A 71,762-nucleotide genomic window follows, 5' to 3' on the forward strand; every position below is an offset into this window, starting at 1 on the left:
TCTGGAACATTAGTTCAAAATCTGTGTCAGCTAATGAGGTGCTGTGGTCCATCATATCCGGTGTGGCGTTGTGGTACATATGGATATGGAAGAGTAGAAATGCTCGTGTCTTTGGTAAAATAATAATAATATCCAAGCTGATTGTATTGTGTCAGTCATTAGAGGCCTAGCTGTGGATATTTGGAAAAATAAAAGTGAGGACATGTTCAGGGGAGCATTCAGAAGCAGGTCCACCAAGTGGGGTGGAAATTCCTTATTCAAGATGGGTTAAATTAAATATGGATGGATGCAACAAAGGGAATCCATGATACAGTTAAGGTACAGTCATGAGTTCCTTATTTGGTTATTGGTTATTTGTTTAAAATTAGTTGTTAATATGGTCTCGAATGGCTTGTCTTGAAATTTTTATGATGGTTTTTATCTAGAGATATATTTAGTCAAATTGAGATTTTTATAAATGATAGGCTCCATCTATTCTTTTGATAGGTAATTCAGCAAGATTATGAAAAACTATGAATGAGATTTTTTTAGACAATAAATAAAGTTTATTTGGAGTATATTTTAGATCTGGTTTGGTTCCTATTAATAAATATGGCTTTTGATTATATAAGATTCAAAGTTAGTTTGGGTTAATTATGATGTTGGGAACATATTTGTTTTGGAGTTAATTTTCTAATTCTACAAGAACTTAAATCAGCAAAATATTCTTCTAAAATTCAAGGAGATTTCATTTATTATTTTCCTTATTAATTAGAAGAATATTTATCAACAAATGAAGAAGTTTCCTAGTCAACAAAAGATATTAGGGGGGCTAATCTAATTTTCTAAGTTATAAATGATTAATTAATGATTCTTCTAGTCTAGAAAGGAAATCAAATTGACAGGTATAAAAAAGAAAGATTTTCTTCATTAAATGTCCATGTAAAACAAAGAAATAAAGCATAACAAGGTAAGAAGACTTCAAAATTAATTTCACATTTAAATTAGATTTTCTAGTCTATTTGAGACTTTTTAGGGGTGACAAATCTGATTGTAGCATGTCTAGGATATTAATTTCAGATTTTTATTTTTTTCTTAGTCTTTGGTTTATTATTACTTATTTCAGTCAATTTTATAAATGGGCTTAAATCAGCTCATATATGGAGATTCATTACGGTTATTTGAAGCATTATATAAGTGTTTTGTATGTTGAAAAGCAGGGGATCAGGAATTTATGAAATAAACTTGTGTTTTGTGTAATCAAACAAGTTGTCTTTGTTAGAACAGATCAAATATGACTTATTAAGGTATAATTTATCTTGTGGCATCATTCAATTCAATTCCAATAATATTAATATCCTGGAACAGGTTTTTATTATGCCATATTTTTCAAACTTAATTTTTAATTTTTAAAAAAAATATAATTTTCATTGAGAATTGTTTAACCACGTCATCAACAAGTTTGCATCGATACAAGTCAAGGGCAGGGGGTTTAATTCGGGATGAATCTGGTTATTGGATAAAAGAATTTGCAATTAATTTGCGACAATGTTCTTCGATCATAGCAGAGCTAGTGTGATGGTATCAGGTATCGAATTGGCTTAGATGTTGGGATTGCAAAAGGCCATCCTAGAATCTGACTTCAAACTGGTGGTTCAACTCATCACACAGGTGTGAGGTGTCTATTACGGCGGAAGCAAATTACTCACTCATCATCAAAGCAAAGGAGCTGCTAGATCGTGAGTGAGAGATCAAAGTCCAACTTGTTTACCGCGAGGCAAATCAAGAAGCATATTGGCTAGCAAATTGTAATTTAGCTATGAATCCTCCATATAGGAGCAATTGGATTCCAGATGACCTTCTTGGGGCTTTGTATTTGGTCTTGTACCTTAATCTTGTTAGGTTGATTTTTCCTCGTTTAATTTAGTTGGTCGCTTAGCCCCGATTTTCATTAAAAGAAATAAATTCAACAAAACAAAATGACCCAATAAGTTTTAAGCAACTGTATGATAAGGTAAAGAATAATTAATTAGATGAGATTATATAAAAATTATCAATAATAAGTAGATACTATACTTAGATTCAAAAGTAATATTATCATCTAATCTTACTTGAAAATCCTACCATAACTGAATTTTTTTTAATTTTTTTTTAATAATTTTAAAAAATATATATATATGTTCTAAAGTTGTAAAAAAGGTTAAAGTGCTTTTTAAAAAGAAATAATTGTGGCTGGGCTTTCTAATAAACCAAAGAAATAATTTGAACATCTTAATCCCAAAGCTGAAACCATTTATTTTTATGAACTTTTGAATTCCAAAGCCAGAGAAGGATTTACCTTGTCGAAATTTCTTGGCAAGATTACGAAACATCATCAACTCTACTTGTTGGAGGTTACAAATCACCAACAAATACAGATTTCCCCATGAATTGCATGCAGTTATCAGCAAATTGTGTTAACCGATGCCAAATTATACTGTTCATAACCCCGCATGGTAAACTAGGCAGGCCAGACACGGGGAAGGACTCGTATGCTTAAATAACTTGTAGAAAGAACAGTTTATCATCATCAACAAATGTTCTGCTGTCATCATCTCCATTCAAGAAGCTTTTCATACAGACACAAGGCAGATGTTGACAAAATAATCATTTCACATTTCCATAATTAGTGAAAAATAAACAAACATCTCACATTTACCTGACCCAAAGATCATGGAACAAACAAGGTGGTGGAACCCAGAGATACTGAACTGGAACATGCCTGCCCAACCTACACGAGTATATTTTATTTCATCCAACGAACACGAGTGTATCCAAATCAAGCTAATACTACTTCGTGGGGGTCAAAAGCTTAAGATACCTACACAACAATGCACCAACGGACTAAAGAAACAAAACCTAAAACAGAGAAGAAAATTAAGAATACAGTCAGCTGGGGAACTCATTAAAGATTATCATGTGAGCTTCGTATAACGAGGATGCATAAATTATCATCCCAGGAAAAAAGGATGTTGAGACTACTATGCTGAAAACTGTTACAAGAGATTCCTTCCCTGCGCCCCTCATTCAAGCTCCAATTTGAAATCTTGCTTCATATTCACTGGTCGGCTGCACACAAGTATAAATTCTTTCAGAGAATGGAATAACTTGTTGCTGCAAACTAAAAGCAGCATGAACACGAGGGCAAAGATGAAAAGACAACACAGCTGAGTATCACGCATTTTCAAAATCATTCCAACTTGAGTAAAGAATTGCTAGAACATGGAGACACAATCAAGAAAATCATGGAAAGTTGAAAATTGTTACCATGAAAACTGCTAAAATTAACCTGCGTGCAAACCATCTCATATGCATTGCACGCTGAGCTCCAGCAGCTGCTTCGATGCTGCCAAACCGTAGATAAACACAACCAGTACTATTCCTACAGGTAAAATAAAACAGTTGAGAAAGAAAATGAATGGCATCCCGACTCAAAGAAGCACCCCCGTAGTTGCAAGCCTATAAGTTTTAGCATTGCACCAAGTAATGGCTCTTAAAAGTGGCATCAGCTTTTGAAATGGCATTAAAATAGAAATGCCCAGAAAGATGGCATTTTGACAGGGTTAATGGATTGGGTATATGTGACAACACAACAGTATCAGACCATTGAAAGGCCATATTCATTTTTTATTCTTAAAAATAGCCTCAGATAAGGTGAAGTTCAGAAACTTCACTTGGTTGTGATTTTGAATTAGCACTACACTCTATTTGTAGTGCCCTGCAATTAGAATTCAGGTGGGGGAGCATGTAAAACATCTCAATAACAATTCCATGTCACCAGAATTTTGACAGGAAATCAAGAGCAATCAGGCCTAAGACAATAATCATTCAACAGGTATATTAATATCCTTACATAAGCGCCAAAACCCTAACAGAACAATAAAACAGAGCAGTGAAAAGAACATGGTTCTAAACAAAATAAAACTCCTAATTATCTCTTGTCTCCTAGATGTCACAATAACCAAAAATAACAAGATTTGCAGAAAACAAAAGCAATAAAATAAAATATTTAATTTTCCTAAAACATCTATGTTGTTAATCTTCCATTAGAGCACTTATAAGAAACTATATGGATAAAGTTCCATGAGCTATATACTTACTTGTCCACAAAAATATGTTCCACCTGACCATACTTTGAACATTCTTCTTCTACATCCTCTTTAATGTCCAAATCAAAATCTGGTTCTGTCTGCAACATTTTCAAGAGAATCAGTACTTCCCAATGGAGAACCAGGGAAAAACAAAAAAAACAACCTCAGTGGCTGGATCAAACATATTCTTTAACAATAGACACTCGCTGGGTTGCCCAATAGGTTCATAGGCAGGGGAAGATAAAACTGGTGCTGAAAGTGCTGCTGCTCCAATAGCAGTTTGCCCAATGATAGGCAAGCTAATGGCTTGTTGATTCGAAGCTGAACCATTTAGCAAAGGTACTCCGAGAGAGCCTGCAATACTGGAAACAGGGCTGGACTTTAGGTCAAGGAATTGATATTTATATAGGGAAAAGAAAACACAAGGCAAGATAAGCAAACCTTGTAGCAATACCAGTGCGATCCAGCTTCTGCATAAGCAATGCTCTTGATTGAGCATTCAAGGCCTGAATGGGAAAGTGAAATCATTACATCAGATTGGAGAAATTAAAAATGTAAGCAAAAGAAACAGTGCAACTATTGACACTCTTGCTGATGCAAGTTGGTCCCATACCCTCAAACAATAATATCAAGAACTCTAACCTCAACTAATCAATAAATAAATCATCAAGTTTTGTTGCTGGAGAATCAATTTTCCCAGTATGCAAAATTTTGAAATTGGCAGCAGCATGTTCATTTACCTTAATGTCTCAAAATCTTAGTAAAAACTACAGTCTCCAGATGCTGTAATGAGTTTTCCCATTGTCAATTCGGAAGTTATAAACTTTTCTAGATAGTTCATTTGACTTTTTTTTATGGGAGAAAAATAGGAAATAAAAGCAGAGACTTGGATACAAATTATCTCAAATCTTTGTGAATATAATGAAATGCTCTCATCCACATTCAAAGTTGCAGTGTCAAACGTTGCCAGCCTGTTGTCAGCATGATCTACAATTTTAAATACTTTTACCCTAAAGTAACAATACTTCCACTTTGAAGTTGAATCAACAAACATCATTGTATTCATGAGAAATCTACACCTCATTACATGTTCAAAATTTTTGTAATTAGATGACCCCTGGCTCATAAATGCATTAATGACAAGGACAAAACCTCAATCTAACATTCATGCAAAAATATTAGCAGCAAAGTTACCAACAAGTTAATTTCTTTTGAAAAAATGAACACGTGGATCTAAGAAAACCTAACAATCCAAGATATAGAGTTGCGAAATATTCAAGGAAAACAATTAAATTTTTTTATTGCAAGGGTCACAACCCTATGAAAGCCATTCACTAAGCGGTAACAAAGCCATTCCAAATCAGTAAGGTAAGTTTAACAGTCTATCTCAACATCCACCACTCACAACATTGACCAAATTTGATTCATCTCAATGCTAGTACGTAACTAACTGCACAGACAGAGCAACTGCCCTATCCCATATCTCACACCAGCTCTAATCATAACTCATTTGGGGTCATCTTATATATAAACACCTCATACTTCTTATTCCTAACTGATGTGGGAATTCCAAACTCATGTGGAACTCAAAAGCTATTTGCATGTCCTTCCAGGACAAGGATGACAATTCAATTTACTTATTGACAACAAAATTTGAGGTTACTTTTGATCCAAAAAATCTGAATTAATTAAGTCGCTGATTTTTATAACACAATTATCAAAATATATATATATATATAGACACACTATCCAAATTGGTAAAACTTGTAAATTCTTGTCTCAAAGTGTCAATATTTAAACGAGCCATTAGCAAAGAGTATCACAAGAGAAAAATAGTCAATTACTTCAATATAAGATCATCACGTCTAGTGGCATGCCAACAAAATTCCCCCTGGACAATCAACATAAAGCTCAGGAACAGAGGCCAATTAACAAAGAACCCCCCCTTGCCCAACGCATAAAAAACAAGATCGCAAATCAACATAAAGCTCAGGAACAGAAGCCAATTAACAAAGCAAACCAGCCATGATTTCTAACATTGAAAATCAATATAAATCTTCAATGATTCCATTAGTGAAACAAACAGCACATCAGGTCCTTTGGTCTTTTTCCTATTCCCTTCATTCACAGAACCTTGTTTCTCTTTTTCCCCCACCTCTTTTCATTTGAATCCTTCCTTCTTGTAGTAAATTATTCTGGGCAATGTGATTATACACTAATTTATTCAAATACATTTTTTTTCATTGTATGATTTACAAAATTTGTTTTGGATTCATAAAAGTTAATGTACATTGTCATTCTTGACAAATTATGGTGGATTATGAACCCCCCCCCCCCCGGCGCGCGCCAAATAAAAAACATAGTGATAATAATAAACAAACAAACAAACAAATAAAGTGGCTCAGCCACTGATCATGCAAGTTCACTCATATAATGAATGGCAACATTTAGCTCACCAATCCACCACCATCATCATCATCGAAGTCTGCAGATTTTGCTCCAGTGTCTTGCTGCCCACCATGTTCTGTAACAGATGAAACCTATATGTACACAAACAATTCATCACAGACCTTTCCTAAGGAATAAGATTAGCATTATCAATTGTCATTTACAGCTAAATCAGCAAAGACAAATAGTTTCCTGGCAACAACATGCACTTTTGCATGTACAACTTAGCAAACTGGTATGTTAGGCATACCTTAATTGTTCGACCAGCAATCTCCAATTTTCCATTCAAAGCACTTTGTGCAGCCTTTGCATTTTCAAGTTGAGTGAACTGTAGAAGAGTGAATGAATTAATCAATCAACAAATTCAGAAGATTAAATAGTACAGAAAAATTTTGCAATTAACAAGAAGTTATCACCGACTTGAACAAATCCGAAACCTTTGCATTGTCCTGTCTCAAGGTCAAGAGGCAGTTGTACAAGCTCCACAGTACCGAATGGTTCAAAAAGCTGAGAGTAATACAGAGAAGAAAGACAAGACATATGTAAGAGAAACAGGATGAAAGTTTTAGTATTTGGAAGTACTAGTGAAGGGAACTTGCTCATCCAAATATTATTAAAAACTTCTGTCTCTTCAAAGCTAATAAGGTATCACACAGACCTTTACACATCAAAATTTACACACAAAAAAAACCATAAAAGCTATTGGAGTCATTGACTGTTGATTCAACATCCATGGGAGGATAACAAGTAACACTTCCATCAGCAACATCAAATATTAAGGCTAAAATGTCCTCCCACAGTTCATGAATCTGTAATGTTCAAGTCTATGCAGTAAGGAATTGTTGACCAAAGGCTTCTGACACTGATACATACAGATCTTCTACAAGCATCCTAAAGTTCTTTGCCAATTTAGCACAGGTGAACTAGTCTGTACATAATTCTTCAGTTACTTGCAGCTTATCCTCGTTAAGAAAGAAAATTGAAAGTTTCAAAAACAAAAGGTAAACTAGTCTCTCTCACTGAATGATAAACCAAATGAACTCTCCAATCTTATTACCTGTCTAAGCTGCATTTCGGTCATGTTAAAATGCAAATTTCCAACATATAGTTTTCTGTCAACAGGTCCAAATGGTCCAGCAACGCCACTTGTGCCCCCACTAGAAGCACTAGACTGAACCAGATTCTTTTCAGCCTCAGAAGGCTTGACCATTACAGGTTGCCCAAAAAGGAGTTGACCTGAAAGAGCTATTGCCATCGGCACAGACATTGCATCATAGAATTCAACATACCTGCAGTTACACCAGTGCAGTAAATTAACTTGTCAGAAAATAAGAGACAAAGAAATCAAAATTCCAAAGCGTATAGCAAAGAGATGTAGAGGGGAAAATTAGTTTACATGCCTATGTTACGTTGTGGGGTTGGATCAAAATTTTTTGAACATAACAAAAACTATCCAGGTTGTAAAGAACTATTTGGCATTTTTATTAAACCTAGCTGAGCGGGTCAATCTTAAAATCTCCCAATCCGACTTCTTACAAAACCCGAGTTTAAAATTGAACAAGTTGCATCGATGTGACTCAATCGACCTAGCCGATTCAAAGGCATCCTAACCGACTGGTAAAAAATCTAAAAATGAAATTGATAAAAAAAAAGTATAAAATTGACATTAAAAGACTATTGACCTCACTTCTTGCCTAACACAAATTTAAAATTAAATCGTGTGGGAGTTGCCCTGACCCGATCGATTTCGTCAGTCCGAAGACAACCAAGCAAACCGGTAAAAAAAGTCTGAAGAATTGGAAAAAAAAGGCATTGATAGAAAAAACTCCTTGAACCGATTTCTTGCTTAACCCAGGTTTAAAAATAAATCGTGTGAGAGTTGCCCCAATGTGATTCAGTTGACTTGGTCAGTCAACCCGGATGATTGTTAAAAAAGTTTGAGGATGAAATTGAGAGGAAAAAAAAAGATGAAATTCAAAATAATAATAAAAAGGGGGATTAAACATGAATCAGATGTCTCATGTCATTGAATATGTTAGCTCATCGGAATAATAATAGGAAACCAAAACAAAATGAACAAATATAAATACAATTAAAAAGGTTAGCAACAATCTCCATTTTGACGTGTTTTGTGTAGAAAAGCCCAAAAATCACAAACAAATGAACCTCACTCAATGCTCAAACCAATTTAAGGCTCAATTGATAAAAAATTTAGATGGTTTTAGAAAACCAGATTCTGGTTACCCTAAGTTCTTAAGCAAAATGGCTGCCAAAACCAAACTATGCTGACGTAAAGGATCAACACTAGACCAGAATGGGAGCACCAATATTGAACACTACAACTAATTATCCATGCCTTGTAATCAAGTCTCTTTACTTACAGAACACTTAGCAAAAGAAAATCAGAAAACTAAAACAAAATTAGGTTTATGTCATCTACCTTGAGTGCGCTGCAAGAATTGATTAAACATGAGTGCAATGTATTCCCATCATCCCTCATCATTATCGCATTGCTAGTGCATTTAAGAATATAGTTAAAGTTGATTCTTGGAATCAATATGCTAAGAGTTACTTTAGAAGAATACAAGTGCACAAGTATCTTGTTGTTTATACAAAAAGGCACATACCCAACTCCTTTTGACCGCCTTGAATTTCTATCCATTATCAATCGAACATCCCTCACCTGAAAAATCAAGGAAAATTAATTTCAAATCAAATTGTAAAACAGAGTGGATTTGCAGTGGGCAAAAATATTTCAGACACTTCAAACTACATAAAAAAAACACCTATCAAGATGCATTGCATTACAAGGATTAACAATCTTGTCTACACTACTTTTGTACCCCACAAGGTAAATATAGATGTTGGTGTTGTGTTTGATGGAGAAAGCATTACCTTTTATACTAAAAAAAGTGAGATTCTTTATGGAGCTTCATTGTTCATATCAACAAAGAAGCTCTTGTTTTTTCAATTCAGTCACCCCATTTTTCCATCCCTTTTTTATTTCAATTTCAACTTTTTTTTCTCAATTTCATCCTACTTTTTTTAACAATCATCCAGGTTGTTTTTAAACCAGCCAAATCAAATAGATCATATTAGGACAACTCTTACACGATTTAATTTCAAACTCAAGTCAGACAAGGAGTGGAGTCAAAAGGGTTTTTTTGTCAATTTCATCATTTTTTTCTAAATTTTGTCCTCAAACTTCTTTTAATGGTCGCCCAAGTTGTTTTTGGCCCGGCCAAGTCAGCCCAAGTTGTCTTTGGGCCGACCAAGTCGACCCAAGTTGTTTTTGGACTTAGCAGGTCGGCTGAGTCACGTTAAGCAAATCCCATACATTTTAATTTTAAACCCAAGCTAGGCAAGAAGTTGCCAGGAGGTTTTTTTCTGACAATTTCATCCTCAAGACTTTTTTTACCAGCCAGTTAGGCTGACTTTGGACTGACCAAGTTGATTGTATCACGTCGGGGCAACTCACACGATTTAATTTTAAACTCGGGTTTGGCAAAGATTCGAATCGAGAGGTTTTAAAGTTCACCTCTTGGGCCGGGTTTAATAACAATATCAAAAAGTTCTCTACAACCTAGATGTATTTTTTGTTACGTTTAAAAAAAAAAATAGATCTGAAACGTAGTGGAGGGCGGGCATGTGAACTAGTGGTAACTAAAATATAAAGGTCCAATTACTGAGGAAGACATGTTGGAATGAAAGAGGAAGAAGTTGAATAGGGAGTGCTGCATCCATTTTGAATTATATATCATTGCAGAAGAATAGAATCTGCCATTAAGATGATTCTAGAGCATCATGTTTGAATTTCCAAAAAAACAGTGGCATATGGGATGACACTGTTTCTTAATACCAAGCTAAATTGCTCAATGCATTTTTACATTTTAACTGATATCGCATATCTAAAATGAGACAAAAGAAAGTCATTACACTACTTGTAACTGAGGAAGAATAAAGCAACGGTATTTCAGTAACATACATTCATGTCCTCAGCAGTTTCTCATGCAACAAATCATAATAATTCTCACACGCACAGGTTGAAATAAAAAGAGAAGTTCATAAAAAAACCTGGAAAGACCACAATGAGCTTTGATACAAAATTTATAAAATCCAGAAACATACAACTATTTTTGCATTATAAATATAAAAAACAAACCAAAGGCCACTAACCTTGCCCGCTTTTGAGAAGAATTCATAAACATCTCTCTCTGTCACTTTTAAAGGCATCTGTCATAAAAAAAATCCATAACAACAAAGTAACACCAATGTGAGAAAACAATGGAACCACATATAATCTATGATTCTATGACTAATAATCATTTCAAAATGGAGAAAAAAACAGCAGTGCAAACCATCAACCTGGTACACAAAAACAGTTCGTTGGTCCCTTTCTGGATCTGCTTCAGGCTCCACAGCTTCTTTCTTATCTTTAAATCTCCTGCCAACCAAAACACTTTTAAAGTTTCAATTTTCACAAAAGATGAAAATTCATGAGATTAATTAACAGGCATAGACACTCTTATGACTGAAAAAAAAGAACCAGTATTTAGCTGTTAGAAAAATCCAAATGTCTAACCAACTGTATGGTATCATAGACAAGGAGCAATAGTGACAACGCTGTAAGCCTTTTTGCCACATTATTTCTAATAAGGATAGCAAATGTCGTTTCGAATTTTTGTGCAATCACCAATTAAACATTTTACTCTCTTTCAAAGTTAGCAATGCATACTTAGACACATACAACAAGATCATTCAAAAACATAGCAACGGCCAATCTCTAGCTTCATTAAAAAATTAACGCTATTTCATTTTTCATATTATACAATGTCCCTAATTCAATTCACACCCCTTTTCAAATGGAATGCAAATGGGTAAGAATAGAAATCTCATAAAAATACTTTAAGAAACACCAATTTCTTCATCAAAAACCTAGAGAAATCATTTAGCCTTGGGTTTGCAGGGGACAATAATATCAGTTAACAATCCAACTCAAAAACAAATCCTAGTTAGAAGGTATTTGCTTCGCCCATAAACCTCTAAACTCAATTTCTAAAGGACTTTAGCATTAATTAACACTTCGAGTGAATAAAGTTTTCAGTAGAGATTACGCTTGGAACTATATACACAATGAGTTCATTGTTTGTATTCAGCTGAAGATATTAAAAAGGAAAAACGGAATGATTAGAAGTAATGGCATTGAATTCCAAAATCTAAACAGGAAACAATATAAAAATTTTATCACCTGCTTTCTCTTGTATCAATCTCTCTCTCTTTTTCCTTCTCGCGAGAATCGCTTTCATGCCTCCTTGACCGGCTCCTGCTTCGCTCTCTCCGGTCTCTCTCCTCCTCTCTCTCCCTCTCTATCCTTTCCCTCTCCTTATCTTTCTCTCTCCTCTCTCTCTCCTTCTCTTTCTCCCTATGGCCACTTCTCTCTCTGTCTCTATCCTTCTCTCTACTACTTCTATCTCTATCTCTATCTCTATCTCTATCTCGGTCTCTCCGGTGGTGATCACGACCTTTCTCGTCCTCAGCTTTCGATTTCTTCACCTTTCGGTTCTCATCGTTGTCGACATCCTCATCATCGACCTCTCGCTTCCTGTAACTTCTCTCGGTTCCATCTCTCTTTTTGCTGCTGCTGCTGCTGCTGTTCCTCTTCTTCGAATCGTCTCGATCTTCCGCTTCCTCTACGGTTTTCTCCAGATACTCGATCTCGTCGAATTCCATTTAATGGCGTTTGCTATTAGGGTTTTTGTGGAAGTAGCTGAGGGCTTCTGCTTTTGTTGGGGTCAAAGTGCCTCCATCTATATCCCGAGAAATTTAATCAGGGACTTGGATGTCATTTTCTACAAAGTATACAGCGATTCGTGTTAGCTTTCCAAATATTGTGGAGTCCGAAGTAAGGTATAAAATTGGTGGTTTTTATGATTTTGAAGTGTTTTTAAAAAATAATTAGAAAAATTAATTATTTATTTTATGTTTTTAAATTATTTTAATGTGTTAATACTAAAAATAAATTTTAATATTATTTTAATATATTTTAAAATAAAAAATATTTAGAAACAGATATAAGAGGTTATTTAGCCTTTTTGATCTTTCACTGATAGATTGCCTTGTAAAGATGATAGTTTTGCTTTTCTTGCCTTTAAAATTTTCATCTAAAACCCGGTAACCTATTATCTTAAGTCTCAACTTTTTACATGAAGTTTGTAAAGATCATCTTTAATCTCTCATTCTTAAACCTTGTTTCAGACTATAAAGTTTTTTTCAGTGTCTTTTTCTGAAGCTATTGTGCCTTTTGTAAACTGTCACATTACTTGTACTCTCAAAGTATTCAAATAGAGTTTGAGCTCTTATTGTAACTAATGATACATGTTTTATTACCTTAGCATATTGTTTATCATTGAGCCTTTGTTGATTTTATATGATGTCTGCACCTTTTTAATTTATTTTTAGAATTAAATTATCGTTCAACTTTTCAAGCTCATGAATAAAGCTTAGTTACAGTAACTTGGTTTTAACTACAAACTGTAATTCTCTTGTGATATTGGTACATACAGATAGAAAACTTTTATGATTTTGTTCTCATTTTGCTATGGTTTTCTCGTGCTTCTATTTATACAGTTCCATATTCTTCATCTTTTCTTTTATAGACCCTTGTACTCAAAATAAAATTTTAACATCCTTGGTTTCCTTTACTTTCTCGATAATGTTTCAATCAACTCATCTATGAAAATCTAGAAACCCTAAAAAACTTTCATAAGACTTCTGTTTTTTTACTGAAATTCTTCAACAATTTTCTTAAAATACATGGACATGTTGTCGCATGTTCCTAAGCAGCGTTTGCTGGTGATTTTTCGTTCTTTTGCTTGATTAGTTCTTTGGGAGTCGTCACCTAGTATTTCATTGAGGGTTACTAGGAAACCTGGATTTACTGGTCGTTGTCAGAGATTCGAAGGTAAGGGACTGGTTGTGGCTAGAGAAGATATTAGCACCCCTAACGCACCCTACCTGAGGTAAGCTGCTTTGCAGTTTGATGTGATTTGAGAATTTAAAATATTAATCAAATTGTAAGGTTTTAATAAATCAGTTATTAAATCCCAGAATATATGTAGAAACATATTCTTACATTTTCATGGAAAATATAACATGATTTTATTTGTCCTTGAGATATTTAATCATATTCAAATTAAACACTCATTCTTTTTGTCTTTTTTATTTTTATAATTCAATAACATAAATAAAAAAAATACAAACACACACATCCTTTTTTATTATGTTTACTCACCCATGATTACATGTTTACTGCATAATAAATCAAAACAGAACAGTATCTAAATATACACGTCGTCTGGAAATTAAAAAAAAACAAAGAAATCCTCGGGAATAGTGGCGGCGCGTCTTCTCCACGCGGTGAGGAAATTTGTCACCTGCAACAAAGAGAAAATGCACAAACAATAATGGGTTTTGTGTCTCTCCTCTCTTTTTAATGATTATAGAAATATCATTTTCTACTACTGACAATAGATTTTTACTTTTGTAACTAAAGTTTTAAATTCTCAATTTTTGAATTCGAGTTCTCTCTATCTTGAACCAATCCCTTGTCTTTCTTCACAACCAAGGGCAACTACTTATGAAAAAAAAAAATTAAGCCCAAGAATCACTTTTTATGTAAAAAAATAAAAATATTAAGCCCTTGACATAATGCAATTAAACAACTAGTGTTATCTAAATACTTAGTAGGACTGGTTCAAAAAGTTCTATTTGTTTGAATTTTTTAAATTCTTTAATTGCAATTGGATTTTGTAGCCTTCATTCATTGTTAGTATTAAACTTGAGGTGTTTTTAATGCAAGGTTATTACATTTTGAAAACAAAAGGAATGAAACAAAATGATGTGTTTCTATATTTCTTAAAGTATGTTGTTGGTTTTATTAGTATGTGGAGATTTCACTGTAGCTCTAGACACAGATTATTGTGGATTACGACAGTGAAATTACACTTTTACCTTTTAGTGACTTAAATTTAAGCCTTCAATTTAGGGTGTTTAGGTCTTTTCAACTAGCTTAGTTGTCATTAGAAGATTCTTTTTTTAATTTTTTCACATAGTAAAAATATTATTTTACCACTAGAGTCAACAAAATTGGGATTGTTAACCAAGGGCTTTCCTGTCCTTTCACAATATTGGTAACAATAAAAATACTTCTTTACCCTTAAAATTAAAAAAGAATGGGCTACTACACAAGGGTATTTCAGGTTTTTGCAATTTCCATGCACAGTAAAATAACGCTTTTAGCTTCAAAAAAGAAAAAAAAAAGCTTTGCCTTTGGGGGTATTTTGGTATTTTTACATGTGTATTTTGTGTAATTAAGATGACCATAGGGGTGTTTTAATATTTTCACGTTGTAATTTTTATTTTTTAATTGGAAAGTTGTTGGCATGTGTTCCACACACCCCAACGAATGGATGGCGCCCACGCCATTCAGCATGCACGTGAGACGTTTTCCAGTGGTCAATTTTTGTCATCCGTTGTCTAATTGGATTTGCAGTTGCGCCCTTTTCCACATGGTGTGGCACTTGTAGACATATAATGATTGGATTGTTGTCGGTGATCGATTGTTTGTGTTCTTTCTTTCTTTTCTCTCTCCTGACAACTAAAGTGTATAATTATCCTCTTTATTTGTTGTTTGTTTGGGTCTAACATGGTTTGCCATGACCAAACACCTTGGATCTAGCATGGTTGTCAGACCTTATCCTTTTACCTTTTAGTAACTTAAATTTAAGTCTTCGATTTAGGAGTATTTGGGTCTTTTCATCTGGTTTAAGTCATTAGAAGTTTGTTTAGGGGTGTATACGTCTTTTCTAATTTTTAACACAATTAAAATGCTCTTTTACCTTTAGAGTCGGCAAAACTTAGAACTGTTGATCAAGGGCTTTCTTGGCTTTTCACAATATTCGTAATAGTAAAAATACATCTTTGCTCCCAAGATCAAAAAATGATAGGATACAAGACAAAGATATTTCAGGTTTTTTCAATTTCTATGTATAGTAAAATAATGTTTTTACCTAAGAAATGACAAAAAAGTAGCTTGCGTCTAGTAACAAAGCCAGACCCAAATGACTCGGCCTGACCTAAACAACTTGGCCTGACCCAAGCTACTTGGGTATGATAACCATTAAATTGAATAATTTACTTTGGATCAGCTCTCATATGGTTTAATTTGAAAGTCGAGTAGACAAGGAATCGGGTTGGTAAGTTTCAAAATCGAACTGCTTGATTGGATTTAATGATATTATCAAAAAATTCTTTATACTCAATATTTTTTTAATTCTTTTTAAATAGTCTAACCCACAACGGAGCATGGAAAACTATATAAGTATTTATTAAACTGTGTATAGAACAATTTTCCCTGTATATGTTTTATATGGCACAAATTTTAACAAAAAGTAGAAAAAACAAAGATATAGATCTTAGAAAACCAAAAGTAAAAAAAATGGTACCTTGCATTTTTTTTTTATAAATTTAAAGTAACAATACATTAATTAAAAATAAATTAAAGAATTGCTATTGAAAATACACAAAGAAAGGTGGAAGTTCCAGCATGAGCACGATGAGGTTGCTTTCGTTTGCTTATTTTCCTAGTATTGTAATGGTTTTTATTTTTAAAAATATTTTTTTACACAAAAAGAATCAAATTGATGTATTTTTAAATATTTTTTTGATGTAATAATATCAAAAAATAATTATAAAAAATATTATTTTAATAATTTTAATTAAAAAATATTTTTAAAAATCACCCTACATTAAATTACTAAACACACAATAGCAAAGGATAACTAATTTGTTAAACTTGTAAAAATGGAAACATACAATTATTATTGTTTCTAGCCCTTGGAGTATTTTAACAAATCCAAGATGTTGGTTTCTTTTCTTTTTAAAATTGAAACCAACATGTAAATGTTCTATGTGATTGGGTGTTATTGAAATAGATTAGGGTGTAGATTTAAATTTTGATAGACATATAAGATTAATGTTTCATTTTGCATTGTTGTCCAACCATATTTTTGAAATGTTTTGAATTTTTTTCTAGATTCAAATAAAAATTTTTTGGCATTATATAATCATTTTGATATGCTGATGCTAAAAAATAATTTAAAAAAATAAAAAAAATATTAATTTGATGTATTTTCATATGATTTTTTTAAATACAACTTTTACCGCACTTCTAAAACCTTAAAAGTTTTACCCAAAATGGTCGGGCTAGGCCGAGAGAGGATCAAATAAAAAAAATATTATAAACCAAGTAGCTAGTTAAAGTTTCTCACCGCTTACTTGCCAAGTTTGTGTCACAGGAGACAGCAGCTGGACTATAATAATAATAATAATACAATATTGCATGAGTTTTTTGCTATACAAGGTTTCATTGTTCATCTTCTTATACATTATTGTGAATGAGCTGTCTAACATTTTATGTTTTTTCATTTTGGTTGTCAGATCTTTTTTTTCGGCGATTTAGTCATAATCAAAGACAAATTGATTTTGATTTCTTATGAAAATGTAGGATTGAAAACAGAATGATCAAAATGAAAAAGACGTCAAACATGAGTGGCATGCTATAAGTTTCGTAAAAGATGCACTTTGATCCTTGAATTTTAAAAATCACGCAAACTATACCTTTTTAGCACCTCAATATTTTTCCAATTTAATTTTGATACAAAAATTTATTTTTGTTATTTTTTAATCCCTAGTTGAGAGAGGAGAGAGAAAAGTGTTGTTAGCACCGATTTAGGCCACCAAAACAGACGATATTTGTGTCAAATGGTTTTATTTGATGATGGGAGTTCATATTAGTTGTTTTTTTTACCTTTAAGGTTCATGAAAAAATAAATCTAAACTCAGATTAATTTTTGGATTCGGGTTGATTTTGATTTTTTGGGTTTCTTGAAGTCATAGATAGGTTAATCACGGCTTCCACTGTGTTTTGGATAAAAAAAAAGGGGGTTTTGGGTAAAACAACTTAGAACCTAATTTTTAAAAATTAATGCTTTTTTATGGTTTTTTTTTCTAAATTTTTTTAATTTATATTTAAATTGGTACTCATACTCTTTTTTATTTTATTTGTAGAGTGTCTTTTAAATGACAATTATTTTTTAGTTATATATTTAAATTTAAAGATTTTTTCTGATTAATCTATAATTTTTTTTTATCTTTTGTATTGATGAACTTTATTTTTGAAAATTAAATTTTTTTTCAAATAATATTTATAATATGTGAAGCTTTGCATAATGTTTTTTCCTCTTTTATTTTATTTGATTAATTTGATTTGTCTCTCTATTTCTATTATTGTTTGTTTAAATAAAAAAATTATTTTAATAAACAAATTTAGTAAACACAATAAGGTTAATATTTCATTTTCAATATTAAATATTTTGATCTATACATGTCTTTTGAATTTTCAAATTTTATTTTTAGATATCATTAATGACTTTTTATTTATTTATTCACACATATAACTATCAATTGATTTAATTATATAAATAAAAAATTTTATTTGAATTTTATTTTTTTTTAATTATAGAAATGTGTTGAAAAAACATGTGTTAAACTATAAAAATATATTGAAAAAACTTGTGTATATAAATTTTTTTTAGAAAATAAAAATATATAAACTGTGGTACAACATGCGGGTCACATTATACTATACTTTAAAACGCGTGAGAAAAATATTATGCAAGTACAGTGTGCATAGACTCATTATACTGTGGACCACACTGAAAACATAGAATGTTTGCATTGTGGACGACACTGTAGATGTTGTCTTTTCTATTTTTTATTTCAAAAACACCATGGACTATACTATATACATAGAGTATTTGCATTATAAATCACAATGTAGATGTTTAGATGAGCAGGGGGCGTTGTCTTTTCCATTTTTTATTCCAAAAGCTATTGCAGCGTGTTGGGTCAAGGCATAGCCGCCACACATAAAGCTCTCGGGTCTGGCATGGTTGTCTTTAAATCTGGCTTGGCTGCCAGATCCAATGCTATTGGGTATGGATACAATGCTAAACCATAGCCTATTGTATCTGACATGGCTGCCAAATCAATTTTTTTAAAATAAAAATAATTTATAAAAAAATTAATTAGCATTTTTGTTTCAAATACTTCAAGAGTAGTTTAATATTTTTATATAAAAAAATAAAAAATTATAAAAAAATATTATTTAAGATACTTCAAGGTAGTTTAAATTTTTTTATAAAAAATAAAATGCAATTATAAAAACAATTAATTAACATTTATGTTTAGGATACTTTAACAATAGTTTAAATATTTTTTTATAACAAATAGAATTTTTTTTTTATATAAGATACTTTAAGGGTGGTTCAAATATTTTTTTTTAACAAATAGAAAAAATTCATATAAGATACTTCAAGGGTAATTCAAATCTTTTTTTAATAAGAATAAAACAATTATAAAAAAATTAATTAGTATTTTTGTTTAGGATACTTAAAGGGTAGTTTAAATATTTTTTTATTAAAAATAAAAAAACGTTTTAAAAATTTATTTATGATACCTCAAGGGTAGTTCAAATAGTTTTTTTAATAAAAATAAAAAATTAATTAGCATTTCTGTTTATGATCTTCAAGGGTAATTTAAATGTTTTTTAATAAAAAATAATAAAAATTTAAAAAATTAATTGGGATTTCAATTTAGGATTCATAAAAAAAAATTATTTAGCATTTTTATATTTTCCTTTTTTTATTCTAAAAGTTGCTACAACGTGTTTGGTCACAGCATGGCCACCAGATTCAAGCCTCTTGGGTCTGGCTTGGTCACCACACCGAAGACTATTAGGTCTGGTTTGATTGTCAGACCCATTCTTTTTAAAATAAAAATAATTTATAAAACAAATCAATTAGAATTTATGTTTAGGATACTTTAAGGGTAGTTTAATTTTTTTTATAAAAATAAAAAAATGTATAAAACAATTATTTAGGATACTTTAAGAGTAGTTTAAATATATTTTTATAAAAAATATATATAAAAAATTAATTTGCATTTCTGTTTAGGATACTTAAATGACAGTTTAAATGTTTTTTTTGACAAAAAATAAAAACATTATAAAACAAATTATATAAAATATTTCAAGGGTAGTTTAAATATTTGTTTTATAAGAAATAGAAAAAACTTATAAAAAATTATTTAGGATACTTAAAGGATAATATAAATATTTGTTTTTATAAAATAAAGGTTATAAAAAAAATTAATTAGCATTTATGTTTAGGATACTTTAAGAGTAGTTTAAATGTTTTTTTAATAAAAATATAAAAAATAAAAATAAAAAATTATTTATAATACTTCAAGAGTAGTTTAAATGTTTTTTTATAAAAAAATAAAATAAAATATAAAAACATTAATTAGCATTTATGTTTAGAATATTTCAATGATAGTTTAAATGTTTTTATTTTATAACAAATAGAAAAAATTTATAAAAAAATTATATAAGATACTTCAAGGTAGTTTAAATGTTTTTTTTATTAAAAAAAAATAGTTAGCATTTTTGTTTAGGATTCTGAAAGAGTAGTTTAAATGTTTTTTTTTATAAGAAATAGAAAACATTTATAAAAAAACTTATTTAGGATATTTCAAGGGTAATTCAAATATTTTTTTATATAAAAAATTGATTAGTATTTCTATTTGGAATACTTTAATGTTTAAATGTTTGTTTTTATAAAAAATTATAATAATTTATAAAAACATTTACTTACGATACTTCAAGGGTAGTTTTAATTTTTTTTTAGAAAAAATAAAAAAAATTATATAAAAAATTAAATTAGCATTTCTGTTTATAATACTTTAAGATACTTTAAATATTTTTTTATAAAAATAATAAAAAATTTAAAAAATTAATTAGAATTCCTGTTTAAAATACTTCAATGGTAATTTAAATATTTTGTTTTTATAAAAATATTAGAAATTATTTATGAAAAAGTTATTTAGAATACTTCAAACATATTTTTAATGTTTTTCTATAGAAAAAATAAAAAAATTATAAAAAAAATTAATTAGCATTTTTATTTGTGATATTTCAAGAGTAATTTAAATTTTTTTTTATATAAAAAAATAAAAAAATTATTTAGAATTTCTATTTAAGATACTTTAAGAGTAAGATTTATATAAAAATTTATTTAGCATTTATGTTTAGAATACTTCAAATTGATTCAAATAGTTTTTTATATAAAAAAATTATTTAAAATATTTCAAGAATAATTTTAATATTTGTTTATAAAAAAAATAAAAACAACCCCAGTATAAACATCAAGACAAGTATTTGCATAATAAACCATATTATAAATATTAAGAGGAGTCCAGCGGCGATCTCTTTTCCATTTTGGATTACAAAAGTTGTTGAAGTGTATTGGATTAAGGCATAGCTGCTAGACTTAATTATATTAGATTTAGCTTCAGCGACACTCAAAACATTTTTTATTTTTTTAATAGATATTTTTTAAATTTATAAACCGACCATGGAATGCACACCAAAATGATAATAATAATAATAACATGATGTCCTTGTTGTAATTATTATTATTATATCAAAATTCATTCCTCAAAATTTCAGATTCTAGTCCTAATTCGTGGCGAAAAAATTAAAATCAACATCAAATGGCGGAAGAGGAGTCAACGTCGATTCCACTGAGCCATCCGGACGACAATGGCGGCCAAGATCCACCCAAATCGCCTCCTCAGTCTAAGTCCTCATCTAATTCCTCTACTCGCGAGGTTTTGCTTCATTCTCCACTCTTTTTCTTTTTACACTCCCTGCCTGCCACTTTCTTTCTTTCTTTCTTTTCTGATTTTCGGCTTCACTCACTAATTCTTACTTGTATCTATATATTTGATTTCCTATATATTTGTTTATAATTGAAAATTGATCCTTTTCTTCTATCTATGATAGCTAATACTGTGTTTGGCGGCCTTTTCTAATTCAATGAAAAAAAAAAAAAAACCTAGAGAATGTAATGTTGCAGAATCATCTCTTGCAACAACCATGGCATTGTTAAACAATCTGGTTATCATCATTCTGGTTGCTACAGATGTCAACTGCTAATGCCCAACCTTAGATGAGTTTTGTAAGGAGAAAGTTTGGAATGCCTTGGGGAATTTACTTTTATCACACTTGTGGGACCAAACACCATCCTCAATATTGAATATTTTCTTGCTTGCTTTAGAGACTTTACCGACCAACCCAATATCACTTCCAATAACCGCTGCAGATGATCATAAGCAGCGATGCCTTTGTACTGCGCTGCAGAAAATACAGTGCTTGACTGCTTCTGTTTGTCAATTTCTCGCTCCCCCGACATTGATAAAATTGCAGCAACTTACACACATGTGACTGTGCTGTAAGGATCCAATAATTTTTCTAATCTTGCTCATGGTCCAGTACTTTTGCTTCTTTCGGGCATTTGGGTGGTGAAGTGGTGTTGCTAGAGAGATGTCTGTTTGCTTGCAATGGCCACCTAGAGTGCTGATTTGATGTGTCAACTGAACAGACTGTGGCAGAAACTATATCATTTCATGGCAATAGTGCCTCCTTGTAGAAATACTCCAAGTTCCGAACCTCTCAGATGCGATTTGAAATTCATCTACACATCCAAAGGGATTTAATCTATGAAACAACACAATTCCCTGCACATACACATATTCACAAGATGTTTAAACTTGTTCACACATTTAAATCTATGGAAATCTCCAAGCTTCATTGCTGAGGTTTATTTAAGTAAATAAATGTTCAGTTTTTATCTATAACATTGCAATTTCATTCCTCCAATTTTCCAGGCGTGCTGTTTTGTCCTACAAAGCTGGGTCTCCAAGAAGTTCATTACTGGATGGTAATATGCATGGCTATGCCTTATTCATTCCAAAAATATTTCTGACTTTCCAGCCTAAGAATGTGATGCATTGTGAAATTGCAGTGTAGTACTTTTCCCCATAGCTGTGACATTCTTTATTACATGGTGGCTTATGCAATTTGTTGATGGTTTCTTTAGTCCACTATATGCACGCCTTGGCGTTGACATATTTGGTAAGCTTAAAATGCATCTTTTTTTATGCTTTTGACTCCTGGAACTTCACCTTTTCTAATTCTATATCAACTGCTGTATTCTCTCATCTTTATTTGTGGATAAATGCAACCAGCGTACTTTGTTTCCCAGGACATTAAGCATTTAAAGTTGAAAGAAAAAAAAACAGTGGATGTCGGGAAGAAATATATGAAAATTTCTCAATAAAGAAGATATGGTTTCATGATCTAAGCATGATGTCACTTCTTCATTTCAATGCTTTGATGCGAGAGTAATGCATTGTATCCAGTTCATTAATTCAATGGTCTATCTTGACTAATTTTGATTTGCTGGAATTAGTATTATTTGGTTTATTATTATAATCTGAGTCTAGAAACACAAAGTTCAAAACAATTATTCCGAACAACTTCATAGTATTTGAAGTTGGAACATATTAGTTTAGTGGTCATTGGATTTTGTTATAAAATATGGGGAGGCTTGCTAATTTCAGTTGCTAACTTCACATCTCCTTCCGTTGTTTTAGTGGAACATAGCGAAAAAGTTCTCCAACCTCTAATGCTTTGACATTTGCTTTACCGTGATAGAAATATGTTTTGAATTGGATTGGTAGTACATAATTTATAGCAGATCTCACCTCACCTAAATTTTTCTAATATGTGGCTTGAATTAAATTGATTATATGCCTGGCTAGATGAAAACCCACATGTTACGTATTCTGGTCATTACGTATTCTGGTTTAATGTTGGGTTATAACTTGTTGATCAATCAAATAATTTCTAGATTAATTATGCTACATATTCTTAATCAAATGACATGTGATTGTTTATTTTTGGTATAAATAATGCCTCCATATTTCTTTATTTAGGATAAATGAGGGAATATTAACTTGCCTTTTATGATCAAATCAATTGATAAATTGATCGCACAATGCGGTTAGCCTATTTTATGTTGGATTAGGTTTAATCTTGTCTTGTGATGATTGTCTTTATGGTTGATCATCAACTTCACGTGTTATTATTCTAACATGTGTTTGTTGTTGTTGATTATTACCTAAAGGATTGGTCTCTTCTTATCCCAAAACCTATTTTCCTAGTAAGGTGTGTGGTTTATCATCATTCTTTTTCACTAGTGTGTTTAGACACTGCATCCTTTCGAGCTAGGTCTTGGTTAGTTAACCTTATCACCACCTTCTTTCCAGGTCTAGGAGATGCTGGCAATTACTTGTTAACCTGTCATCCTCATCATTGAGTTTTGATGACTTCTGTCGTGGTTGATGCTCATACCATTCTTTGTCAAGATGCTTTTTTAGGCCTGAAGGTCTTGGACTCTTGTTCCTTGCAAATCTCTATTTAGCTTTGTCCTCAAAGTCTTCTTCCTTAGGTAGTATTTTATGACAACTAGGACACCTATATGCTTCACAAAAAGGTTTATCATGATTTTCTTGTGTCAATACTTTTGCTTTACCATGATTGATATACACTTACCAGTAGCAACATCAGTGACCAACTCTAATTTTTGTCGTGGTCGATCAAACGTAGTATATTGTATTTCTCCTTTACCAAGAAGTACTCTTGATTTTGGAGCAACCATTGTTTTTACCTTAGAGAAAGGATCTGATTATTCTTTATTTTCACTAGCCACTTTGGTCTCTTGTTTCTTTATGAATAGGCTTGTTAGCCTATTTGGACTTTTTTAATGCAACAATGTCAAATGTTTTTTCCTCTCTAAGTTTTGTGATTGATATTAGTTGTTGTTGAACTTCTTTAAACTCCTCATCAGAGTTTGAGTTAACCATTGAATGAGCAATTGTGACCTTGAAGTAGCCAACTAAGTATGTTCCCTTGCTAGTAAACAACCCCCCCCCCCCCCCCCCGAGGTATAGGAAGATTGAGATTGTCTTGCTAAAAAACCCGTGGGCACTTAACTACCTAATTATAGGTTGAGTTGGTTGTAAATAAGGTGGTTTGGTTATATAATTGGTCTAAGACTGCCTATATATTTGCGGGGTGATTGTACTCTATAGTTGCTGGGTTTGTGGTTGTGTTTGATGTGTAAGCATTAAGCATACGGTACCTGGGATATGGTTGGGAATCCCCATTTCTTCCCATTGAAACCTTTCTAGTGGAAGGTGCCCTTGTGCTTGCCCCCCACGTGTCTGCATGGGAGATTGATTCTTAATCTAATTGAGCTGGTCGACCATGGCTTGCATGGTTCTATTGATTATCACAATGTTATTATAGTAAGTCGTGTTTGTTGTGTTCTCCATTTCTAACTAGATGACTCTTAAATCAACAATAGATAGGTTTATTTGCTGATAAAAAGACGATCCTTCGGGAGCCTTTGGTGGATGACTAAAGTTTGGCCATAATAATTATGACCATTTGACTACATTAATCCCTCGGAAGGGCTATGCATGAGGTTGGGTTGAAGGTGTAGAATTGATGTGGCGTATAACGTGGATAAAAGTTAGGGTTCTCAAGCCTTAAGGTTACAAATGTAAACTGTCGAGAAATTTAGAGAAAACTCAATGGTGTTTTATAAAATCTGAGTAATAGTCTTCAATCTCAAAATAAACAATTTATCCTTATTTATATTAGTTCTACAATTCTTTATAGGAAATGATTTCTAATTAAAACTTTCCTAACCAATAGAATCCATCTAGCAGTAGGATTTCTAAATAGTAAATTATTAATTAAATCAAAAGTCCTCATTTAAATAGAAAAAACAATCCAAATACAATAAGGTAAATAAAGACAATCATGCACAGTATCTTCTGAGCCGTATTTGAAGGCTTTTTTGATCTCCTTTCATCATGAGATTTTAACCTAATAAAGAACAAGGCCTTCAGATTTTTTTTTATCAAAATTGTAGCTCTCTTGCCTTTGATACTTCCCACCCTTATTTTCAAAATGTCCATAACCCCTATAAGAATACCTAGCTTGATGCCTAGTAGTTGATTGAGGAGGAACATGATAGTAATTGCCAACATCCTCATCAAACGAGTTCGCACCATGATATTCTCTAAAAGAAGTTTCCTAGTATTGACTCAAAGTAGAATTATGCGTGGCAATGTTTCTTTCCGAGTTTTGTGGATCTTTAATTGAAACACTTTGTGCGTGGAGAATGGGAGCTCTGGATAAAGGACCGTGGTCAACAATGCTAGTGTTAGGCACTATGCTAATGTGTGCCATACCAATCGGTTCAAGAGGCTGTTTACCTAGTCGGCAAGTTGTGTTAGGATTTTCTGGAATTATCAGCTAAGTCAGCTATGCCACTTTCCATCTTACGTGGTATATCCTCCATAGCCTAGTGAGTTTTTTTTTTTCCAATTCTTTGTTAGTTACCATAAACCTATGTAAAAGCTCAAGATATTCAAACAAAAGGCTACTAAATGACTAAATTGAATGCAATGTTTTTTTTTATGCAATTATATTTTTTCTTATTCTAACTGAAAGGTTTGATGAGAAATTTATAAATTAAACAAAGGAGACAGATGCAAAATTGATACCAAAATTGATGGAGGATAGGGTTAGTTTTGTAGAGAATGTAGAAAGGAGTAGAAATTACGATAGGAGAGGTATTAAATAGAAGAAAGACATAAAAGTAATGCAGAGAAAAAGAAGTCCCTAACAGAAAGGGATAAACAAAGGAAAAATAGAGGAGAGAATGAGAGTGCAAAAGTTGAATATCACTGTTCAATTCAATTATCAATAAGTCTGTATAAAATATGGAGAAGGTGATCTTAAATAGGCATCAAAACCCGAGTAATATACTTCTCAAAGAAGGAAAGTAAATAATAGTAATTAGAATTGAAAGAATTCTAACCTACTCAAACCACAAAACTAAAACAAGATATTAAAGCTATATAGCTGGTTTTCAATCATTTTGCCAATGGCCTAGTGCATAGGAAGCCTGGTTGCCTGACTGCCTTTAAGGTGGTGTGCTGCTCTTGGTACAACACTGGCAAAGAATTATTGTGAAAAATAAATATTCCTTTACTTTGAATTAGAAAAGCTAATAAGAAGTTTTTTAGTGAACATTTTTGCCACTGTTTCTATCTCGTTTGACCATTGGAGTGTTAAAAAAAGTTGTAAGAGATCACCTGAAAATATGTGCAACCCAAACCCTACAAGAACCAAGGAGGGAAAAAAACCAAGGCTTCAAAAGGTAAGCTTGAAATTTGTCTTTTCCGTGTGCTAAGATATCAAGTTGTGAAAAACTTCTTTGGAACGTTAAGCACCAGTTGGATTTGCATGTCTGATGGAGCATTAAGTGTTTTCTTCTTCACACTCATTTTATTACTCTGGGTGATTATTGTGTTTCAGATGTTTTTTCTTCAGACACTTTTTGGGTCTAATTTGGTTACAGAAAATTATTGTTTGTTAAAATGTGCGATGATTTATCTCAAAAAAAATTGTTCTATATGCAGGACTTGGATTTGTCACATCTCTGGTGTTTGTGTTCTTTGTTGGTGTTTTTGTTTCATCATGGATAGGTTCCACCATCTTCTGGCTTGGGGAATGGTTTATAAAGCGAATGCCCTTTGTGAAGCATTTATATTCAGCCTCCAAACAAATTAGTGCTGCAATTTCTCCAGGTTATGATAAACTTTCTATTTTTGATTGCATGAGGGGATCTGGAAATGAAAAATTAGTTCCAACTGCACCTTGCTGGCTAGGAAGCAGGAGTTACTTTATGTAGCAGTCATGCTTTGGAAGCCGTGATCTAACAGTGGTCACTGAAATTAATATTTTCATTATGTTAGAATTTATCATATATAATGTCAACATAATTTCAGGTTTGGTTTGAATCACTACTGGCTGTGCTTGGGGTTTGATGCTATATGGGATAACATTTTTATTGTCTAAAATTTAAAGACATTGTCATATGCTGCTTAGGGTGTGATGTTGATTTAAATCAGTCATGTTTCCAGTTCTCATTCAATCTGGAATCTAAGTCTTGTGGAATACTGTATTAGGAATTGAACTTAAGTGTTGAAGATGGATGTCTTTGGTCACTCGTGACTATGTTACTATGGATGCGCAGCATGGATGAAGATACGTTTTTGTCTAAGAAAAGTTGGTCTCAGAGCATGTTATTCTCTGCTATTTTAGCAGTTGTCTAGTTGCCATCACCATGATCATTTTTATTGAAGTTATGCTTACTTGGTGTGAGATTTCTTGACAGTTGACACTGACATCAAACCTATAATCTCTACAGATCAGAATACCACAGCTTTTAAAGAGGTGGCAATTATTCATCATCCTCGTGTAGGTGAATATGCTTTTGGTTTCATCACATCAACAGTAATCCTTCAGGTATTTGCTTTACGGTGATGAACTTCTCTTGCAAGAGAATCTTTTTTCCTTTTGTGAGTATCTTAAGGGAACATCCTATTTCTTCATACCAAGAATCACTCTGAGTTCTTGAACTTTGATTCTCTTGGTTATTGACTTCAGAGAGATAATGAAGATGAAGAGTTGTGTAGTGTTTTTGTTCCGACAAACCATCTATATATTGGTGATATATTCCTGGTGAATTCCAAGGACATTATAAGACCAAATCTGTCAATTCGAGAAGGAATAGGTATGTGTGGTATTATGAAATAGCCATATCTATCTTGTTGCTTGGGAGACATGGACTTTTGTTTGCTGGGAAGCTTGAATTTGTAACACAGCATATCTTTGTTTTGTTTCTTATTTTTATTTCTGCATTTTTTCTTTTATAGAGCATCTGTAGTTATTAAATTATTCAGAACATGATTTTGATCCCCAAATCATGTTAAAAATCTACCTTTAAATTTATGAATAATGGAAGTTTTTATGCTGTGCGAGAACCTTCAATTACTTGATGCTTTTCTGAGTTCAAATGCAGTGTAGTCCGGCAAGTACAGTTAAAATCATCTCGGCAAAACCATACTTTACTAAACTTTCAGTCTTATTCTAATTTATTCCTTGGTTCTTTTTTCATGCAATTTGATATTTTTATTTTATTTTTTTCGATTTATTCAAGTGTTAAAACTTCACTTCAATTTGCAAATAAGGATCACTAGAGACATGGTCAAGGATAAGAGTTCCGTGCTTTAGTTATGAGTGGATCACATCCTTTATTGCACTTAAATTCCGAAGTCACTGAATGTAGGAAGAAATAAAGAACTGTGACTTAGATCTGATTTGCATATAAAAGAGCACGGGAATGATATTGGGGGGGGGGGGGGGGGGGTAAAGGTACGCAAAGCAGCATGGTCTTATTTATTTACTTGTGTGCATTCCAATTTTTCATATTTTCCTAAGTTTGTAACACAAGACTCAATCGAGTCATATATTACCCTGAACTTAGACAAGCAACTTCTAACTACATCATGGTAAGAAAGTTCAGCAAGGATTGTTTAGTAGACACTTGAGAAAATATCATGCATCTGGACTGGACTTCAGTTTCAAATGGGGCTTATTGTTGAAAGTTTTGACTTGCATTGTGGCAAAGGGAATATATGAAATGTTAGTCTTGTTTTTACAAGTTTTCTGATGCAGGATTATTTCTTTATTGTTGTTTAAATGCAGAGATCATTGTTTCTGGAGGTATGACAATGCCACAGATGATCTCCCCGGTGGAACGGGTTGTTCACCAAAATGAAGGAATCCCTTTGAACAGGATGGTGTAATGGCATCAAGCAAGAAGTAAAACCCTTTAACTACATTCAAATCCCACATAAAATGACCAAGGAGAGTTTATTCTTATGACAACCGAGTCAATTGATTTGTTGCTTGTAGCAGTAAAGCTTTCGAGAATGCACAACTATGGTGTCTACTTGAATCTGTCTGTAACTACTATTGTTTATGTTGTCCCTGCAGCTGTTTTAACCATACGAAGGAAGTTGCAAGGGAGCCCTGGCCATAAACTGTAATTGTCAGTAGCCCCTGTCATTAATGGAATTTTTATAATTATATATCTGTTTTAGTTTTTTCTTATTTCAGGATGCATTGCCCACCCTCATGCATGATATGATCTTTCTCACCGTGCGGTGAAAAAAATTTCTGTGTTTATTTCTTTCCGTGAATGATTTAAAAAAACAAAAATTAGGTTTTTATTATAGACTAAAGGCTATGGTGACAGTACTTTTGTCAATCTTCGCTGCTTCAACTGATTTGATTAATGTTTGTGGCGGATTCATATAGGTGATTCCTTACAGCGTCACTGTGTTTTTCTTCTCAACATTTCTAAAGAAATTCAAATTGAAATAACTTAGCTTTATTAAATGTTATTACTGATCTAAATTAATGGAATTTATAGGCAAGTTCATATCTGTGAAGCCAAGGAAACAAATTTAGGTTTTTTTTTTTAGTTTAAATGTTTTTTAATGCTATTGCATATCCTTTATCCACCCTCACCTTCCTATCATTTATTTAATGAATTCATGTTCCTCATCCAAATTAATTGGTTATCGAGTCGGTAAAATGGTCATCTATTGGTAGTGTCCTTGACTTGCAGAATTAAATTATTGCCTCGGTGCTTTGCTGAAAATCCATGTCTGTAAAGAACAAAAGGTTTCCTTGTGTGGGATATAAACTGACTTCATAACTGAGAACGTTCAAAAAAAACAAAGCATTAGAAGGGAGAAGGGACAATTAGAGATTAACGTTTTGAAAGAAAGTATTTTTATTCCTTCTGCTGGCATTTATTCATCACATATGGTCCTTTTTATTTTCATACGAAATTGCATGCTCAAATTGTCAATTCAGGTGTTAGTCCAGATTTTTTTTAATAAGTTTTTCATTTGTTACTTTTCAACGAAATCAATGTGCCTCCCATTTTGGTACCGACATCAAATTTCTTTATTATAACAAAAATTAAATGATATGTAATTTTTACTGTTCATCATGTTACTGTTTATGATGTGATTGTTCTTATCAAAGAAACTTGTTAGGCATATAGGTTGATGTTATCTTTTACATGAGATACATTTGACATTGAAAGAATAATCGAGGACAAAATAGTTCATTTAAGTTTTTTAGGGTCTGGCGCTGGGGAATGGTATGGTTGTCAAACACCTGGCTTTAAGGTCATGCATATCTGCCAAACTCTAAGCGCTTGAGCCAGACCCAAGCACCTAGGTCGATGTGGGGTTTTAACTGTTCACCAAGACACATATCACTATGGATTAGAGCAGTGTAATGATGTAATTGTTCTTGTCAAAGAAACTTGCAAAGCATGTAGTTGGCGATGAGATTGTCTTTTCCGTGGAATACATTTGGCATTGAAAGAATAGTTGAGGACATAATAGTCTGTTCAGGTTTTTTGAGGACTGGTGCTGGGGAATAATATAGTTGCCAGACATCTGGCACTGGGGTTAGACATGTTTGCCGGACCCTAGGTGCTCGGGTCAGACCCGCGCGTCTAGGTCTGACATCACACATAGTTGACAAACCCAAGCAAACATATCTTCATTATTATAAACAAATCATCATAAAAATTCAATTTAACGTTTTAGATCTAAAAATTTAAATTATATCTTCCCATTGAAATAGTTCATGTTTTATATTTATGAATTTGTTATTCCTTCAATAAAAATTATATTTTCTATTGTTGTTGTTGTTATTATTAGTATGATGATGATGATGATGATTATTATTATTAGTGTTATTGATATTATTATTATTATTATTATTATTCAAGTAAACTTGGGTCAAACATGTTTATCAGAACAAGTAACGTGGGTCAAAAAATTATTTATAAACGATTTATAAACAACAAACCATCACAAAAATCTAATTTAACGTTTTAGCCTTTATGTATCCTAAATAAAAATGCTAATTAATTCTTTGTATAATTCTTTTCTATTATTTTTACAAAAAAAACATTTAAACTACCCTTGAAGTACTCTAAATAGAAATGCTAATTATTTTTTTATAATTATTTTCTATTTTTTATTAAAAAAATATTTAAACTTCCCTTGAAGTATCCTAAATAGAAATGATAATTAATTTTTTTTATTTTATTCTATTTTTTATAAAAAAAAACATTTAAACTACCTTTGAAGTATTCTAAATAATTTTTTTATATAAATTTTTCTATTTATTATATAAAAAAATTCAACTATCCTTGAAGTATTATAAATAGAAATCCTAATCAATTTTTCTTATAAATTGTTTTTTTAAAATAAATATTTAAACTGTCCTTAAAATATCCTAAATAAAATCCTAATAATTTTTTTTAATTTTTTTATAGGCTATTGGCCATCAGACCCAAGAGCACCTCTATTTGTTTGTTGTTTGCTCGGGTCAAGTAAGGGTTGCGAGACCCAAGCACCTTGGGTCTAGCAAGTGCGCGAGTCTGCAGACAAAGACGAGCGAGTTTGAAGACACAGGCTCGTGGGTTTGTAGACCCAGATGTGCAGGTATTATAAATATTTTTATTTTTATTTTTATTAATATAATTATTAATAAATTTGGAAAAAAAATATTATTAATATTGAAAACAACCATAGATTTGATTTGAAGGGTAAAATAAATAATAATAATAATTATTATTATTATTAAATTAAAAAATATATATTATTACTATTGTAGAAAAACCATCAATTTGATTTGAAGGGATGAAAAACTATAAGAACATGGGTTAGACAAGTTTAATATTATTATTATTATTATTATTATTAAAATTTAAAAAAAATTTATTACTATTTAAAAAAACCATAGATTTGATTTAAAGGGTAAAATTATTATTATTAGTATTATTATTATTATTATTAAATTTGAGAAAAAAAACTAATAGTAGCATTGAAGAAAAACCATAAATTTAATTTGAATTGATTAAAAACTATAAGTACTTGGGTCTAGTTGAGGTGCCAGACCCAATAGTCTCTCGGGTCTGGCTAGGCCAGCAGACTCAACTCTCTTTTAAAAATATTTTTTACATTTTAAAAAAATATTATTGACCACTATGAAGCGCAGGCCAATACATTAGTGTGTGTGTGTGTATAATTAGAAAAACATTGGAAATAAAATATTAGGACAATCATGGGCAATTAAAAAATAAATTTAAGGTTATAGAGCAAGTTTTATCATGCTATCAAATTAATCTAGGTCATTCCCTTCCCCCATTCTTTCTTCAACTTAGACTGGTCCATTTCTCGGGTCATCCAAGTCCTAGGTCGACGTGTTGAGTTAGTTCAAATTTTATAACTATGATTTTATCTTTTTTTTTCCTATCTTATCCTTCATAATTGGGTCTTGACTAATTAGTGCTTAACTTTGTTGGTGCTCAATTTTACGAGTGTATATTTTTTTCATTAATTTAACATAAAATAGTTTTAGAAAGAACACAGTTGTTTAACTTGGTGAATCCATTATGGTTGCCTTTGAATTATGTCTATGTTGGTTGTCTGAATTGTCTTTAAACCTATTAAATTAACCGTATTAGTTGAAGGTACCTCCCAAACTATTTCATTTTAATTTAATACCTTTAGGGGTATTTTGGTATTTTCACATGAGCATTTTGTATAATTAAGAAGATCATGGGGGTTGTTTTAGTATTTTTATGTTTTTGTAAATTTTTTATTCTATAAGTTACTGGCGCGTGTTTCACAAGCACCAGCGAGTGGGCGGCGTCCGCGCTATTCGAGTGGCACGTGTGACGCCTCCCGGTGGCCAAATCTAACCATCCATCGTCTCCTAGATGTGCAGCCGGGATCAATTTTTCTTTCTTTTCTTTTTAAAGACAGATAAAGTACACAATTGTCCTCTTTGTTTGTTGTTTTTCAATTTCAGTTCTCATTCTTTGAATTTCTTATTTCTTCCTTATTCATTTTATTAAAGTTTTTGTTCTTCAATTACAATTTCTCATATATTTTGTTTTTCATTTCAGTCCTCATTCTTTTAATTTTTTTTATTTTGTTTTTATTCATTTTATAGTTTCAGTCCTCCTAAATTCGTCTTTATTTTTTATCGGTATTTCAGAATCCATCCTCTTTGTTTTTATTTTTTATTTTGGTCATTTTCTCTTTTATTTATTTACAATTTAGTCCTTTAATTCTAATTTGTGTATATTATATTTTTCAATTCGGTACTTTTACTTTTGATTTCATATATTTTCACTTGTCTCTTTTGTCAAAGTTTTTATAATTTTTAATTTTACCCTTCAAATCAAATTTATGGCTTTTTTCAATAGTAATAATATTTATTTTAGTTTGGTCCTTTTTCGTTTGATTTCTTATTTATTTCATTTGCACTTTTGTCAAAGTTTTTATGATTTTTTTTTATTTTATCCATCAAAACAAGTTTATGATTTTGTTATTTCAATAATAATAATAATAATAATAATAGTTTATTATAATGGTTGTAGCGATTATGATATCAATAATTATAATGATGATAGTAATAATAGTAATAATTGTGATAATTATATTAATAGTATGAATAATAATAATAATAATAATAGTTAATAGTTAATAGTAATTTTGATTCTGATAATAATAATAATAATAACGATGATGATGATGATAAAAATAAAAATAAAAATAATATTAGTTATAGTGGTAGTGACAATAATTATAATAATAGTATAAATAATAATAATAATAAAAATAATAATAATAATAATAATAATAATAATAATAATAGTGATGATAAAACAACAATAATAATGATAGTGATAGTAATCACAATAATAATACTAATAATAATCATGATATTATTTATTGATAATAACATTAATAGTAGTAGCTATAATAATAGTGACAATATTAGTAATAACAATAATAACGATGAGAATAATAATAGTTATAATAATAATAGTGATAATTCATTATTCGATGTTGTATTTGTATTTGTTAGGAATTGAGTTTCACTGTTTTTTTATATATGATATTTTTTTATCTAATATCCTAGATTATTGGTTTGAAAAGTTTACATGACTCGATATTTTTTTATTTTTTACTTTATTATTTATTTTTTAATTTTATTATTTAACATTATTTTTCAAAATTAGAAAATGATTATCCAAGTTTTCTTTAAATATATTAAATAAATCAATTCACGTGGAGAGAACTCTTAAAAATTTATAGTCTTGCTTGAGTTTATGGTATTGTAAAAAAAACTCAAGCACTTTTAATAAATATTTTTTTATATTTTTAAAAATATGGGTCTGCCCGCGTGTGAAACGCGTGCAAATGAACTAGGACCAAACTCTATATAAAGAGGTTTAGGGTTTCTTCACTCCGTCCAAATTGTCACCCTCTTCTAATCGGATTCTGTTGAAACCCATGCCCTTCCTTGAGGTTCCTCTTTTTGCTGTTGAGGAGCTACTTGGTTAGCCTTTCTTTGCCTTGATATTTCTCTCTCTTTTTAATTTTGAATTGTGTTGGTGTTGGTGATGGAGAGAGGGGAAGACTGGTCTGCTGCTGTGATGGCTGATCGGGAGTGGATGGGTTCTGTGGTGGCTGGCTCTGCTAGTGTTATCTTGTTTACTGCTGGTTCGTAGTGGAGAGATGGGTGGCTGAGCCTTTCGAGTTGTTGGCTGGGTTGTTCGGGTTGCATAATGGAGGGAAAGGGAAGGTTGTTCTGTTCGGTGGTTGTGATGACTCGGTGAGAGAGGGAGGAAGGGCTATTGGGTTGGTTCGATCTGGGCTGAATGGTCGGTGGTGGTCTATTGGCGCCATGAATAACCATCACCATCCGTACATTTGTTGTGGCAATTTGCAAGGTCAATAATAGTGTGAGACCAGAGAGTTTCCACATGAAATGTGGATGATCATGTAAAAGCATAGACGCTACATTATTCATTCTGAATAATATTCTCTTTCGCTGTTCTCTACAGCCATTTTCTGTATATCAAAATATACATTCTCTTGACCACTTGACCAACTGTAAAATACCCTAGAAAAAGCACAACCAAAAATCCAAAATATGAGAATGGCAAATTAGTGAATCCCATGACTTTTCCAACTTGTGTGGAAGGAATTGCTATCCCAATGGCAGAGATCACCACCGTTGAACAGATTACAGGCCACGAGGATATCTCCTGAATGAAGGGGATTTTCTCCGTTCGGATTAAGTGGAAAATTAGGGTCTGCATTAGAAGGCCTTCAATAAACCAAGCAGAATGGAAGAATTTGACATCGAATATGTTGTAATCTCTGTAATAGAACCACAAAAAGATAAGGTTCGCCAGATCACAGAGGGTGCACACAGGGCCATTCCATAATATGAAGATGGGCAAACTTTTCTCAGACCATTTCTGGGGGGTCTTTACATAATCTTCTTCCATCTTGTCCCATGGGATTGCGATTTGACCCACACTGTAAAGGAAAGTTTGTGTAAGGAGCTGCCTCGGAGTCAATGGCTCAAATTCTAGCCACAGTGTTGCTATCAGGAGTGAGAGAACACTTCCTATGTTGGCGACAACAGACATTTTAATGTACTTCATGGTGTTGCCGTAAGTGAGGCGACCGTTCTCAACCCCGGCGACAAGTACATTCAGATCTTTCTCAAGTAAAATGATGTCTGCCAAGTCTTTTGCAACCGATGCACCTGAGTCAACTGATATACCCACGTTGGCAGCATCTATTGCAAGCGAGTCATTAACTCCATCCCCTAGGAATCCAACGACATGTTCACCAGCAGTCTGCAAGGATTGCACCACCCTGAGTTTCTGAGTAGGGGTTAGCCGAGCAAGCACCGTTGCACTTTTAACAGTCTCATGAAAGTCATCCTGATTTAGTAGCTCAAGTTCCGGTCCTGTAGTTACATTGGTGGTTCTAATGCCAAGTTCTTCGCAAATCCTTACTGCCAGAGATAGCGAGTCGCCTGTTAATACCTTTGCTTTTACTCCCTTCTCAGCTAGCCTCCATAGAGCCTGCTTTGCTGAGTCCTTTGGGGGGTCAAAGAACGTTATTACACCAAGGAAGACCATGTCTGATTCAGTGATCTCCTCATTGGCCATGTTTGGATGACTTCCTTGCTGCAAACATTACACAAAAAAATGCGAAGGTTATTTATCATGAGATGGCTGGATGGGATTGCTTGTTTTGTAAGCAAATTTTAGCCTGCCATGCATGACATGTTATGGAGGTTGTCTGCCAGGGAAAAAGAATAGTTGCAAGGCTTAAATATTTGATGAACAATCAACATTTGTAGATTAGGGAAGTGATGTATGCAAAATATTAACCTTGAGAAGAAATAAAACAGAGATATTGAGACACACCATTTGTAGCCTTTTTATCGCAACTCCTATTATCCTTAGTCCCCGGTTGCTTAATTCTTCTCCCATATTCAGAATCCTCTGATAGTCTTCTGAAGAGAAGGTAACAATTTCACTCCCATCAACATTGTCTATAAAAGAACAAACTCTCATCACTTCTTCCAATGCTCCCTTGGTTATCATGAATCTATCACAGGTGTGGCTATTTCTTCCTTGGGAAGCATTTGATTCAGTTTCCAAGATAACTGATACTCTTCTTCGTATAAAATCAAAAGGAATTTCATCTATTTTACTCCACTTGGATGGCTGGAATCTGTATCCATTTGTGAACACATATGCCAAAATGGCATCATCTAGAGGATATTTTTGATCAGTCTTGAAGTAGGAATTCAGGAAGGCAAAGCGTAAAACCTTTTCTTGGGGTGAACCCCAGCTGTCAAGATGATTAACTATGATTGCATGGTCCATGGTGAGTGTACCAGTCTTGTCGATGCATAGGATATCCCTACGTAAACAAGTAAAACACACATGTATGTATATATAAATGCTGCTTGAGATTTGAGTAGACTAATAAACCCAATATGCGGGAAAATTAAGCATATGAACTTACATGGATCCCATATCTCGTATAACAGCTAAGCTTTTGACGATGCATCTGTCTCTGGCCATGACAAGTGCTCCTTTTGCAAGACTCGTGTTAACAATAAGGGGAAGCATATTCGGAGTGAGTGCACATGCAACTGATAGTCCGAAAAGAACACTCTCACTCACATCACGAGACTTAAGATAATCACTCAATATTATGATTGCCATCACTACCAGCATTACGCTGATGAGCACGTAGGATATGCATCGGATGCCATCATTGAAGCCATCTGGTGGTTTTTTCTTTCCTATACTTGAAAACATGGTGCTCATGTAAGTCTTACATCCTGTCGAAACAACTAAACCCATTCCACTACCTGATACAACATTTGTTCCCTGAAATTATATGTATCTAATTAGCCCAGTACATGTTTCATTTCTCAGTACTATGTATGCTATACATAAACATTCCAATTCGTAGCCAGTGAATCAATCCTACTGAAAAGTGAAAACCACCGTAATGGTTGGAAACCTTTTTTTTTTCTTCCTCTTTTATTAGTTTAGGAAAATTATATGAAATTCTAAACTCAAAAGGCCAATCAAGAACGAGAAAGAAGGGCAATCACGATGGAGAACAACAATTGAGACACGCACACACCTAATATTCTTTGGTTTTCTCTGCTAGTCCTAACAGTATCCGAATTTTCAATTGCACCGAGTGGAGAATAAACACGAGTTCTAGTACACATCATGAACAACACAAATGTTTAAATCCCTTGAAATATTTCTGTCCCATTTGAGTAGGATTGCACGCAACCCCATCCCCTAACACCATTACAATTAATGTATTCCCTAACTATTGTAATTCCCAACTCCTGCATGCTAAAATAGACTCTTAGAGAGAACTCCAGTATAATAAAACACATACAGTGTCAGAATTGATTCATTCTAGGATAATAAACTCTTGCATTTCCCAATTTTATCACCCTATTAAGATAGGAATCTGAATTCTGAACGTAATAGTATTGAGGCTAAAAATTCGACACATAATCTTACATACCATGAAGCAAATATTTTTCAACTCTAGCAAAGGAGTTCTCTGATTTTCTTTAGCATCTGCTGTTTTTTCAGTTATCCAGGACTCGCCTGTCAATGAGGACTGACTGTTCATAAGAGCAGGATGTGTTAATTTGTTCTATAATTAGCTCAAGCGGATAGCAAGGGAATGATGTGAAAGATATATATAATTAGAAATACCTGACGGAAAGGTGCTTCGAAGATAGTAGTCTAACATCACCAGGAAAAAGGTCTCCAGGTTCAAAAATAACGATGTCCCCAGGAACAATATCCCTTTGATCAACTTGAACAATCAACTCTGTCTGAATAACTCTGCCAGCACATCTTTGAACTTTAACAGGGCATCTTACAAACTCAGAGAGTTTCATGGCAGCTTTTGAACTAGTGTATTCCTGAAATGGGCATCAACAAAATGATGTGAGCTGGCAGAGGAGTGTTGGTTATAGAAGAGAACAAAGTTAATTAAGCGGAAAATACCTGATAGAATCGAAGAGATACACTTATAAAAACTAATATGAGCATAATGCATCCATTTGGGCTATCACTGGCAATGTAGGAGAGGGCAGACAGTAAAATCAAAATAATATTGAAAGGGTGGAAGAAGGCATGCCACAGAAGATGCCACCAATTTGGAAAAGTATATCCAAGAGGAACATTTGGACCATTTTCTCTCAACCTCCTATCAGCTTCAGTGAAGCTCAAGCCTGCGCAAATAATACAAGTACAGATAAGCAAATCTAATACCAAAATGGTAGCAAGAAGTCATGATTTCTGCAGACATTAAATCTTAGCTTCCACAATCAAATATATATATATATATCTGCATCTATTGCTCACCCCTTTCGGTGGAGCGAACGTACTCAAAAACCAAATCTTTATCCGATTGTGCCAAGGCGTATAGCCAAGAATACACCTTCTCTTCTTCCTCCGACCTCTGGCTCCCATCAGATTTATCTGCACCTGAATCAAGTATCTAATTTGCATAAATATTATTCAAAACCTTAATTAAATATGCCAGTCTACTTACTTCCAGATACTGCAAGGCGTCCCAGTCCCAGGTAGTTAAAGACAGATCTGGGGAACGTCAAGTATTTACGAGGATTCTTTATGAGATTTTCTTGAACAGAACCGTTTTGATTGTTTGCATTTGCAGAGAGGATAGAGAAGAATTTGGGAAATCCCATAACTGACCATGAATGGATGAGGCAAGCGAGAGTAGAATTATAATGTGGGTTTTGAATCGAAGAATACAAGAGGATATGTATGGCCTACAGATGAGGATCAGCTTTCTTACTTTTCCTTCTTCTCTGCTTCTTAAACCTCAACCACCAGACTTTCAAAAGACCGTTAGGTGCAGCGGCTGAGCGCGCGTCAACAGTTGAAAAGTTGTGCATTCAACCGCACCGGATTTTTATTTTTATAATCGTAGTTGACCTTTGATTGCACCGACCGATGTTAAAAATTTAATGTTTTATATAATTCTATATTATAAATATTAAAAATAATTTTTAAATAATAAAATAAAACATCATTATAATATATTTTAAATAAAAATATTTTTAAAAAATGACTATTAATTTCTCTACTATCTAAAGATTGAATGAGGCACAGGTCATACCTCGTACTTTGTATATAATGTTTTTCTTTATTTTAGCTCTGCTACTAGGAACCAATACCATCACAAGCATGGCCATCGTCATGTAATGTTGTTTGTTTCTTTTATTTACACCTTTTGTCTTCCTTCCATGGTTTCATGTTAATTTTTTTTGTTCCAGCTACTCTAAACTCGTTAAATTAATAGATTACATTGAAAATAAATTGAGGAATAAAAAAATTCCGATAATCAAAGTGTGAGAAATATCCAAATTTAAAAGATGACTTGGAAAAATAAATCTAAAAAAGATACCATGAGTTATTTCTAGATTCACATTTGATGTTTAAATTTTGAAGACATTTTTTTTTAGAAGAGAAAAATATAAAAAACCTTGTTAAATTATAAGCCTAGCAAAAATAAAAAGAGATTTTTTTAATTAACCCGAAATAAATATAAAACTGATTAAATAAAATAATTCTAAGTAATGTGAGGGGATGAAATTAAAAAAAAAACAAAAAATATAAAAGGCCAACGATCTTGTGGTTTGAACCAAGAGAGAGCAGGGTTTGATTGATTTTTCTACTTAATTTTTTGCAAAATACATCAAAAGATTTGTTCTTAGAGTGATTAAAACCTTAGTCAATTAAGAAAGTTGATTTTAGTGCTGGAAGGTTGTTTTGAAGAAGACTTGTAAGCCTAGGTTTGAAAAAAAAAAGGAAAAGAGAATTTGAGTTTTTTTGCAATCATTTCTTAAATCATTATCCAATCAAGGTAATGAGCATCAGAGTTTTGACAAGTGTTTGTAGCCTAAAAAAATAAAGGGGAATATGTCCATAAACATGTGAAGTTTAGTTTTCTTGGAGATTTTTCTACAAGAGAGGGGGGAGAGTTTGATTGATTTTTCTACTTAATTTCTTGCAAAATACATCAAAAGAGTTGTTCTTTGGGTGATTGAAACCTTAGTCAATTAAGAGAAGTGATTTTAGCATTGGAGGGTTGTTTTGAAGAAGATTTATAAGCTAAGATTTGAAAGAGAAGAAAAGGAGAACTTGGTTTTTCTTGCAATCATTTCTTAAGTCACTATCCAATGCATTTTCAAAGTGATTAATAGTTATTATCAAGTGTTTTGAAGAAGAGATTCAATTGTTGTTGTAAATCATTAATTATTCAATTGTCGGATGGAATGGAGAAGGAATTTTAGAAAGAAAGAAGAAGAATGTTTCGGTCAAAAAGAAGAAAATTGGGGCATTAGGGTTTTGACAGGTGTTTTTAGCCTAAAAAAATGGAGTGAGAATATGTCCATAAACACGTGAAGTTTAGTTTTCTTGGAGATGAAGACGTTAGCCATGGTTGGAAGGAGGAAGGCCAGAAGATTAATCCCTTTTTTTCAACCATAAACAAGCCATTAGTCAAATAATCAAACATCCTGCAATACTAAATTGTTGTTTTCATAACTCAATTGACTTCCATTGAATTGTTTTCTCAGAAAACCTCTTAGACAACCATTGTTTCTTGTCATTTTAGGCTGGGAAAACAACAGCTAAAATAGTTAAAAATATATTTTAGCATATTATTACTTGTCATTCTAGGATCAAGTTGCCTTTATTGAGCTTTCAAGTGAGCTTCTCTTTTCTCTCTCTTTTTTCCTGATCGAAGTGAAAACCATTCACCGAAAAGGTATCGTTCTTCACCAGTTCACCATAGATGACCAGTTGGAATGTGATTCCTAATAAGAAAATGAGTGTGCTGTCCATGCCATCCATATTCACAGAGAAAAGGAAGCTCATTTGGAGGAAGATAAATTAAAAAAACCAACAACAGCCGCACTAATTGACAGATATATAGTAGAACTTGTTCTTGAACATTTGCAAGTCCAGCCATACCCATGAGCAAGATTACTACCTAATACGAACAATAATTATGTATGTACAAGTGAAAACTTGTCGAAATGTATTCTTCTCCTTGACCCACTAACTAGATAAAACAATTCAACAAAGCATACCTCAGCATGAGGCAGAGCTGAAAAACAAATTAAAGAGTATCATCTTTCTGTCTACTTGGTCTCCATTAAATTATTATTGGGTGCAACCAAGTGAAATTTCTCAAGGACTTGGATCTACTAATCAGTTGTTGGAGGAAATCCTATAAAAGTTACTTATTCACATGAATAACTTGAAATCCTCATTAAAATTCTAGGACTTGGATCTACTAATCAGTTGTTGGAGCAAATCCCAGATAAAAGTTACTTATTCACATGAATAACTTGAAATCCTCAATAAAATTCTTTCTAGAACATTGATCCATGATATGATATTGCAGGATTTGTTGTTTACGATCCTAGGATGGGAAAAGCACATACAATACGGTTTTGCAATTCTAGTTTATTGATGGCTAAAAGTGAAGTTCTCTCTGGATAGAAACGATACTGGTGAGGAGAAAGCAATTAATCCAACTCAACCAGTTTATGAAAGGGAAACCTGAGGGAGAGAGAGAGGGAGAGAGGGAGAATAAACTTTCTTTTCTAGGTAGCAGCAAGTCTCAAAAGCTGTATGGTAGCTGTCACGGGGTAATTTTTCACTCCGCGAATAAACCTGTGCGGCAGCCACTCATGTTTGTCTAATAACTAAGTGTTTTCCTCACCTGAGAGGTTTCCCCACTCTTCCAAGTTAGAAGACAAGTGGAATACACAAGTAGAATTGCACAACACAAAGCACACCAAGAATACAAGAAGAACTCTCAACCTTAATTTATCTGGTCAACAAAGGATTACACAATGTGTGTTATACACAGAATTCGCATGCTACACAATCAAGCTTACACACGTTATTTCCTCTCTATGCATTCCTTTCTATCTTGTGCTCTATCTGCTTTTCATCTAAGAGCATCAACAACTATTTATAGCCAAGTATGTGAGCTGCAAAGCTCACCCATGATCTCCTATTTTTCAGGACATAGTGGGGCACTTTTTCCCCCATGTTCTCCTTGATCTCAGCAGCTTGGAGAGCACCCTAGTTATGCTCCCATGTTCTGCCCTCATGATGCTGCCACTTCACCCACGTTCTGCCCCATGATCCCATGATCTAGGAAGACCATGACTGCCACTAACCCACGTTCTGCATGCCCACCTGGTAGCCTCATCTGCCAGCTCTTGCTTCGTCAGCTGTTGAGTCACTTGTATGCCTTGGACAGTCCTTCGTCCAAGTTTTAGATCGTGCCAAGTCGAGCCCCTAACTTGCACAAGCTGTTGCGCGCCGCCGAATTCGCATCTGCATGCAGGCAATCAATGTCTTCGCTGTCAAATTCCTCGACAACCCCTGTTCTTATCAGCCTATGCCCCTGACGAGTTTTCCTGCCTGGCTTGGACATTCCATCGTCAAGCCCATGTTCGTCAACAATCTCCGTTGCCGATTTTCCTTTAACGAACCTACAGCCGCATAAATTTGTGCTGCCGATTTATCCCACTGTTGGCATGGCTGCCAGCACCCTTAGGCACTGTTTTGGACAACCTGTCGAAGTGTGCACCTCATGCACGTTTAACGCTGTTACAGTAGCCTTTTATTTTCTACATGTTAACAATATATGATGCATGGTGGAGTGGAATGCGATGAAAACATTAGTAAAACAGTTTCTCAAATGTTTCAGTATCATAAACTTCTTCTCAATTTTGTGCTTAATAAACTAACCATGAAAGAGCATGAATGCAGCACAAGATGATTCTAAACACATCGGATCTCTTTCTCGTGTCAATGTTAGGGGAATATTTACTTGTAAGTTACAACATTATTTTTTTGGTGATTTCATAAAGGAAAAACACAAATCTCATAGGATAAACAAGACTAACCACAGGCCTGGAAATTATTCAAATTAGAAGTTAGATTTTAAAAAAAAAATAAAAAAGCACATCATGTATACAGAAAATTAATAGTAAGGCACCCAATGTATACAGAAAATTAATAAGGCAATGGGTTTGTTTCATCTTTTAATAACTTTTTCATACCAGAAGAAGAAGAAGAAGAAGATAGATACAAACAGGGTTTCCATTATCTCAGTAGCAAAATAATACTCCCAACACACAGTCAGAGCAAGAAAATTAAAGCTTTAGATGTTTTTAGTTTCAACAAACCTTAAAACAAATAGATACAGCAAGAAGAAGGAAAGCATACCCAACAAGAACGTCAAAGTTCTCAAGTTCTCAAGAAGAACCCTTAAAAAGCTTCTAGCACCATATCCCTTCTCTGTCTCGCACGCACAAACAAAACAATGTTGTTCACTTTCTATCTATGTTGTTCTTCCATTTTTTTCAATAAATCCTATATACGTAAGACCCAAAACAAAACCCGGATCAAGAAATTAAAAAACAAACATAAGCTAATACAAAAGGGGTTGGGCTGTATAAGAAAGAGTGGAACTTTACTTGCAAGGTGAGAGAAGAATAAAGAGCGAGGCTTCAATCGAGATTAAGAAAGGATAGAGTTGCAGAAGATGACAGGGAGTGGCTTCCTGAGAATTACTTCCCTTCCCCCGCTACTACACCTCTCCGATTAGAGAGCGCTACAATACTCGGTATACATAGCAAATACCATTCATGAAGCTAGAATAGCTGGCCAAGTAGAGAGCAACAGTGCTCTACTTTTTTTCAATCGCTAGCTATTACATAGATGAGGACGAGTTACGTGCCCCGCGTACTCACCTTTAATTTTCATAAAAAAGTTGAGTTCTGATGCTAGAAAGATATAAAGTTATTTAGGTCCTCCAGCATTCCAAATCTATTTTGGAGCTTCACGATCAATGATTCAAGGTTGTTTTAAGTTCTGCAGCATGCGAGGGTAAAGAATAGTTGGGTCTTGGCGTATTTACTGGTGGAGTCTAAACGTCATGTGTGTATTGGAATGTACCCAGCATAGAAGTAAAAGCTCTAGCATCACGTGTGCATTAAGGTGTACTCAGCTCTTCTTAGACAGGCAGTTCAAGCACCATATATGCACAGAGGTGTTTTCTGCACTAAAATAGAAATTCAAGTACCACGTGTGTACAGGAGGGATGCCCAGAGATAATAGTCAAAGCGTCACGTGTCTCTATGTAGTTTTTTTTTAATAATAATAATAATAATTTTTTAAAATTTATTAATGATGATGACAATAGTAATAATAATAGTAATAGTAATAGTAATAGTAATAGTAATTTGTAGTTTTCTTTCAAATCAAATTTATGGTTGTTTTTCAATATTAAGAATATTTTTTGTTAATTTAGTGATTATTTTATTGATAATATTAATTATTATAAAAAATAATAATACTGATAATATAAAAGATAATATTTTTAATATTAATACTTTTTATTATAGTAAAAATAATAATATTCATAACACAAATAATACTATTTTAATTTCAAGAATATTTAGAATGCAAATAATAATATTTTTTATATTAAAAGTTTAAATTATTATAAAAATAATAATTTTATAACGAAAATAATAATATCTTTGATATAAATACTTTGTATTCTAAGAAAAATAATAATATTTACAACGCAAATTATAATATTTTTTATATTGATACTTAGAATTGTTGAATATTTTTAATAATATTACGTTGCGGACTCACTTTTTATTTTTATAAAAAATACCATAAACATTTATAACATAAATAATAATATGTTTTCAATATTAATAATAATATTTTCTTTCAAATTTATTAATTATTTCATTAATAATATTAATTATAATAAAAACAAATAATATTCCTAAAACAAATAATAATATTTAGAATCTTAAGACCCAACAACTTTGAGTCTTGATGAAGGACCCAATAGAATTGGATCCTTATACAAGACTCATTAATCTTGGGTCCTGACGTCAAACTCATTCCCTTTGGATCCAGCGCCATGATCCAAGTGCCACTTGTCATCTAGTGAAGTGCGATCATGACTCATCCAACGCAACCCAAACACCATGTATGTGCTGGGGGGTGCTCAACCTACAGGTAGGCAGCCCAGCGCCATGTGTGCACAGGGGTGTGCTCAGCACTGAGGCAGTAGCCCAAGCGTCATGTGTGCGCTGAGATGTGCCCCGCACTGAGGCATAGCCCAAGTGCCATGTGTCCCCACGTAGTTTTTCTTCGATAGTAATAATAATTTTTTAAAATTTATTATTGATGATAATAATAATACTAATAATAATTTTTACTTTTACCTTTCAAATCAAATATTTGATTGTTTTTCAATATTAAGAATAATCTTTTTCTAATTTAGTAATTATTTTATTAATAATATTGATTATTATAAAAATAATAATATTTATAACACAAAAGGATAATATTTTTAGTATTAACACTTTTGATTATAGTAAAAATAATAATATTCATAACATAAATAATACTATTTTTAATTCTAAGAACATTTATAACACAAATAATAATAATTTTTATATTAAAACTTTGAGTTATTATAAAAATAATAATAATATAACACAAATAATAATATCTTTGATATGAATATTTTGTATTATAAGAAAAATAATAATATTTGCAACGCAAATTATTATATTTTTTATATTCATATTTAAGGCCCTGTATGTTTGCTGGAAAGTTGTTTTCATTTAGAAAGTGAATTCTGAGAAAGTGATTCTAGGAAAGTGAATTATTTTTTGATGTTTGATAGTGTAATGAAAAATAAGTTGAAAAATACTTTCAAGTATTTGGTTATATCATGAAAAATGAGCTGGAAAAAAACTTATTAATGTTTTATTTTTTTCAAGTTTATTAAAATAATGAGAAACAAATCTTACAAATTAAAAAGTTGAATGAGAATGAAATTAAAAAAAATATAATTTCATAAATTATCTCAAATAAAATAAATAATAATCAAAATAATAGAGATCAAATCTAATAAATAAAAAAAATTAAAAGATGAAGAAATTAAAATAATAATAATTACCATTTCATAAATTATTTTAAATAAAATAAGTAACAATCAAAAGAATGAGGAACAAATTTGATAGATAAAAGATTTTAATTAAAAAATAATAAGGGAAAAGCAAATAATAATTATAAGAATAAGGTCCAAAGTTAATATAAAAATTAAATTTTAAGGGATGAAATTGAAAAAAAAATATTCAAAACAAAATATATATAGCAATCAAAAGTTTGAGGATCAATTTTGATATAATTAGCAAATATTATGACATTTCTAAATTTTTCACAACTTCTAGAAAGTGTTTTCCTTCCAAAATAAAAAGAAAACACTTTTCTAGAAACCAAGCCAAATTTTTCTTTAACTAGAAAGTGTTTTTCCGTAAATCAACTTTCGTAGTGACAAACAAACACATTAAAATTTGGAAAGAGGTTTTCAGAAAACCACTTTCCATCAAACAAACGCCCCGTTAGAATTGTTGAATGTTTTTAATAATACTATGTCGCGGGCTCACTTTTTATTCTGATAAAAAATACTATAAAAATTTAGAAGATAAATAATAATATGTTTTCAATATTAATAATAATATTTTCTTTCAAATTTATTTATTATTTTATGAATAATATTAATTATAATAAAAATAATAATATTTATAAAACAAATAATAATATTTAGAATCTCAGTACCTAGGAACCTTGAGTTTTGATGAAGGACCCAATAGCATTGGGTCGTAACACCGGACCCATTCCCCTTGGATCCGGCGCCATGACCCAAGCACCACGTGTTCCCAAGTGGGGCGTGATCATGGCTCACTCAGCGCAACTCAAGCGCCACATGTGCGTAGGGATGTGCTCAACCCCCAGCCAGGAGTCCAAGCGCTACATGTCCCCACGTGGTTTTTCTTCGATAGTAATAACAATATTTTAAAATTTATTGATGATGATAATAATAATACTAATAGTAATTTTTAATTTTACTTTTCAAATCAAATCTTTGGTTTTTTTTCAATATTAAGAATAATATTTTTCTAATTTAGTAATTATTTTATTAATAATATTGATTATTATAAAAATAATAATATTCATAACACAAAAAATAATATTTTTAATTCCAAGAATATTTAGAACACAAATAATAATATTTTTTATATTAAACTTTGAATTATTATAAAAATAATAATAATATGTTTGATATGAATACGTTGAATTATAAGAAAAATAATAATATTTACAACACAAATTATAAAATTTTTTATATTAATACTTAAAATTGTTGAATAATACTATGCCGCGGGCTCACTTTTTATTTTTATAAAAAATATCATAAAATTTTAGAATATAAATAATAATATTTTTTCAATATTAATAATAATATTTTCTTTTAAATTTATAAATTATATTAATTATAATAAAAATAATAATAATTCTCACACAGGAATCAGCTCAAGCACCACGTGTGCGCTTTGTTTGCCGGACACAGTGGTAGTTAGCCCAAGCATCATGTATGCGCTTGGTCTGCCCAGCACACAGGGAGGCAGCCCAAGCTCCCACGGCTGGGCAGACCAAGCGCCAGGTGGATGCGGCCTTGGGCGCGGCCACCAGGCATGTCCTGCACAGCGTCAAAGCCCGACAACCCAATACCAGATGTTTGTAGCCTCAACAGGCACTCCTCCAACCTGACGCTTGTATCCTGCAAGCTGCAGCCTCACCTCATGCCCCTATCAAACAATGCAGTCCACAGTAAAAGCATTTATAATATACACACTATATAGAACAGTACAATTCACAATAAATTTACTCATAATAAACAATAGCCACGTTACACTAAAATACTGATGAATTTTAGTTATAGGTAATTAAATATGGATCGCATTGGTGTGAATGCTCCAAGTATACTTAGGTATTTTTTATATTAAAACTTTTGTTTATATAAAAATTAAACCATCCACGTGTCAGGTGATTAAGAGTTTATTATCAGTTTTTTTATACAGAAAATGAGTCTTTGACAGGATAATCAGTGAATATAACAGATTGATCCGTAACACATGCAACTGTTAAAAGAACGCATGTGAGTAAAAGAGTTTGTAGCGATATTAAAATTGTACTATTATACACAATTTGTATAGAATTAAAAAAGAAATAAATCGATTATCCGATTAAATCAACTGGTGGGACATTCTCCATTAATGTCCAGCAGAGCACAAAGAAGTGGAAAAGGATAAACGAGTATCACTTTGTCCAAGTCCACCTACGGAACTTTCGTCCCAGGAATATATTTTATGTATATTCCTAATGGATGATAGAGAGCGTGTACGAGGAAAATATAAGCTCGTTAATGCTTTCGTGGAGACCGACTTCAAGCCTTGCAGATATCTTGTTAAATAAAAGACAATGATATACAGGAACCCTTTTCTAGTATAATAACCTTTTCCCCCAAAACTCTAATGATGACTCTTTTGTGAAAAACCAGAATAGCTTTTTGAGGATTAGAGGAACTCAAGTGAACATTAGTGGAAAATTTCTGGCAGTTGCGAGCCGGGAATAGGCATGTTCCTTGTTCCTTGTTACCGAACTTCTAATGGCGTATTCTCTGCTCTTCGTAGTCCGACTGACCAAAAATATGTAGCTGCTCAAGCAAGCTTATACATGCTGCGAAGGAGCAAAATCAAAACCTAGTATGTACCATGTGATATATATGTAATGAGGTATTTGGCATGGAGAGTAAAAGATTAACTTCATTTCGACACGGGAAAAATATCTCGACAGTATGCTTTCTTTTTGTTAACAGAACTTTGGAGGAACCTAGATCACATCAGGAAAACATGTCTATGACCGCATTCAACCATTCCTGTAAGATTCATGTCAATCATCATCAGAGCCAAGGACCTGCTGCTTAAACTCTGCAACTTCGGCAGCCAACTCATCCCTATTTTTCTGCATAACACAAGCACAAGACATTGATCAGTTGATTCTTGCAGTGCACAATTATTTTGAATTCCAAAACAATTCAGATTACAACCTTGAAAAGCAGATATCGGGTGGCGAACCAGGTGGTGTAGCCAAGACCCACAACTTCCATCAATTTTGGAAACTGAAGCCATGAAAATGGAACTTATTCAAACAAGGTTATTCATTGTTCCGAGGAGCTTCAAAACTATCAAATTAATGAACATACGAACCAATGGAATAGAATCAACAGCACCAACAACAGCTACAACCAGCCAAAAGGCAACCAGGGCACCACTTGCATAAAAAAGAACAGAAAATGCATCTTCAGGGTCAAACTGCAAATTTTAAACAAGCAAGGTATCAATATTCCTAAAAGCAAGGAACAGAAAGTTTTCAATCCTCTCCCACCCCCAGTTCCATCTCAGGAAATAAAAAATATCCATACAAGACAGCAACCAGAACCATTGTACAGTGGCCTCTAAAAAGAGACCACAGGGTGAAAAAACTGTAGATATCAACCAAAAAGCAGCTTTCAATTGGCAACTTGTTTTCTACAGACTCTTTCACAATCCAAATCACACTAATAAGTCAGTAAAATTAAGAGAAACAGGGCAGGGGGGCATGAAATAATCCAACAGATTGACAAAGCAAAATGCGAGTGTCTGGAAATCATCTCCTTTCACAGATGGTTCTCCCGCAGCTACTTTTGCATTGAGGTTAGATCCAGGTGAGATGTATATATTAATAGACCATTCTCAACGGATCTAGGATGTGGTAAAAGCTTCTGATTTTGATAAAAAGAATGGAACGGAAGAGTATCAGTGTCAACCTAAGATTGTTAAAACATAGGAAAGAAAAGTTAGATTCCTAACCTGGGGTGCCCAGATGGTACCCGGGATCCAACTTGATCAAGCACATGTAAATACATAAACTTTTACTACTTTCCATTACTCATCATGCAGACAAATTTGCATTAGAAGTTATGGATCTGTTAAGATAGATTATTCAAAAGGAGCATACCGCAAGCACAAGTCTAAAAATCAAGGAGAGAAGATAAGGGATATAAGAAAGAAGAAAAAACTCAATTAAGTGTAAAGATTGAAAAAAAAAAATCAAAAGTAGCACTGGAAAATATGAATTTGTCAAAACTGTGTTGCTCAGATAACCGCTCAGGAATGAATTTCATCAAAACTCTCATAACCTTTTCATACTCATCATAGCAACAACTTTGCATTAAAAAAAAAAGAAAAAGAAAATCCCATTGGAAGCTGATAGCGGATGAGATGAAGAAATAAAGATGAGAGAATCACAAGGAAAACGATTAAATAGATGAGAAGGGAGAGGTTAAATTTATTAGGAAGACAAAACATACAAACTTTGCTTTCCTCACCAGGTTAAAAAAAAACTCATCACTGACTTCAGCTGCTGTTGCTTCCTCAGTTTCAATTTCGGTGAGTGCTGGACTTTCTTCCACCGCCACTGCACCATTTCGGTCTTCTTTAACATATTGATTTGGTTCCTCAGAGAATGTTGCTCTGATCCCTAAACAAGTTAAGAAAGCGTTACCATGAAATCCAACCAAATACAAAAACAAAACAAAAAATATAAAACCTAGGGTTCTGTATCGTACGGGAGTAGAGGCGGCGGCGGCGGCTGGTGGGGGAGATTAGGGTTTTCTGGAGAGTGAGAGAGGTCTTGGGGCGGAAGTGATAGGGAATTTTGGGGTGATTTAATACGCAGGGAGTTGTTGCACGCAGCTCCATTACCACTTCCTTTCCTTTTCAAAGCCTCTGTCTTTGGAAGGCCAAAATGGGTGCTCCCGCTGCATTTCTCGGTTATCTGCTTCTTCTTATGGTAGTTCAATTTTACTCTTCTATCCTCTTGTTTAGGGTTTACCAAGTCCATATCATGCATAGCTTTATCTCTACAAGGGTACCACTCCGTAAAATAACATTTCAATAAAATAACATTGCTTTATCTTTACTAAATAATATAAAGGAATGCTATTCGTTTTTGTATCAACTATTAAATATTAAATTAAGTTTTGATTTTATATTCCATTTTTTATCATATTTTAATTTAAGAAATATATAGCTTTATTCATTTATAAGTAATTCAAAAATAAACTATTGAAAATTAAAAAAAAGTACTATAAAATAGCTGAATCCACACACACACGTGTGTGTTGAATAGATAAAATAAATGGTTAGTAGCCATTTAACCTGTAATTCACCGGCGAATTATAAATTTTTTTTAAAAAAACTTTTTAGTATAGAAGTTATTTCAATGTTTTTTTTACAAGAAAAATTTAAAATGTAAATTAAAAAGTTTATGCAATCAACAAACTAAATAAATTAATAGCTATTTATGTCAAAAAAAAATTGCTAATAATAATCAAGAAATAAACTGCAAAAATGAGTCATTCACCCAATTATATTTATCAAATTTATTTTCTTAAATAAACAAAATATAAATCCACCCTAAAAAAAACTTATTACTTAAACGATAAATACAAATAAAATTGACTGAATAAATCCACACTATAAAAAAATATTACACAGGGCCAAACACATTAAAAAAATATAAAGAATAAATACCTACCAATATAATGCAAAGATATATATATATATAAGCCTCAAAAAAACTCGGAAGCCAACGCAGGTCAACAAATCAAACACATGATTTATGATATGAAATTGGGATGACTCCATAAATAGAAACCCAAAAAAATACCAGTAAAAAATATATTTGAAAAAAAATATCAGAATTGACCCAGGCTAATCTTTCATATTTATGACCTATATCATGAGACCAGAGTGACCTCATAAAAGGCAAACCCAAAAAACCAAAGAAGTAGGACTCTTAATCAAACAAATATTGAAGGATAAAATTAAAAAAGAAACAAAAAAAATGCAAAATTAAACAGATAGCAATTAAAAGAATTATGATGAAAGTCAACATAAAAATTAAACAAAATTAAATGCCCAAGGATGAAATTGAAAAAAAAACTAATCAATTAAGAAAATGATTAAAAAATAGCAATTAAAAGAATTAGAACCAAATTTGAAAAAAAAAATAAATGAAAATAAATGTTTAGGGATGTAATTGAAAAAATCAAATAAATCAAGAAAATGATTCAAATAAAAAAAATAGCAATTAAAAAAATGAGAACCGAATTTGGTTAAAAAAAATTAACAAAATCAAATCACTAGGGATTCAATCAAAAATAAAATTCAATTAGCAATAATCAATGTAAATAAAACAAATGCAATTAAGAGAAGAATGACTAAATCAAAAGAAAAAAAATTGAAAGGCTGATATAATTTTTGCATGGTTAGCACATAATTCGAGGAAGAAAGATAAAGAAAAGCAAATTGGTGCCAAATCGAACCCAAGAAGAAAGAAGACACTGAGATTAATCAAATGATATGACAGAATCACAATTAAAACCACTAGAATCAGTCACATGTGCCGCCAAAAGGTGGCTAACACATGTGAGTCGCGTGTTAACAACTTTTTCTTCTTTTTTTTAACAAAAACAAAGATGTCATTAGTACCAAATAATAATAACCAAAAAATTATAATGAAATTACAACCAAGTTCCTAAAGCTAAGGCCAAAAAAATTGAATGGTAAGGGTAATGAAGTAATCATATTGTTCATTGATTTGTAAGGAAAAAATACCCCTAGGACTAAAAAACAATAATAATAAAAAATCATTATGAAATCACAATCAAGCCCCTAAAACTAAGGCTAAAAAATTTTAATGGTAAAGGTAGTGGGCTAATTCAACTGCTCATTCTTATTGTTAACTTTTTAAGGGTAATATGGTAATTATAGTGTTATAGAAAAATAAAAAGACATTGTTTCCCCCAAACAAATAAAAAATGATAAATTAACCATGTGCAAAGATCATTTTACCCCTCAAGCAAAGCCTTAAAAATAAAAGGGTGAAGGGTAAAATAATAATTTTATTATAGCTCAAGATGAGCTATAATGAAACACCCATATGGTTTAGTTTTTTAGTTAATTAATTACTGATGCTTAATATATGTCAAATTTATAAACTATGTCCATGCTCCACTAGTATTCAATCCTACTTGATAATTTATTCTTCTTTTTGAAAAATCTATATTAAAAAATAAGAAAAAATATGAATACATACAAATTTTAATTCAAAAATTACAACTCTGTTAGTATAAGTTTTAATATCGAATTTGGTAGATAACAAATGTATTATTCACCTCACTTGCATCCTAACTAGCTATTTGACTTGCAAGATAGGATAATTTTATTTTTTTATAAACAAATTGAATATTCAAGCTTTTTTAACATGTTTTTATCTATAAAAAGATTCCTAAAAATAACCAAAATGCTTATACATGCATTTAATTAAATGAATCAAGAATTATTCAAGCTAATAATGATAAGTAAAGACTAAATTAGAAAAATTAAGAAATATATTTAGATAAGATATTTGATCTCGCAACACTAGTCATGTATCTAGTTGTTTTTAATATCTTTGTTTTTTTAATAAAATTTTTATTTAATCAAACAATTATCGTTGCTCATAAAACGATTTTTACCCAAAAGAATCATTTTTTTTTAAGAAATATCATGAAATAAGCATCTTATGTTTATATTTAATTAATTAAATTCATTTCATTAAAAAAATACTTTTAAAAAATAAATTTAAAAATATAATAACAACTAAAAAGATGCAAGATAACTCAGGTCATTTTCAAAGTCAATAAAAAATCCTATAGAAAAAAAATAAAAAAAGGTTAGTGGAGTTTAATCTTCAATTAGATAAATATTAAAGGATAAACATAAAAAAAACTTGAGCTTAAAAAGAAAGGGGAGGAAAGTGAACCCAGACAAACCCAATAATATAGGTTTAAAGTCATATCACAAATCTAATTAAAAAAATTAATAATTAAATTACAAATATCCTTAGAATTGGTTTCATTTATATGCAAGTTATTATTTTTAAAATTACATTACACAAAAAGATAGTCAACATATTCAAAATTACATCATCAATTCATCACCACCTAAATAAAAGAAATGCAATATAAGATCTATTATTCTTTTTGAGTTTATAATAAACATGAAAACAATTTATTTTTATAACATATGAATCATATTGCAACAAATACTTATCTTACACACACACACATACATACATGATGTAAGTAACTCGATCTTCACTAACTTTTTATCCGAACATTAATTTATGTTATATTCCAATTTAATACATTTCCATCCATCTTTTGATGAGCTTTTCTATCCATTTTGAACGTTTATTTCATCATTGTATTTATTTAACTCTCACAATTACATCATGGAAATTTTTATTCACAGCACGTTTGATTCATACTACGAATCACTTCCTCAAAACCCCTTTAATTCATACAATTATATATGTATATTTCACAACCATATCTAGTTTGCACCATTGTTTCATTTTGTATTACATTTAAATTTAACATATATCTCATAATCATATCTGCTTTGCACTATTGTTTCAATTCATAATATATTTAAATTGTGTCATATTTCATTTCGCAACATATTTATGCCGTTTCAATTTTTCAAGTATTCAATTTATTTTAATAAAATACACGTGTTCTCTTAACATATAATTTTTTATTTCAACTTCTTGCGCGATTGACTACTTAGTTTGATCTCTCAAAATCTATACTTATCATTACCATGTTTCATCGTCTCATTTCTTTTTTCATATAACTCATGCTATTATCCTTCACACTATTTTAACTCATTTAAAAAAAAATTAAGGCTAATATTTTACTCCGACTTATGATTTTTAATGAAAACCTTCCCCATTAATGAAATTTTGATTGAGCTTCTTTTATACGAACCTTATCCAAATTTTTTCCTGCCATTTTTTACATAAAACTTGTCACAAATTTTAATTCACCATCATACAAGCAACTTCATGTAACAACCTCAATTTTTAAAACACGTTTCAAACAACTCCCTGGAAATGAATAGTTCAAATCCCTAAAATATTATTATATTTTGTATTGACAATTTGGCTTCCAACATTTCATTACTAGTTCGATGAGTTGGTAACACATATTATTTGTTCCTTATAGGGCCGCTAGCCAAATCATATATATCCAAGTCATTAATGCAAATAACATCATTAGCTCCATTTTGGATAGTCAATTCATCTTTTTAATCAATTTGTATGGTCTTATTAAACTATCTTGCCAAGTTATATGTTCTAGTCATCAACCCGAACTAATGTAACTAGCCCATTACTAGCACTAGCCTCATTATCAGGTTACTAGTTCCATCATTTAACAACTCTAATTTATTTATACAACATTCCATGTATATATAATTTATTATCATTAAAAGTACATGAATGTTTTTATATATATAGATATATATTCTACTAAAAATCTAGCAGAGTTTCCTTAGAATTTTCAATACCAAATATAATTAGCTTTATACACAATGATTATTTACTATTATCTTTTCTATACATTTTCCACATCAATTACTAACGGTTAATTTCTTATTTTATCCTTGACCTTGCAAATCAATACAATTAACACAATTTAAGGATATACCAATGTTCTTTCTAGCCTAAACCGAGCATTTATTCCATTACCAAATTAATTAGTTTCTCTGATTGCACATTAATCAGAGCAACTAGTTTCTCTATTAATCCATTAATCAGGACATTAGTCCTATTAATCAAGGCAACTAGTTTCTTCAGTAGCCCATTAACTAGGGCACTAGTCTCATTAATCAGAGTAACTAGTTTCTCCAATAATTTAATATTTTTCTAAATAAAATCAAGATACATCAGAAGAAAATTCTAATCACAATTTAAATAATATTTTAGTTTTAAAATGTCAAGTACCTGCCTGATGTTTAAATAGGTGAAATGGTCGCTGCAACTGATTAGGTCATACGACCTCTCTTGTACCAACATGAATAATATATCATTTGTCATTCATTCACTATAAAAGTCAATTTCATTTTCTATACAAATTTCAAATTATCAAATCAATTTCATTGAAATTTCAAATTCTTTCCACACATAAATGCCCTTAAATAAACTCATAAATCTTTGTCCATGCAAGCTTATTATTTCAAAAATACACAAAATAAAAACAATGAAGTTTATGTTAAAGATTAAAAAAACTAACTAATTCATTAAGTCAAGATTCAACTTCAAGAATTTCAAGAAAACAATTATAATAAAGTAAGAAAAATCTATACTAACTAAATTTATATGAAATAAGGCAAGATAATCCAAGAAAAACAAGAATTCAATTTAGCAATACCAGAATTTGGTATGTACTTAGTCGGCAAAATCAAGAAAATATTCAAAAAACTTGTAGTCAACCCTAAAATTCAAATGTTTGTATTTGGTTATGCCCTAACTTATCAATTCAATCAATTATTGCAATTTTTCTTTAACTTTTCCCTTTTTTATCCACATAATTTGGTAAGAACAATATTTCTTATCTTTTTTTTTTTCTTTAGGTTGAAATCAAGAAAAATAAAAGATAAAATTCAAGAACATAATTTTTCTTTCATGTGTTTAGTAAAATAAAAAACTAAGCAAGATGATTTTTATATATATAGGGTTTGACACAAACTTTGAAATAATAAGAGAACAATAAATTCTATTTTTTTAAGAAATAAGACCTAGCCAAAACTAGGAAGGAAAAAAAATCAAGAAATGACATAAACTAAAGATTAAAGGGATATAACCAAATAATAACACAAACTCTGATACTAACTGATGTAGATACCTCTTAAGATACGTTAAAATCAGATTTGAATGGTTTGCAACTTGATCCAATAAGAATTTGCTTTGAAGAACTAAAGTTATACGCAATCATCACCTTCACCCTACATCTATAAAGAGACACGAACAAGTAGTATAAAATCACAATAAAATTAATCAATTCTTCAAAGAGTTTACAACTCCAATCAATAACTTAGTATAAGAATCACTCAACCACACAAAAGATAGCAAAAATATTGATTTATTTATTAAAAATAGTCTAACCTCAAAAAGTCTGTACAAAAGTGTATTTATACTATAAAGAATCATAAGTCTAATAGGATATCCCTATTGGATATGGATAAACCTAATAATAATAATAATAATATCCAATGAACTCAAATTTAAATAAAGGTTCTAATATCTCTAAAAAATCTAATAATAACTAAAATATAAATAAAATAATAGCTCAATTAATTTAATAAAACTAGAGTCATTTTTGTAATATGTTAGCAAAATCAAAACCCAACTTTAAATGCATTGTTCTATCTTTTATTGATAAATTAGAAAGAGTTCCATGTGCCACTAGAAATATATGAATATTTAATTTCCAATGCAACTGGAATCGCATTGAAATTTCTTTTGTAGCTCTAGTTATGATAAAAAATAGAGAAATGTCAAAATTGATAGATTTGAATATTCTTATTTGAATCTTTTTATAATGTTTGAATGTCCATCAACAAGCCCTTCTTAAACATGAATTAAGTTAATCAAGGCTTGTTCTTAATTATTTAATATCTTTTTGAAGTCCACCTTGGCTTATGTGTTTTGAAGGAGTCCATTAAAAATCTCTTTAAACCTCTTAGCTCTAAGTCTTGTCATTGCACCACTTAAAACCTCTAATGAATCTTTTGGTGTTGCTTGGATCACATCAATTACCCTATTCTTTAATATATTTAAAGTGCATTATTTTGAATACCTTGTTGGTAGTTCAACCTAACATTTCACAAATATAGTAATAGTGGCTGAAAATGATTGAACAAGCAATCAAAACATGAAATATCTTAAATGCTTTTAAAACAGAACAAAAGAAACAGGTTTACTAGAAGAAAAAAAATGTTGAAGTCCTTAATATGGAAGGAAATTACTATTGAAATAAGAGAAAAAACCAATAAGAAAACACAAGTAATGTTAGCTTTCAAACACCTACCAACACTTTAGCTATTGCTAATTTGAACTTTTCCACCCTATTTTCTAGTAGTCAATAAAATAACACCCAAAATCAACCCCTCTAATAAATAACCAAACTGAAAAAAACTATTATCCCTATAAAAACTTCTATAAAAACCACCTAAATAACATATATAAAAGATTGCTAACATCAGAAAAAATGTTTTTATCCCTTAAACACACCCCAACCACTATATCTTAAATGGTACAAGTTTGACCAAACCCGTAAGTATCATGTTAGTGTTGGTGGTCATAATATTTGATGAGGCACCTCAATATGAATACTAATCCATTCCCAAACCATACCTCAAAAAATGGAAAAGTAAATGTAATATCTATTAAGGTTAAAAAGAAAAAATAAAAGGTATTTTTTAAGGTAATTATGGGTAGGTTATTTGAAATATTAGTAAAGTTGAAAGACCTTAAGCCACCTTTCAAGATATAACCTATAAAAGATTATGATGAATATTGCAAATATGACTACTAGTTTGGACATGATATTGATTATTGTAAAAAATCTCATCATGAATTAGAGATCTTAAGAATTCTTGGAGTGCTAAAAAATGTGAAAGATGTTATGAAAAAAATTTGAGGTAGGAATGATGACATTCCAAAATGGGAAGATTGAGGTATGTAAATATTAACCAATTTTAAGTGGTCCTCCATAAATTATTTTGATAAAACTAACTTATCCAAATAGTGGAGACTATAATGCATCTCTATATAACTATGATCATACCTTCCACATTAAGGGTCCCTTCCCAATTATGTAAGTTAAAGTAAGAGGGCTGATAAGAAGTGGAAGGTGTTTTACACTTGAAGAATTATAAGGAAAAAAAGAAGCTAAAAGGAAAAGTAGTTGAGGAGTTGGTTAATAATGATAAGGTCAACAAGCTTGTAACTGAGGAATAGGTGATTGAATTCCTAAAATTGATGAAACATAATAAATATAATGTGGTTGAGTAACTGAAAAAGACTCAAACTTGGATTTCTTTACTTTCACTAATCTTAAGCTTAAAGATGCATAGAAATGCATTATAAAAGGTTTTGAATAAAGCTTATGTGCCTTAAGATATACCATAAGACTTAATAGAACATCTAGTATAAAGAATCCAATCTACCAATTATTTGTACTTTTTATTAAATGAGCTAGATTTTGAGGGACTCAGTAGAACATCTAATATAAAAATCTAATCTACCAATTATTTTTACTTTTTATAAGATGAGCTAGATCCTAAGCGGACAATACATAACAAACTATTATATATCATTATGAAGTGCAAAGACTATATAATTACAAAAATGCTTATTGATAATGGGTTAGCTCTGAATATACTACCTAGGCATATCTTAGATTGTTTGCCAGTTCATGCATTATATATGAGGCTAAGTATTATGATGGCTAGAGCATATGATGGGTCTTTGAGATAAGTGATTGGTAATATAAATATTGAGTGTATTATTGAGCCCTAATTATTCTAAGTGATTTTGCAAGTGCTAGATATCTAATTATATTACAATACTTTACTTGGATGACCATGGATCCACTTTGCTAGAGCTATAACACTCTCCCTATACCAATGGTTAAAGTTTACAGCAAATAGGAGATTAATCACATTGAAGGCTAATGAAGCCTTATCTTTGACTAAGAATGTATCAATCTCATAAATTGAAGTAAATGAGAGTTAAGATGGGAATTTGCATGCTTTTAAGGTTGGAAATGCTAAATGGATGCTTAAGAATACTGTAAGAAGAAAGCTAAAGATATTTGAAGTTGTAAGAATGACTGCAAAATACGTTTTAAAATATAGGCTGTTTATAAGATATGACCTAACCATAAAAAATACCAAAAATAATTAATATAATGAAGATGAGAGTTACGACCAAATATTTAGCCTGGGTTTCAAGTTAGGAAAGAAATACTACTAAAAAAATGCTAAAAGAAAGAAAAAAAAGAAGAGGTTGGCTTGTATTGAAAATCGGGGGCTAAACCAATCTAGGTGATTTTTTCATGACTGGATTATGTGATGCAACCTAAGGAAGAGCTGAAAAAAATAAACAAGATATTTAATGATGCTTCAATACATAACCTGAAGAAAAAAAAAGTAGAGGCTATGATGGAGACCTTATAACAAAATAAAATCGTTGTTGCCTTAAGCTAAATATGAACACATTGGAGGACACCCTATCAACTTAAGAGTTTGTGAGAAAGTGTGCTAAGAAGAAGGAGCTAAATAAATCAAAAGTCCTAGGATATCCTCATTAATTTTCTAAAGTAATTTCTTGTGTTGCTTGTCTTTTTATTTTTACTTTATTGGTAATCGTGTCTCAAATTCTAACAAAAAGGTTTTATTTATGTTGAACTTTTTTTCAAAAGTCTTAATTAAATCATGCATTCTTAGTTCAATTGTGCCTCTTTTCTTCTATTTATATTTATTTATTACTCCAATCCAATTTACGCACTCGCTTGAATAACACTCTTCTCTTTTCAGAACCCTGAAAACGGATCCTTCATAAAAACACAAAACTATTATATTAAGAATAATTGACATAACTTTGATGAAAACTTAATTACCATGAATGAGAAGGAATGGAAAGAAAATGATGTTGAAAAACTTACTATGCTAGTCAAACAATCATAACGTGTTTACCCAACAAAAAGAAGTTAGAGTCGATGGATATGAGTACCGATCAAAGTAAAAAAGATTTAAAGATAGGGATGGTGATCTTTACAGATGAGAGAAATAATTTGGTTGCCTTTTTAAGAGAATATATAGATGTATTTGCATGGTCATATGTTGACATGCTAGTATTGAATACAAACATTATAGTAGATAGGCTACCGTTGATGACAAGTTACAAGCCACTCAAATAGAAATTGAGAAGGATGAGGCCTAATAAATTGATCAAAGTCAAAGAAAAAGTGTATAAAAATGGGATGTTGGTTTTCTAAAGGTAATTAAATAATCTCAGCAAGTGTCAAATATTATAGCTATTCATAAAAAATATGACAAGATTAACGTGTGTTTTGATTTTAAGGATTTGAACAAAGCAAGTCTAAAAAATTATTTTCCTTAACTTTATATAGATGTACTATTAGATAATATTGGTAAGAGTTTTATCTACTATTTTATGAATAGCTTCTTAGGATACAACCAGATAAAGATGACAAAAGAAGATAATAAAAAGACCGCATTTGTCACTTATTGGGGAACCTTCTATGACAAGGTTATGCCATTCATGTTGAAAAATGTTGGAGCAATTTATCAATGGACAATAATAACTATTTTTAATGAGACAATGCACAAGGAGATTGAAGTGTATGTAGACGATATAATTACCAAGTTCAAGAAAAAAAAAGGACCATGTCCAAAACTTAAGGAAGCTTTTTGAAAGGTTGAAAAAATATCAATTGAAGTTAAACCTATCAAAGTGTATATTTGGAGTAAAATCTAGAAAGTTATTAGGGAAGTAGATATTGACAAGATCAAAACTATACATGCCAAGCCCGTACTCAAGATCAACAAAGAAATGCGAAGCTTTTTAGGGCACCTGAGTTACATGGTTCTTCATTTCTTAATTGACAACTATTTGTGAGTTAATCTTTTGATTACTCTGAAAAAGAACCCCGTGGTATTGGAAGAAAAAAACATTTGATAAGATCAAGTAGCACTGGCAAAAAACCACCTCTTGTGGTACCTCTCGTACCTAGATAATCCCTTATCCTTTACTTGACAGTGACTGAAGTAACAATGAGTTGATCTATTATATTAGTAAAAGTCTCATTGATCACGAGTCTCGTTATAATTTACTGGAAAATTTATGTTGCAATCTTATATGGAATGCCAAATAACTCTAATAATACATATTGTAATACATAACTTAGTTGATCTCTAGATCTATTTAGATATATTTTTTTAGAAGCCTACCTGTCAAATACTTGTCAAATAGGATAACGAGGTGATAAGTCTTGTTAGGCAGGATATGAGATTTTTTATTTGATTAAAAAGGTATTTGAGAGTGCGGTAAAAATTATTTTTCAAAGTGTTTTTTGCTTGGAAATACATTAAAATAATATATTTTATTTTTTTAAAATTTATTTTTGATATCGATATATTAAAAAATAAAAAAAATAAATTTTAAAAATAAAATTTCAAATTTTAAAAAAATAAATTTAATATCAATGACAATGAACTCTTAGAAAGCAGCGAAGGATAGTGCAAACATAAATTTCCAGTTTTGCCTTTTCTCTTAAAAATTGAAGTATTAGCGTGATTCTGAAGGTCCCCACTGCAATTTAGTTTTGTTTTTATAATTTTAATACAATTTCTACTGCAAGGAGAGTGGTTAAAACTCGTTTGTAATAACCTTCCACACGCCAGTCGCCTCGCCTTGTGCCGAAGCTTTTATTTATTCTTTTTTAAAAAGACGCTGTCCCGATCCAAAAACTTTTCCTCACCGTCTCTCTCTACTCTGGAGAAAGATGACAACAGTCAGTCACTAAGGTCTAAATGTCTGTCTTCCAGCGCCAGTTGGATTTTCTCCTCTGTCGGACGACCTTTTTAGTGTCACCTTAGATCAGGTAATCAAAACCCTGAATTTATTTTTTTCTGGTTTCATCTATACTGTATTGATGATCGGAATTACTTACAATTTAATCTTAGAGTAATGCCATTGTAGACTAGGGTTGGGAAACGAAGGGAGTGTATGTTTTTCCATTGTATTGTAGGATGGCGGACGTGGGAGTGGGGGAGTTGTTTATTTGAATTGGTTTGTCCTTATATGGTTCCTCCATTTTTAGAGATTTTGGAGGTTAATCTCCACTATCGATAATGCATTTGTGGCACCTGTAATTTAGAGCAATCCTTGTGATGCAAGGTTTTCCTTCCGCCATACAGACACAACCTTTTAGTTTTGACTTACGAGAGGAAGCTCTTTCTCTGACTCCGATAAATGTCCCTTTTACGAGGAAGAGCCGAATTTCCCTTTGATCACCATTGACACACGTTTCCATCTGAAACAAGTTTAATTATTTGTTAATTACGATAAGTGTTGCATGGCTGGCTTAATTAAGAATTTTGTTAATAGTTTTATATAAATATTATTTGTTAGTTAAGAAAGAATGTTTTGTTTCATCTAAGAATTAATTGTAGGCTTCTGTCTAAATACTATTTGTTAATCTTAAGGATTAATAGCGCATATCTGCTTTGGTTCATTCAAAGCCAAACTATAAATGCTGGTATAGGATCATAAAACTGTGAAACAGAGAGCAGATTATGTCATGGTAACATGGTACTATAATTGCAGTGTGGCCTTAAGCTGTGTTTATCTATCTATTTATTTTTGTTTTATTCTTTCCTGCCTACAAATCTAATTTTATATCGTAAATATTATTTGGCATTGTAGGTTCTTTCTTTCTGCTATCTGTCATGCAAACCCATAATCAAACAGAGTTTGAAGGGCAGTATAAGATGCTCCCTCCAGAATCTGGAGTTTTTCAAGATCGCGAGGAACTAATCAAATATGTTCGTGACTTTGGGGCTAATCAAGGTTATGTTGTGACTATTAAGAAGTCAAGGAGGGACAGAAGAGTTATACTTGGTTGTGACAGAGGAGGCATTTATCGTAATAGGCGTAAGATTGATGAAAGTCAACGTAAAAGAAAAGCATGTTCACGCCTTATAAATTGCCCTTTTGAAGCAATTGGTAAGAAGGAAGATGATATGTGGGTGCTTAATATAAAAAATGGGGAACACAATCATGAACCTTTAAAAGACATGTCAGAGCATCCTTACAGTCGACGTTTTTCTGAAGAAGAGGTTAGACAAATTAGAATGATGACTGAAGCTGGTGTAAAACCACGACAAGTGCTTAAAGCTCTCAAGCAAAGTAACCCAGAGCTACAATCAACACCAAGACATTTGTATAACCTCAAAGCTAAGATCCGTCAAGGCGGTTTATCAGGTGAGATCCCAATCAATGCCTTTCCCTTTGGAATTGGTTATGCAGTGGTGGTTGGGAATCACTCATCGTTTTCTGCTGAAATGGAGGCTTCCTTTTGCTGGTGATAATCATAAATGAGCTCTCCATGTTACTTTATTCATGGTTGTTATATAGGCTTGATATGAACTGCTTGCAGTTGATTTGCATAGTTTTTAAACATTAAAAAATAGCTAATTTTTGGTAGAAGACATTAGTTGGTAGTTCTCTACAGTTTCGTTCATGATGAACTGCTTGACAGTCAATTGGCATATATTTCAGATATTTTAAGAAAATCATTTCCTGGTAAAATAAATCATTTGGTAGTTCTATAAAGTTTTCTTCACGATGGATTATCGTTTTTTTCCCCTTGCAGATAGATGTTTGAAGTCATGGAGACCTAACAGATCTGTTCCGGTAAACACTAGTGCAGCTTCAACCGGAGAGTCATTAAAGGAAGACAGGCAGCCTGTAGGGTTTGAATATATTTGAATTTCTAATTCCCTTCTTCTATCCGCAAGCTGTCTGTTTTTTCCTTGATTAAATGAATTGGGCCCAAAGCCTTAAACTAAATTTAATTGCAGATGAAGGTCCCTAACTTTATTGGAGGAAAGTTTGTAGTGTCTCAAGGGTGCACAATTATTGATGTTTTAAACCCTGTAAGTTCATATATGTTGTTACCTTTTCCTTTCAAATAGAGGTATTTGCGTTGTGTTTTTTCAGCATGATTTATTTCTTACATAGGCTACACAAGAGGTTGTTTCGCACCTTCCTTTAACCACATATGAAGAATTCAAAGATGCAGTTATCGCAGCCAAGAGAGCATTTCCTTCTTGGAAAAACACGCCTATTGCCACTCGTCAACGGATCATGTTCAGATTCCAGGAGCTTATTCGCAGGGACATGGTCTGTAAACAAGAATTGCATACTTGTATAGTTCCTTTTCCTTGTGAAATTATTATTTTGAATGCACAAAAAATTATTTCCAGGATAAGCTTGCTACCAGTATAACCTCAGAACAGGGTAAGACTCTAAAAGGTGCCTTGGGTGATGTGCTTTGTGGATTGGGTAAGTACCCAGAGAGTTCTCTTATTGTAATTTTTTCTTTGATTTCAGAAGATCAATTACAATGTGATCCCTAGTTGTCAAGATTGACCTTGGTGATTTGCCATTTATTTTTATAGAGGCAGTTGAGCATGCTTGTGCTATGGCAACATTGCAAATGGGGGAGTTTGTTCCTAATGCATCAAATGGAATTGATACATACTGCATTAGGGAACCACTTGGTGTTTGTGCTGGGATATGCCCTTTTAATTTCCCAGCGATGATTCCTTTGTGGGTATGTGCCATGTGTTCTAAATTCTTTTCTTTTATTAATTCTGTCCCTTGCTTTTCTTTACCCTTTCTAGATTTTATCTCTGGAAAATGGTGGCTCTGATTTCTTAAACATTCCTAATTAAACAAATAATTCTAAATCTATGCGTCATGATTTCTCACATTTGGCTTAGGTTGACAAATAATCAGATTTGGCTGAGTTGTAACTTCTTATCTGAATCTTAGTTTATTTAGGTTCTCTATCCTTTTATCATTCAAATCACTAAAAGAGTGAGTGATAGGAAAGAGGGAAGAAGGATTTTTTTCTTTCTCTCTAAAATGGTTATATGGTTTTTTTTCAGATGTTCCCTATTGCAGTTACATGTGGCAATACATTTGTTCTTAAGCCATGTGAAAAGAATCCAGGTGACTTTACCACATATTAGTTTATGTATTCCTTGTTGCTGTCAGCCATTGAATTTTTTTTTTGAGATGGAAACCCTTGCAAGATGAAGCTAATTCATTTGAGAGTAACCATACAAGTGGAATTTGGTTCTGATTGGGCAGGATATTTGATTTATAACTTGAACTTGGTCTTTGCTTGAGCTGGATATTTGATTAGGGTGTGAAAGCATGTGTGGGATATTCTAGGAAAAAAATGTATCCTATTACTCAAGGATGGTGCAGTAGAGTCAAAATTTTGTTGAAAACAGTCAACAAGACCAAAAAATTTCGCCCATGCCTTTTTTGACATGTGGACCAGCATATTATAACAAAAATTGCTGTGTCAGTAACTGAGTTGTTTCCAGAATGCAGATTAATTTAGAGGATTTCTACCATTAAGCATGTAAACAACATTATCAATAAAAGAATATAAGAACTATTTATGATTAATTTATTATTCTGTGAAGATATGTTATTAAATAGTGATGCTTTATGTCATGATCTGCTGAAGCTTACTTGGATGGCATCCTTTAGGCATTTGGACTTGTTATTTTTGTTATTCCTAAGTTGTTGTTGATATGAGGCTAAAAAATGGAGATGAATATTACATGAGCAATTTTTAAGGGTGCAAAAATAGGTGTAGAAGTGAGTTTTTAAAATTGTTTGATACAAGGTTAAGAACCAAGTGTCTTAGTGGAGCCAGTTAGAATTAAATATTTGAGAGGCACTAAAGAAGGAAAAATAGGCTATAAGTTTGAGAGAGAGAGAGGATACCCACCCTCCAAATTAAATTTTTTACCCCTTCCTCTCTCAGGTTAAAATATACCCCCCAATGAGCACCACTTGGAGAGTAATTTTTAAACCCTTAATTATTCCCTCTCCACTTTTTTGCACCTAAAGCCTTAATCATTACTGTTGTAATGTTAAATCTAATTACCCCCACATCAGAAATCTCCTTAAATGAAATCTGTTCTTATACATAATCAATGCACTTTTGTGGATCGGTTCTGTGAACTATACTGATATTGATGGCAATTTTATTTTCAGGGGCATCAATGATACTTGCAGCCTTGGCAGTGGAGGCTGGTTTTCCTGACGGTGTCTTAAATGTCATTCATGGCACCAATGTAATATTTGCTTCTTGAATCCTTTTATTCCTTGTCACTCACATTATCATAAAATAATTTATAGAGGGATCAATTGACTGTAATGTCATTTTAGGGTGTTACATAGAATATATGCTGTTTTGAGGGCCCTTTCTGGTTTTCTTGGCAAGCTGCATTTTCTTGCAAATTATATGTTAGTGAGAATCCCAACTGGGCTCAACATCCATTTTTTCGAGATGGTGTTCCTAGGGTTTGGCATTTGTTTCAGAGAACGGCTTTTGTTGTTGAGATTAGTTGGTTTGCTTTTAATGAGGAATTGGCAGTCATCTGATGTAACAAAAACCTAATATAGTTTTGGGTGGGATTGGATTCAAGGAACACTTATAAGACATTAAAGTCGATCATTTAATTTACTGATCTCAACAAATTTCTGCAGGATATTGTTAATTACATATGTGATGATGATGCTGTAAAGGCTATATCGTTCATTGGTTCAGATCTGGTGAGTTATTTCAAGATTAAACTGCACACTGATTACAATTATATTTGTAATGTTCAAAGTTTGAATACCATTGATTTGTGTGTGCAGACGTGCTTCCAATCTGATAGCAGGCTAATATTTCCTTTCATTTTTTCACGTTACAGTGCAATTTCTATAATAATATAAACAGTTGCAACTTTGAATAGACTTGTTGAATGTTACCCCTGCTTTTGTTAGCAAGTCAAGATCATTAGAAAGATAGGAGGACAAATGAATTTCTCATCTTGATTATGCTTGTAATAGACTGATGCATGCAAAATTAATACATCAAGTCAAATCCTTACACTGACATTCTGTGCTTGGTCTTTGTTCACCATTTGTAACTTGTTTTCCAAGGCTGGCTTGCATATATATGCTAGGGCAGCTGCCAGAGGGAAGCGTGTTCAGGTGAAAACCTCCTTTTTCTCCTCTCTGATTCTCTTGTGTGTGCAAGTGCATGCATGCACATCTTTTTATTTCAGGAAAAGACTTTTGGCGAAATGGAGGGCCACAGATCACAATATGAACAGGTCAAGTCTGTTGATTTTGTGGGACCCAAAGGTCAATGGCCATGACCATTTCTTGTTGTTATGTGTGCCCTCCCTTTTGTGCTGTATACAGCACTACTCTTTTCATTCCAACATATTGGGTTGAAATCTGTTTTACTTAAATGGGCTTCAAAACTAATTATCTGCTTTTTTTTTATCCTTAGTCTAATATTGGAGGAAAAAATCATGCTATTATAATGCCTGATGCAAGCATAGATGATACTTTGAATGCTCTGGTTGCTGCTGGCTTTGGTGCTGCAGGACAGCAGTGCATGGCACTGAGCACAGCTGTTTTTGTTGGAGGTTCATCAGCATGGTATTTTTATTTGTTTGTTTGAGCTCTTAAATAATTTTATTTCCCATTCTTTATCTGAGCTAACTCTATTCTTACATATTATAATGTGAAGTCTGTGACCTCCAGAAAAAAAATGTTATTTTGGCTTGTTTGTTAGTAAAATCCAACTTCTTGTGGGATGGTTCCTATTTGTGAATTTACAAATTTTAGGCAAGTGAAATCTGTTGACAAGATATGCTGGCAAAAAAGAGTTTAAAGAAGGGAGTAATTTGTGAAGAAATTGAGCACTGAAAAGGAAAGAAAATGATATTAGAAGTTGTCCTGGGTAATTGTCATGCTCCCCCTTTTCGTTCTCTTGCTTGGCAAAATTTTCCACAAAAGATATCATTTATCCTGGTTAAAATTATTTCGCGTGCTGTATGTTAAAGAGATCCAAAAAAGCTCATCTTCTCTCAACCCTCTAAATTATGTTTTAGCTATCACCATTTAGCAATATACTTTGCGACCAAGACTGTAGTATTCTCTTCCACAGGACTGGGATCTTTTTGAAGGGATATGATTTCTTGAGAATCCAATGCTTTTCTCTGCTGTCCATGTGAACAATTATCAAAATGTTGCTTTAATCATCTAGAGCAGTGATGATCACATTTTAAGGTGAGGAAAAGGAGGGGATGCTGTGGAGAAATTTAACAATTACCTTCTAATAAAAGTTTAGTTAGATTGTGATTGTAGACCTAGTCCAATTTGAGCACACAAAAAAGTTCATCTTTCATTGCTTTCTCAACTCTTTTAGTTGCCAAAAGTAGTAGAATCACTAATAACCATTCTTCTCTAAACCTGGTGTATGACACTGCCAAAAGATGCTGGTTTATCTTGTCACATGGTAGCTTCATAGGTAATTTCATGCACATAATATCTATGACACCAACGTGGATGTTGTAACAATATTTCCAGGGAGCATGAACTTGTGGAGCATGCCAAAGCACTTAAAGTTAATGCAGGGACTGATCCCAGTGCAGACCTTGGTCCAGTGATTAGCAAAGAGGTAAAAACAGTATGATTGAACATGCTTCAATTAACTTGCAATATGAGAAGAGTGAAATTGAGATCTGGCTTTCCATCATACATGAATTCTCTATTGGCATTATTTTATGTCATGCATGTTTTTCAAGTATGCTTGTTCAATGCTCAATTGCTTTGTTGGTTTCTGTGTGTTATATTCTCGAAGGCATGTTAAATTTGCAGGTAAAGGATTGCATATGTAGACTAGTTCAGAGTGGTGTTGACAGTGGCGCTAGGCTTCTTCTTGATGGGAGAAACATTGTGGTACATTGTTTGTTTCTATCTTTTATAAGATGATAACTTTGTGTAGGTTGCCCATGTGTTGTTTTTTACTTGGAGTAATATGCGTGCATGTGTGTAGTTTCTTCTGTATGCTTGTGTGTAAGCAGTTGCTAGATTTGCAACTGCCATGTACAACAACACAAGCATGCTAACATAGACAAACCACTTTCTTTCTGTTGTATAGGTTTTTGCTTGCACTATTTATCTCAGGTTAAATATTGTATTCGTTTATTAGGAGAAATACCATACTGGAATTTAAATTCCTTGTTTGGACTCATGTATTTTTGTCATAACTCTGAAAGCCATTTTGTAATAATTCCTCATGGCTATGGGCTCATGAGGCAGTTAAAAAAAATATAATTAACATGACCTCAATTTTTTTTTCTGGCCCAAGCTATTATACATCAACTGTTTAGCTAAACATGTGGATCAGATTTCAAAGTCGGGAGTATGATGTGTTTCTCCTATCTGGTCAGTGGAACTGAAAATGCCTAATTCATCTTTCCTGCTGGAATACTATCTCACATGGTGTTGGTTTAAAAAATACACATGGAGATTAAGCTGTCATTTTGCAAATCAATTTCACTAAAAGAATTATTTAATTCAAGTTTAAATTGTTTCTTAATCTTTTTTTTTGTTCAGTGTTGGGAATAATTTCAAAAAACAAGATTTGTAGGCAAGACAGTGTTTTAGATGAGAAGATACTCTTTGTTTGTTCATGAGGTGATCATTAAGTCATGTAAAAATGGATTGAATAGTTTGTGAAACATTTCCTAGAAGATATATTGCCAATCGCTTAGATTTTTCTTTATGCTGTAACTTACTGTGAAGGCAAGAGATGCTGCATCAGTGCGGCTTTTTTTAATTTGTTTTTGAAGGTTGAAAAAGATATTTGTTCGGTTTGTTTGAAATGACTTTAAAGGGTAAAGGAATTTAAGAGTGCTTGATGGTTTATGACCAACATCCACATCAATATCCTTTTTTTTTTAAAAAAAATCAACAAGGATAATATGTCAAAGAACACTATTAGATTTTACTAAATTCATGATCAACAAGGATGCAGTAGCTTATCATGGTTTCATATTTGGTATTCAATTCAATGATAGTAAATGTTGCATTGTCACTTTTAGAGCCATGTTATTGTGATTAAAATAAAAATCTTGAATGACAAGTGCCACATCAATTAGTAATCAAGTGCTTGTAAAATTGTTAGTTCTTTTGGCATTTCTCATCCACCTGATTTTCTCTTTGA

The 71,762-nt window shown here is 32.0% G+C and overlaps 5 protein-coding genes and 1 non-coding gene across 8 annotated transcripts in view; 2 read left to right on the forward strand and 4 right to left on the reverse strand.

Annotated features, from left to right (window-relative positions):
- Positions 1-2,737: 2,737 nt before the first annotated feature.
- On the reverse strand, positions 2,738-12,383 carry LOC133694689 (uncharacterized). 2 transcript variants are annotated; one of them, XM_062116336.1, is made up of 13 exons: positions 11,806-12,383; positions 10,923-11,016; positions 10,734-10,790; positions 9,185-9,240; positions 7,615-7,846; positions 6,978-7,064; positions 6,808-6,885; positions 6,566-6,649; positions 4,551-4,615; positions 4,273-4,471; positions 4,119-4,207; positions 3,286-3,400; positions 2,738-3,087 (listed from the first exon to the last, which is right to left on the reverse strand). In XM_062116336.1, the coding sequence occupies exons 1-13, from the start codon at positions 12,285-12,287 to the stop codon at positions 3,046-3,048; spliced, it is 1,680 nt and encodes a 559-aa protein (XP_061972320.1). In that variant the 5' UTR covers positions 12,288-12,383; the 3' UTR covers positions 2,738-3,045. The 2 variants fall into 2 exon arrangements, with proteins under 2 accessions (XP_061972320.1, XP_061972321.1); XM_062116337.1 differs by having other exon boundaries at positions 10,923-11,001; positions 11,806-12,379.
- An 8,711-nt stretch (positions 12,384-21,094) lies between these two features.
- Positions 21,095-29,616, forward strand: LOC133695358 (protein LIKE COV 2-like). Its single transcript, XM_062117307.1, has 7 exons — positions 21,095-21,344; positions 22,404-22,456; positions 22,541-22,650; positions 27,078-27,245; positions 27,869-27,966; positions 28,108-28,234; positions 29,209-29,616. Exons 1-7 carry the CDS (start codon positions 21,228-21,230, stop codon positions 29,307-29,309), a joined length of 774 nt encoding a protein of 257 aa, XP_061973291.1. The 5' UTR covers positions 21,095-21,227; the 3' UTR covers positions 29,310-29,616.
- Positions 29,617-35,398: 5,782 nt separating this feature from the next.
- Positions 35,399-39,790, reverse strand: LOC133694717 (uncharacterized). Its single transcript, XM_062116388.1, has 8 exons — positions 39,534-39,790; positions 39,344-39,466; positions 38,984-39,210; positions 38,687-38,898; positions 38,490-38,592; positions 37,455-37,825; positions 36,848-37,349; positions 35,399-36,604 (listed from the first exon to the last, which is right to left on the reverse strand). Exons 1-8 carry the CDS (start codon positions 39,688-39,690, stop codon positions 35,456-35,458), a joined length of 2,844 nt encoding a protein of 947 aa, XP_061972372.1. The 5' UTR covers positions 39,691-39,790; the 3' UTR covers positions 35,399-35,455.
- A 9,933-nt stretch (positions 39,791-49,723) lies between these two features.
- On the reverse strand, positions 49,724-51,800 carry LOC133693469 (protein CURVATURE THYLAKOID 1D, chloroplastic). Its single transcript, XM_062114688.1, has 5 exons — positions 51,588-51,800; positions 51,348-51,499; positions 50,188-50,292; positions 50,028-50,099; positions 49,724-49,942 (listed from the first exon to the last, which is right to left on the reverse strand). Exons 1-5 carry the CDS (start codon positions 51,718-51,720, stop codon positions 49,871-49,873), a joined length of 534 nt encoding a protein of 177 aa, XP_061970672.1. The 5' UTR covers positions 51,721-51,800; the 3' UTR covers positions 49,724-49,870.
- LOC133695512 (small nucleolar RNA snoR128) lies at positions 51,111-51,180 on the reverse strand. Its single transcript, XR_009842463.1, has one exon. It is a non-coding gene; the product is annotated as a small nucleolar RNA snoR128 (small nucleolar RNA).
- Positions 51,801-63,319: 11,519 nt separating the features above from the next.
- Positions 63,320-71,762, forward strand: part of LOC133694584 (methylmalonate-semialdehyde dehydrogenase [acylating], mitochondrial-like) — a 12,948-nt gene continuing 4,505 nt past the window's right edge. The window contains exons 1-14 of one of the 2 annotated variants that reach the window (XM_062116148.1): positions 63,320-63,542; positions 64,367-64,924; positions 65,316-65,410; positions 65,524-65,598; positions 65,684-65,845; positions 65,929-66,007; positions 66,124-66,278; positions 66,616-66,679; positions 67,745-67,824; positions 68,240-68,305; positions 68,681-68,731; positions 69,036-69,187; positions 70,121-70,211; positions 70,412-70,492. In XM_062116148.1, the coding sequence (XP_061972132.1) occupies positions 64,390-64,924; positions 65,316-65,410; positions 65,524-65,598; positions 65,684-65,845; positions 65,929-66,007; positions 66,124-66,278; positions 66,616-66,679; positions 67,745-67,824; positions 68,240-68,305; positions 68,681-68,731; positions 69,036-69,187; positions 70,121-70,211; positions 70,412-70,492 (1,686 nt within the window). In that variant the 5' untranslated portion in view covers positions 63,320-63,542; positions 64,367-64,389. The remainder of the gene's footprint in view (positions 63,543-64,366; positions 64,925-65,315; positions 65,411-65,523; positions 65,599-65,683; positions 65,846-65,928; positions 66,008-66,123; positions 66,279-66,615; positions 66,680-67,744; positions 67,825-68,239; positions 68,306-68,680; positions 68,732-69,035; positions 69,188-70,120; positions 70,212-70,411; positions 70,493-71,762) is intronic. The other variant, XM_062116149.1, reaches the window with a different exon arrangement.

The sequence above is a fragment of the Populus nigra genome, chromosome 5, assembly GCF_951802175.1.
Source record: "Populus nigra chromosome 5, ddPopNigr1.1, whole genome shotgun sequence".
Lineage (NCBI taxonomy): Eukaryota > Viridiplantae > Streptophyta > Magnoliopsida > Malpighiales > Salicaceae > Populus > Populus nigra.

Bases quoted from the DNA above. Each gene is read 5' to 3' on its own strand.
- LOC133694689 (XM_062116336.1), bottom strand. From the start codon at position 12,287: ATGGAATTCGACGAGATCGAGTATCTGGAGAAAACCGTAGAGGAAGCG. The intron at 7,847-9,184 runs GTATGTGCCTTT...GTGTAACTGCAG, and splicing joins AGGCGGTCAAAAGGAGTTGG to GTATGTTGAATTCTATGATG. The intron at 4,208-4,272 runs GTTGTTTTTTTT...AAAATGTTGCAG, and splicing joins TGTTTGATCCAGCCACTGAG to ACAGAACCAGATTTTGATTT.
- LOC133695358 (XM_062117307.1), top strand. From the start codon at position 21,228: ATGGCGGAAGAGGAGTCAACGTCGATTCCACTGAGCCATCCGGACGAC. The intron at 21,345-22,403 runs GTTTTGCTTCAT...CCAATTTTCCAG, and splicing joins CTAATTCCTCTACTCGCGAG to GCGTGCTGTTTTGTCCTACA. The intron at 22,651-27,077 runs GTAAGCTTAAAA...TTCTATATGCAG, and splicing joins CCTTGGCGTTGACATATTTG to GACTTGGATTTGTCACATCT.
- LOC133694717 (XM_062116388.1), bottom strand. From the start codon at position 39,690: ATGGGATTTCCCAAATTCTTCTCTATCCTCTCTGCAAATGCAAACAAT. The intron at 39,211-39,343 runs GTGAGCAATAGA...TTATTTGCGCAG, and splicing joins CGTTCGCTCCACCGAAAGGG to GCTTGAGCTTCACTGAAGCT. The intron at 36,605-36,847 runs GTGTGTCTCAAT...TAATGTTTGCAG, and splicing joins CGATAAAAAGGCTACAAATG to CAAGGAAGTCATCCAAACAT.
- LOC133693469 (XM_062114688.1), bottom strand. From the start codon at position 51,720: ATGGAGCTGCGTGCAACAACTCCCTGCGTATTAAATCACCCCAAAATT. The intron at 51,500-51,587 runs GTACGATACAGA...TAACTTGTTTAG, and splicing joins CCGCCGCCGCCTCTACTCCC to GGATCAGAGCAACATTCTCT. The intron at 50,100-50,187 runs GTTCGTATGTTC...TCATGGCTTCAG, and splicing joins CTGTTGATTCTATTCCATTG to TTTCCAAAATTGATGGAAGT.